This window comes from Euphorbia lathyris, chromosome 8 (assembly GCF_963576675.1).
Source record: "Euphorbia lathyris chromosome 8, ddEupLath1.1, whole genome shotgun sequence".
In the NCBI taxonomy this organism is placed as follows: Eukaryota; Viridiplantae; Streptophyta; class Magnoliopsida; order Malpighiales; family Euphorbiaceae; genus Euphorbia; species Euphorbia lathyris.
The window spans coordinates 54102323-54174411 of record NC_088917.1 but is presented as its reverse complement, the minus strand read 5'-3'; the positions used below and the strand labels follow the sequence as shown (position 1 = coordinate 54174411).

The 72089-nt window shown below is 35.9% G+C and overlaps 3 protein-coding genes, 1 non-coding gene and 1 pseudogene across 4 annotated transcripts; 3 read left to right on the top strand and 2 right to left on the bottom strand.

Annotated features, from left to right (window-relative positions):
* Positions 1 to 11324: 11324 nt before the first annotated feature.
* Positions 11325 to 13001, bottom strand: LOC136203950 (aldehyde dehydrogenase family 3 member F1-like; annotated as a pseudogene).
* An 11184-nt stretch (positions 13002 to 24185) lies between these two features.
* On the top strand, positions 24186 to 32399 carry LOC136203949 (protein LATERAL BRANCHING OXIDOREDUCTASE 1-like). Its single transcript, XM_065995161.1, has 3 exons — positions 24186 to 24634; positions 24705 to 25032; positions 32163 to 32399. Exons 1-3 carry the CDS (start codon positions 24186 to 24188, stop codon positions 32397 to 32399), a joined length of 1014 nt encoding a protein of 337 aa, XP_065851233.1.
* A 1067-nt stretch (positions 32400 to 33466) lies between these two features.
* On the top strand, positions 33467 to 36950 carry LOC136202078 (jasmonate-induced oxygenase 4-like). Its single transcript, XM_065992533.1, has 4 exons — positions 33467 to 33858; positions 33935 to 34182; positions 36144 to 36477; positions 36568 to 36950. The coding sequence occupies exons 1-4, from the start codon at positions 33631 to 33633 to the stop codon at positions 36802 to 36804; spliced, it is 1047 nt and encodes a 348-aa protein (XP_065848605.1). The 5' UTR covers positions 33467 to 33630; the 3' UTR covers positions 36805 to 36950.
* Positions 36951 to 40706: 3756 nt separating this feature from the next.
* On the bottom strand, positions 40707 to 43149 carry LOC136202251 (arogenate dehydrogenase 1, chloroplastic). Its single transcript, XM_065992754.1, has 2 exons — positions 41954 to 43149; positions 40707 to 41714 (listed from the first exon to the last, which is right to left on the bottom strand). Exons 1-2 carry the CDS (start codon positions 43051 to 43053, stop codon positions 40781 to 40783), a joined length of 2034 nt encoding a protein of 677 aa, XP_065848826.1. The 5' UTR covers positions 43054 to 43149; the 3' UTR covers positions 40707 to 40780.
* A 17151-nt stretch (positions 43150 to 60300) lies between these two features.
* Positions 60301 to 60407, top strand: LOC136204939 (small nucleolar RNA R71). The gene has a single exon (XR_010675750.1). It is a non-coding gene; the product is annotated as a small nucleolar RNA R71 (small nucleolar RNA).
* The last annotated feature ends 11682 nt before the right edge of the window (positions 60408 to 72089 follow it).

Sequence of the window (72089 nt, the reverse complement as noted above, 5' to 3'; positions counted from 1 at the left end):
CATGAACCCAAAATTACCTTTGCTGACCAATCTAATCCTGCAGATATTGTAGAAACACCTATTCCAGACAACTCAACATTACCTAAAGAAGTCAAAATTCCAAGAGGACACTCGGAGAAGTCCATTCTTGATGCTGCTGAAAACAAGCTGATGACGAGAGATCATCTTAGAAAATATCTCAGTAATGTTGCGTTCGTCTCAGTCTATGAACCAAAGAACTTCACCGATGTTGAGCACGATGAATTCTGGATCAATGCTATGCAAGAAGAGCTTGATCAATTCAAAAGAAATGAGGTATGGGATTTAGTACCAAAACCTAGGAATCAAAAGACCATAGGAACTAAGTGGGTCTTTAGAAACAAATAAGATGAGCAAGGCAATGTAGTCAGAAACAAGGCCCGACTTGTAGCCCAAGGCTATAGTCAGCAAGAGGGCATTGACTATGGTGAGACCTTTGCTCCCGTAGCTAGGTTAGAGGCTATACATATATTGTGTGCATATGCTAGTTTCATGAACTTCAAACTATATCAAATGGATGTCAAAAGTGCTTTTCTTAATGGATTTATAAACGAAGAGGTATATGTTAGTCAGCCTCCAGGGTTTGAAGATCCAAAATTTCCAAACCACGTTTATAAACTCAAGAAGGCCCTATACGGCCTGAAACAAGCACCACGTGCTTGGTACGGGAGGTTGACCAGTTTCCTGCTAACCAGGGACTATGTCAGAGGCAAAACTGACACAACCTTATTCATTAAGAAAAAGGGTAAAAATACCCTACTGGAACAAATTTACGTAGATGATATAATCTTTGGTGCTACTGACGAATCTATGTGCAAAGAATTTAGTAAACAGATGCAAACTAAGTTCGAGATGTCGATGATGGGAGAACTCAACTTCTTCCTTGGACTTCAAATCAAGCAAGGAAAGAACGGCATCTTCATTAGTCAGTCTAAGTATGCCAAAGAAATGCTAAAGAAATTTGATATGGAAGAATGTAAGCCCATATCTACCCCGATGGGTACTGACACTGTCCTTTGTGCTGACGAGAAAGGTAAGTCAGTAGATAGCAAATTATATCGAGGTATGATTGGCTCTCTACTTTATCTTACTGCTAGTAGACCTGACATTCAGTACTCAGTATGTTATTGCGCAAGATATCAAGCTGACCCCAGGGAATCTCACCTTATAGCTGTAAAAAGAATTTTCAGATATTTGCAGAGCTCAGTTAATTCAGGTTTATGGTATCCAAATACAAATGACTTCACACTCATTGGATACACTGATGTTGACTATGGACGAGATAAGCTAGAGCGTAAGAGTACTTCAGGAGGATGTCACTTCCTTGGAAGCTGTCTAGTATCTTGGTTCAGCAAGGAGCAATCATCAGTGGCCCTGTCAACAACTGAAGCTGAGTACATTGCTGCTGGAAGCTGTGTGGCTCAAGTCCTGTGGATAAAGCAACAGCTTGAGGATTATGGTGTAAAAACAGAAACAATAGAAGTCAAATGTGACAACAAGAGTGCCATTGACTTATCCAAAAATCCAATCCAACACAGCAGGATGAAGCATGTCAGCATAAGGCATCACTTCATAAGGGATCATGTACTCTAGGGTGAGATCAAGCTGACCTACGTTCCTACAAATGAACAGTTTGCGAATATCTTCACAAAGCCTCTGGCTCGTGAGCAATTTAACATACTAAGGGAAGCTATCGGTATGTCTAATCCTCTTCACTAAAATTCTATGTTTAAATTGAATGTTGAGTGATTACCATGCTGATTGATTTGTGCTAAATTAGTAACCATTGCATGTTGAGCTAAATATGAAATATATCACCCTATGCTGAGTAGACATACATACTGAGTGATTAACATACGCTGAGTTACTAAGCATGACGAAATTCTTCTACGTAAAACTGACTACTCAGAATATCAAACGTTTAGAATTCTAGATACTGAGTAAATCCGTTGCAAAATTAATGCTAGCATGCGTATTAAATAGCCACCTAGGATGCCGTAAGCGCCATAATTAGAAAACACATGCCCCGATTGTGTCATAAATGCCAGAATAATTGTCGATTGATCATCTCGAGGTCCAACCGCCACTTCAACTCTCTCTCTATTAAATCCCAAAACCTTTCAAAATTTCTCAAGAAAATCATGTCTGATTCCCAGAATATCTTCGGTGCCGATTACAACCAAAATCGCTCCGATGAAAACCCTCCATCTCCTGTTCAGTAGGACTATGATGAGACTTCCATTGAGTCTCAAGAACATGGTCAGCATGACCAATCCAAAGTCAACACTCCGAGCAAGAACCCTCAAGCTGACCAAGCAACCTCCTTGAAAAAGAAGAAAGAGAAGAAAGACAAGCAACCTAAGGAAAAGGAATTTCTTCAGGTTTACAACTGTGTAAAGAATTGTGAGGTACTTCGTTGCCGGTGGTTCTCCCCAAGTTTTGTAACAGCTGAGCAACCATTCTGTGAGTGGATCTCCAAAAACGGGTGGTCAGAATTCTTTTCTATCTTCGGTAAAACTTACCCCCGGCTAGTAAGGGAGTTCTATTCGAATCTCAAAGTGGATAAGGACAACGCTGACCATCTAGTCACCAAGGTCACAGGCAAGGACATCACAATAACCCCATCCTATCTAGAAACTTTGCTAAAGCTGCCAAACAAAGGTAAAGAATTCAGAACCACAAACGCCAAACTTGACTATCCCGTTGAATTCTGTAAACCGAAGGACCACAAGGGAGAAATAGCCAGCACGTGTATGGGTCAGAATCAAAAAATGGAGCATTACATCCTGACCAACTTCATATTTCCTAAGATCAACTCCGCCTCATCAGCCTCCAATTTCGAGCAAAACTTTATCTGGCACATGCTGACCTACCAACCACTCAATATGTCCGTCTTTCTCGTCGGTGCATTCCAACGGAGTACTCGAAAACTAAGAATGGGCTCCCTCATAACAAGAATTCTTGAAGACCATCAGGTAAGCACGGTTGGTGAAGCTAAGTTATGGGGTACTGAAATCACAGCGGCACTGCTGTTTGGGTTAGCATACAACCAACCCCTCAAGTCTAAGAAAGGAAATGGGGTCATTGAGGAGAATGTGGAAGAAGTTAATGCTGAGGAAGGAGCACAAGCTATGCCTACCAAGAAAGGAAAGACAGTGGTGGTAAGCAAGGAACCTGCTGACCGCACTAGAAAGGATAAAAAGAGGAAAGCTGCCCAAACCTCTTCCAAAGATATTAACACAGCTCAGAAGAAGATTCGGGTTATATCAAGTGCGAAGAAAGTTGATACTAAGCAAGGTCAAAGTAAACCTAAATCTGCAGAGAAAGGAAAAAGGCAAGTTGAGCCTGAGGAAGAAAGTGAGGAAACCCCTGAGCAACCTTTGCAAAAGAAGAAGAAACCTTCTGGGTTAAAGCCAATTGATGCACCTCCTCTTGATTTCTTGGTCTCTGAAGACTCACACTTCATGAGAAGTCAAGAAATTGATCTTGAGAAAACTCATGCTGATCAAGAAGAAGAATTGGGTAATGATGAAGGCAAGTTTGAAAAGACAGATGATGTTGAGTCAAGTAAGGATGTTGATGCTGAGCAAAATCAAACAGTTAATGCTGAGCGAACTGAGGATCCAACTGAGCAAAGTAAGACAGTTTATGCTGAGTCCACAATGAAAGACAAAGCCGTGACAAATCTCAATGCTGACCTTGGGCTAAACTCCTCCTTTGAGTCTCTTGACTCCATTGCTGCTGATCCTTCTCCTCCAAAAGTTAGCACAGGCAAACGCCTCAAACGAAAGGCTCAAAAATCTCCCGTTATTGATCTTCTGGACGATTCTCCGCTAAGGGAACCAATCTCTGATCTTACCACACTCTAGTTCCAGTTCTTCAACACCGTCATTGAACCAACCTTGGACCAAATCAAGAAAAAGCAAGCCTCTGTTTCTCAGGCTGAGGAACAAGCTGACCCCAAAGCTCCAAAAGGTCCTGTTTCTACCGAGCAAGTGCTCGAAGTTCCTGCTACTCAAAACAATGAGTTAGGAAAGGAAAATCCTGCTCAGGTCAACACTGCATTACCTCAATCTTCTGAAACTACTCAGCTTCAGGCTGACTCTGAATAGGTCAATATCTCTGTCGATCCACCTCTTCCAAATTCTTCAACGCAGAATGAAAACTAGTCAGTTCCTGCTGCTGATCTAAACAAAAGCCAAGCCGCTGACCAAGCTGGCACATCCAAGTCTGGACAGCATAATACTCCTCCTCCATCCGGTCCTATTCCATTTCCGGCCTCTGAACCACAACATGATGAATCTTATGCTTACCTGCATGCGACTGAGTCTGGATGAAGAATCATTGACTGAAATCAGGATATTCATCAATCTAATGCCGATGTTGCTGGGTCTGTCAATGTTGAGCCAACTCAACTCTCTTAAGTCACTCAGCTTTTGACTGAAATCAAGGGTCTCAAGGACTTACTGAGTGTTATGACATCTTTTCAATCTCAACAACCCAAGCAAGAATCTATCGTGAAGCTGGCTGAACTCCAGCTGACAATGGTCAATCATATGAACTCTCTCTAGGGTCAACTCAATAATTTGTCAGCTGCAAACTCAATCTATGCAACCTCTGTTGAGGTTCATCAACTCTTTACCCAGCTAAGTTCTGAGCTGACCGGAGCTCGTGAATTAATATCCTCCTCCTCCCAGTGTTCCATTGAGCAAATTAGTGAAGCTGTCCGCCTACTCAACTTGAGTAAAGAAGAAATGGACACAGACCAAGTCAAGACAAATGAGCTTTTGCAGTACTCTCAAGCCACACTTAAACATGTCCGACATACCAATGCTCAACGTCAGTTCTACGATGCTGTGTTGCTCAAAATGTACCATCAATCTTATGCCAAGCTGTCAGAATCTATAACTTGGATCGAGAAATCATAGGAGTATCTCTTGAGCATGTTGAGTGCTAAGATTAGGATCCCTGCTGCCACTCTGGATGATGGCATGGATGTCTTCGACGGTCTTCGGGAGAGTACGAGTCAACTCCAAGCATACTCAGCCAAACTGACTCGTGCTGTTCTTCGAGACATTTATTCCCCTTTCCTCTGATGCTGGCAAAACGGGGGAGAAAGAAATGCAAGCTGCTGGAACTCAGCAGAAAATGGGAGAAGCATCTGGTTCAGAAATCAGGGTCAGCAACAAGGAACCGCCAAAAGGAAATGCAAAGTTAATCCTGCTCACCAAGCTCAAGTCAACAGGAAGAAATAGATTGGCTAGTTTTAGTTCTTGACTTGTAATTTTATCTGGCGTGTTCTATCCTGTTTTAAGCTGACCATCTATATATTTATGCATCTTTCATTCAAACTGATAAATCTTATGTGATGCTTACTTATTGTGCTTTGTGCTGATCTGTCTTAAATGAACAAACAAACAAAATTAAAAAGAAACATACTCAGTACACATTAGCTCTGATACATCCTTTCATAACTCTGGTACCTAAACTGACTATGTATCAAACTGAGTAAACATATGTGTCAAGCATTGAACTCTTTTGAAAGCTGACCTAGGCTCATCTGAATTAGATCTTGGAAGGTCTAGAATTGAACTAAGTCAGTATAGACATGTCTTAATTTTACTCGATTAAATCTTAGAAGGTTTAGAGTTAAGTTAAGTCAATAGATGCAATCCTTACGGGGGAGTAATTTCAGAAGTATAAAAGAAATTTCAATCATGGGGAATCTCAATGCTGAGTTCCATTAATTCAATATTTTGCCAACATCAAAATGGGGGAGTTTGTTGAAACACCTTTCCACATGATTTTGATTGGACAAAATTATTTAAGTTAATCCATGATTAAGGGGAAATTAAATTTAAGTGCTTTGATGTAATTGTACTAATATGTTTGTTCAATGTTGAGTATAAGTATAAATGAAAACAGAAATAAAAAGTAAGACAGGATGAAGTCAGCATGAGAACACAGCACAAGCTGAGTGAAGTGTAACTCAGTATAAAAGAAGAAAAGTCATCTTCAGAACAAACGCTTGAAGATGGAGCTAACCAAAGAAGCTGAGTGGAACGCAACTTAGTATCATAGAAGAGAAGTCTTCCTCTAAACTAATGCTTGCAGACGAAGCTGACCATGGAAGCTGAGTAAGAATATGACTCAGAAACAAAGAACAAAAGCAACGTCAATACAGTCAAGCTGAGTGTTCGTTAGGACAGCGCGAATGATCCATTTGCTAGAAGACAAGATCCGACAACTGTCTGCATCAATAATATAAACCTTGGAATTACGCACAGATTCAATTTCGAGATGCATGGGTCAATTATCCGTTAGCTAAAAGACGAACTGGCACTAGAAGACGCACCTGCGGGAAGAAGACAAGCCTGACGCCTGCTAATCTCAGACGATAGGATTGGCCTGCAAATCTGAAGCTGACCAGAACAATGACGCAATAGATCCATTTGAATCCAATGGATAATTCCAGATTCAAATCATTAGAGCTTCAGACCTCAACTATAAAAGGACAAGTTCATTCTTGGATCCTAAGCCGATTGCCGAAATACAAAAGAGAAAAAGAGCATATACATACAATGCACACTCAAATAAGAAAAAGATCTTACACCAAACTTCCATTTCTGTGTAAAAGCTAGATTGATTTTGTAATCATCTAAAATGTTCTTAATCTAGAAAGAACAAGTTTGTATCAATTGTAAAATTGAGAGAGTTGTGCTGAGTACTCGGTTTTAAGTACTCAGCGGTAGAGAAATCTAGGTGTTCGGTTATAGCACTTAGTAGGAGTTGAGTAGACGAATAGAGGAAGGTACTCTTGCATATTCAACTTCCTTGTAAATGGTTTGTGCTCTACCTTTAAAGAGCTCAGTATTGGATTGAAAAAGCCCGGAGGGACTCTGGGGACTGGACGTAGGCGGAGAGGCCGAACCAGGATAAGTTGTGCTGAGTAATTTCTAACTCTCTCTCAATATATATATATATATATATATATATATATATATATGTGTGTGTGTGTTGCTTGATTAAATTTCTCAAAATATAAATTGTAAAAGCTGACACCGAGTAATCTTGGTGCAAAGTTGGAAGCTGACCTCAAGTGTTAATTCCCAACTCACAAGTAAAACAGTTCTAGTCAGCATCTGACTAAAGCTGTCTTACATCTCTCGGCCGTGCTGACCTAAACTAAGTTAAGTAACTTAAAGAATCAATTAAGTCAGCATAATTAAGCGAAAAAATTACATTAGTTCCTAACCCCCCTTGGAACTAATCACACGGGACCAATAAGAAGAACGTTATGGCAAAGGCAATGGACCACTTCTTTTCAAGCTCTAGAGGGAATTGAATGCTTTTGTGTAAGGAAACATATCCATTGTGTCATACTATACAAGAATGAAAAAATTATGGGAGGATCTTGCTTATCTTGTCACTGTGTTGCACACAAATCTTGCATTTGTAATGCTTTTAGGCGTATGACTGATATGATTGACACAAATCAGTTAATGCAATTTTTAATGGGCCTTAATGATAGTTATGATGGAGTTAAGAATCAAATTCTTCTCATGGAACCTTTTCCATCGGTTAATAAAGCTTTTGCTGTAATAGTGTCAAATTTCTTCTGATCTGATAATTGATATTGCAAATCAAGTTTCTAGCCATGGATCTTATAACAACAGTTCACAGTCACAGTTTGATAATAAGCATTTTAACCGATCGGATCCAAGGAAGAAGGATGATCACTTTTGTGATTATTGTAGGTCTCCTGGTAATCTAAGGGAGTCATGTTTTAAGCTTCATGGTGTTCCTGAGTGGGCCAAAAAGAAGAAGAAAGGGAAAGGTGTTCAACAGGAACATCTGGTGCAAAATAATGCTGATACTCCATTTGATATTTCGGTAGATGCAGATACTTTTTCTGATGCAGGTTCTAAGCCAAATATGACACAATTTGTACAAAATGTGAATACAATCATACATTACATACAAACTTGCAACACCAATAATGTTGAGGGAAATACCAGCAACAACAATGGCAATGGTAATTGTGATTTTGTTGCATTCTCTGGATTTGCAAGTAAAACTCATAATCCTTCTATATGTTCTCCTATCGATTCTAAATGGATCATTGATTCGGGTGCTACTTCACATATGTGTGCATCCTTGAATTTTTTTACAAAGTCTAGAGTTCTTAATCCTCCTAGACCTATTTTTCTCTCTAATGGTTCCAAGAAGTTGATCACTCATATTGGAGATGTTTTATTAGCTGGCAAGTTACAACTCTTGAATGTTCTCTACAATCCTATATTCCAGTATAACTTGTTATCTGTTGGCCAGTTAATAAAGGATTCCTATATTACTGTGACCTTCTATTCTAATTCCTATATGTTACAGGACCAATATTCTGGTGTAGTATTGGCTATAGGATACTATAAGTGGGTACTCTACAAGCTTACCTATCAATCCTTTCAACCTTCCATCCTAGCTAATACATATGATAAATGTAAAAACATTTCTATTGCACATACAAGTGACGGATTGGATAATAGTAATACAAGTTTGTCTTTGTGGCATTGTAGACTTCGTCATACTTCTTTGATCAAACTTAAACACATACCTGTAATCCCTAGTATATTGATAATTGTCCTCCCTGTGATGTTTGTCCTCCCTGTGATGTTTGTCCTATGGCCAAACAACACAGGCTTCCTTTTCCCTGTGATGTTTGTCCAAAGGCTCATGGGTATTCCTCCTGATTATAATAATCTCATAGTATTTGGTTGTCTTTGTTACTGCTCTAATTTACAGCCACATAAAAATAAGTTTGATGCTAGGGCCTACAAATGTATTTTTTGGGGTATACTCAAGGGCAAAAAGGGTATAAGGTTTTAAACCTTTCTACCAACACACTTACAACAACGAGAGACTTAGTCTTTCATGAAAAAGTCTTTCTCTTTAAAAATAATACTCTTCTACCTAACCAAACCCTTACACATATATTACCTATTACTTCACCTACATGTGATATATCACCTGCTACACATTCACCTATTGACAATCCCATTTTATCAATCTTTAATTAACAATCCCATTTTATCATTTGACAACACACCTTTATCACTTGACAACCATACCTCACCTATTGACAATACAACCTTGTCTACTGAGACCACACATTCACCTATACCTTTCCTATCTCCTACTTCTACTACTTTATCTTCTTCTTCTCAACATACACAATCAATTCCTTTAAGAAAAACATCCAGGACTATTAAACCTCCTTCCTGGCTTGGTGATTATGTTCACTCAGTTACCCAATCTTCATATTCTTTCTCATACCCAAAAAGCCTTCCTTGCCAATATCCATGCTATACCAAAACCTCATAGTTATACTGAGGCTTGCAAAGATCCTAATTGGGTCGCGGAAATCACTAGTAGAAAAAGGCCATTTGCATCGGCCATTTAGGGCTATTTGCATCGGTCATTAGTCGATGCAAAAGCCATCGATACAAATGTATTTGCCTCAACCGTCGACCGATGCAAATGATTGAAGCATTTACATCCGCCTTTTAAAACGGCCGATGCAAATGCAGTCCTATTTGCATCGGCCCTTTAAAAGGACCGATACAAATGCAATCTCATTTGCATCGGCCATTTATAAGGGCCGATGCAATTGATGTAGCATTTGCATCGCACTTTTTAAAGGGCCGATGCAAATGGCTCTTTTCTAATAGCATTTGCAACAGATTTTTCTAAATTGTAAAAATGTTTAAAAAAACAAATTGGATTGAATGCAGCTCCATACAAACAATAATCATCAACCTACATAATTTTATTAAAGATTTTAATTATTTTCATACAAAAATAATAAAAAGTTAAGAATCCAAATTTAATACTACATTTCTTAACACGTCAAAATACCAAAGTAGTTCCACCTTTTTCATTTTTGCAATTATTAAACAAAAACAGTTCAGCTGCTCCATATATTGCCCTTATTTGATATGCCTTGGATGCTAAACATGTTCTTCCTATTATTGAATGATCCACCTACAATGGAAATTCACCTACAATGTTTTGAGAGTGTCGTTCTTCCCTTGGCAACATAGAAGTTGATAGGAGTTTGCTCGGCGAGGCTTTCATCGGCGAGAACTAGAAGACCAAAGGATCCTAATGCTCTACGGTGACCAGCGTCTCCGCTTCTACCACAGCTGAACTCTTCATTGGATTCATTTATTCTCTCAAGGACCTTCCTTTCTATCTCAAACTCAGCTTCAATATCTAGCTGCAAACCAATTATTGTTCAATCTGTTAACATTATTCATTCAAAGGAAATGATTACATTGAAATTGGTGGTTCTGAAGATAAAATGACACTCCTAAAAGGAGTATGAATCATGTTTGAAAATGGAGAAAGAGAAAGACTCTACCACATTAATAAGGTGCAAATCTAATTTATGTAGACACGGATTTAAGTCGCACTTTTAACTTTTTTATGCAAAAGCAATAAAAAAATATCAATTGAGGAGCTATAGATCATTTAAGAACACCCCAAGCACCCACCATGAGTGAGTTGTAAATTATAAATCCGTCGTTGATGTCCCAGTGAAATACCTAAACAAAAAGCTTTGAAGTATGGCGATGAAGCTAGAAATGAACTAAATCTCATATTCGAGAGGGAAAGATAAAGCTATCTAAATACCGTGTTTCTAATAACTTGTTTTGAATCCGTAAAGCTGAAGAAATCAGACATGAGCCAAAAGTGTAGATATGTATATATATATATATATATATATAGTGTGACTGTTAGTACTATTTGTAATTGAGAAAATTGTTATAGATAGGAGCAAACCTACGTGGCTGAGTCAAGATGAAGAGGCACAACTAACCCTGGCTTCACAATCAGATATACAATTTTTCAAATTTTCAGATATACAAATTTTCAAACCTGCTGCGTGTCTGTGGATCACCAATTAATATATATGCACAACATTTTCTACCCTATAACAGAAATAGCTTTTAAAAAATTCAGGAAACAAAACAAAGTAAAACTTGACCTTGAGTTGTCTCGAAAAAGACAGAGATAGGAACGAAGTCTGTAAACAAAGTATTCTCCCCATCTCACCATCTGTTGACTATAACTATGAATATGAAAGCTTGAAAAGCCAAACAGTAAGAAAATTGTAATACCAACAAAGTCATTAATTAATTATTATAGCCTAGCTCTGAGAAAAGCAGTATTTCATTATTATAATTTGTTTATCGTATAAATATTGTTGTTGGTAAAGTAAAAAAGGTATAAGAGAAGCAAAAATCAAATCAATGCTTCTTTAGACTAAGAAGAAGCAAAACCAATTGAAAGTAGTTGAAACTGTATGCTAATTTTATAAAAGCAAGCTTGAAACTGTTCCATGGAGGGTAACGAGGCTCCATCTCCGGGTAAAAACCTCTCTGCATCACTGCTTTTGAATGGCTGAATGTATCAAATGAATACTTCCCATGGTACTTTCCATATCCACTATTCCCAACCCCTCCAAATGGCAATTCATCACATATAAACTCCATTTTCATTTAAACATCAATTAGAAAAACCATACAAAATTAACAAGTATTTAAGGTCATATAATATAATATAATATATGATCACTTGAACCATTGTATCATTGAAAACCACACTTCCTGAAGATGTTTGTGTTACTATTTGTTTCTTAAATGTTTCATCCTTTGTGAACACATATAGCACCGGTGGTTTTGGCCTCTTGTTTATGAATTCTATGATTTCTTGGATGTTATTCACTGTAATAATTGGAAGCAAAGTACCAAATATTTCTTCTATCATAAGTTCAGAATCAAGTGGAGGATTTAACAAGATTGTTGGCTCAATGAACCTGCAACATTATATGATTAAGCATCAAAATACTTTGAAGTCAAAAAGTTTTATAAACATGAAGAAACATACATTTGTTCTTCATCTATTGAACCTCCATGAACAATGGAAGCTGCAACTGAAGGATCTTTAACCAGATTACATAACCTATCAAAGTTATTCCTGTTCACAATTTTACTAATGCAATTTGATTCTTTCGGATTTTCACTGTAAAATTTTCTGATAATCCTCTTCAATGAATCAATCTGAAACAAAACAAGGTTACGTTAATATAGGGTAAATAATTTATTAATCTCCATGTTAGAGCGTTACCAGTAAAGTCGTCTTCGACAAGAACATAATCTATACTAACACAAGCTTGGCCATTGCAAGGACCCCATTTGCCTCCAATAATTCTTTTGGCTACTACTTTCATATTAGAGGAAATGGAGTTGATGTCAATGATAGCAGGGCTTTTTTGGCCCAATTCGAGAGTAACCGGAGTTAAATGTTTGGCAGCAGCCGACATTGCTATCCATCCAACGTTCTAGCTTCCTAACTTATGAGATCTAATTGTAAGAAACATGAATTGAAAGTATAATTGAAATGAGGATATATAAGATAGATAGATAGATAGATAGATAGATACCAGTAAAGAAAATCTTGTCCCATTTGAGGAGGAGAAGCTGTTGAGAAACATCAATTCCACCTTGAATGACATGAATGGCTTTGGAATCTAAGTATTTGGGGATGGTATTAGCAAGAAAAGAAGAGCATTTTGGTGACATTTTTTATGGTTTTAAGATTGCTGTGTTTCCTGCTAATATTGCTCCTATTAATGGCTCTATTAACAGTATATGGCCTTGCTTTCTGAATTCCTCCTTCACCTGTTTTCAATTTATTTCATATCAGCATTTTAAGTAAAATTCTAAAGGTAATTTCATCGAACAGGTTATGTGCATGCTAAAAAATAAGCGAGAAACAGGGATGAAAGATGAGGATAAATCATAAGCAATTTGTAACTTCTTTATCTTCGAGCAACTATGGTGAATCAATGAATCTAATAAAGGCTTCTACAGAGTTATTAGAAGACTTACCAGAATGGAAATCGAAAATGAGAAACCGAACATGACTCCATTGGTTCTGCCAACATTTCAATAAAATGCCTTCTTTTGTCGAGGATACGCTGTAGAAGCCCGCCATTTGTTAGTTTGAAATCCCAATTAAATGAGGGATCATTTATGTAATTTGTATATATTTAAAAAAAATGAAAAAAGTAATTAATGAAAATTGGACCAATTTGTGGTCCAATTGTTGAAGATTGACCACCGAAATTTCGGTGGTCAAAATATGGCACATTAATTGCCATAGCAACAATTGTTCTTAGAATTAGGATTTTGAGGGAGTTTGAGAGTGAAGTATTGTGAGGTAATTGAGAGTGAATTGTTTACGGGAGTTTATGTAATTGGTGAGAGGGTAGTCTAATTATTTCGGGGGAGAGACAAAATAGTAAGATAATTATTTTAGGGTTTTTCGGGAAACACCTGAATGCTACTATTTTGGTTTTATCTCATTATAACTCTAGAAAGTTTCTAGAGAACACCTTCTTTGTACGCCTACTATTTTATAGTGAAAGAATTTACTCTCAATCTTGTTCGTGGACGTAGTCTGTTAAATTATCGGTCTCATTTTTATTGAAAATTTTGCTAGTCAATATTTTTACGGAATAATTTTTCCGCGTTATTCCCAACAACTGGTATCAGAGCCTAGTCAACATGGAGGCAAAATTGACAAGAAAAATGGTCAGTCTAAATGGCTCAAACTACCACATATGGAGAAGCAAAATGAAGGATCTCCTATATGTGACGAAGATGCATCTTCCGGTGTTCGGGACAGACAAACCCGACGGCAAGTCGGATGGAGACTGGGGTTTTGAGCATGAGCAAGTCTGTGGATTTATCCGATAGTTTGTTGACGATAATGTTTATAATCACATTGCTGGCGAAACTCATGCACAAACATTATGGAATAAGCTCGAGGATTTATACGCCTCAAAGACCGGTAACAACAAATTATTTTATTTGACTAAGTTGATTCAACTGAAATATCGAGACGGTACTTCTCTCGCAGACCACTTGAACGAGTTCCAAGGGATCGTGGATCAACTTTCTAGTATGGGGCTTAAAATTGAAAATGAGCTCACTGCTTTACTTACACTGGCTTCCTTACCGGAGTCATGGGAGACTCTAAGAATTTCACTTTCAAATTCAGCACCAGATGGCAAAATTTCCATGGAGTTTGTCAAAAGTGGAATTTTAAATGAAGAGATGCGGCGCAAGATGCAAGGAGCCTCTACATCACAATCAGATGTTCTGGTTGTAAATTCTAGAGGAAGGAGCGAAGCTAGAGGATCCAAAGACAGAGGCAAGAGAAGGGGAAAATCCAACAAGTATGCCAATATTGAGTGTCATCACTGCAAGAAAAAAGGCCACATCAGAAGATTCTGCAGGAAGCTCAAGCAAGAGAAAAGCAAAGGCAAGGAAGAGAAGAGAAGAGAGATGACAGTACCGATGACGAACGAACAAATGTTGCTGCCGAGTTCAATATTGTCTACGATGCTGATATTGTCAATCTTGTGACCTAGGAGACTAGTTGGGTGATTGATAGTGGTGCTACTGTTCATGCCACGCCTCGAAGGGAATTTTTCTCATCTTACACACCAGGAGATTTTGGTGTTCTAAGGATGGGAAATGACAACTTCTCCAAAGTTGTGGGAAAAGGTGACGTTCACCTAGAAGCTGAGAATGGCATGAAGTTAGTATTGAAAGATGTCAGGCATGTTCCAGATATGCGCCTGAATCTGATCTCCATAGACAAGCTTGATGAAGAAGGCTTCTGTAATACCTTCCGCAATGGCCATTGGAAGCTCACCAAAGGTTCGATGGTGGTTGCAAGAGGCAGAAAATATTCAAGGTTGTATCTTATACAGACAAAGCTCTCCCAAGAAGCGATCAACGCAGTGGAGGATGAAAACGGAATTGAATTATGGTATAGACGCCTCGCACACATGCACGAGAAAGGCATGACAAGATTGGCCAAGAAAAATATTCTGACTAGATTGGATCATGTTAATTTAAATAAATGTGCTAACTGTCTGGCTGGAAAACAAAACAGAGTTGCTTTCAAGAGTTCCTCTCCTTCTAGAGTGGAAAATATATTAGATCTGGTACACTCAGATCTATGTGTTCCATTTCCAAAGTCACTTGGTGGTGCTCATTATTTTGTGACTTTCATAGATGACCACTCTAGAAAAACATGGGTATACACTCTAAAATCAAAAGATCAAGTCTTGTATGTTTTCAAGCATTTTGTAGCCCAGGTTGAGAGACAAACTGGCAAGAAGCCGAAGTGCATTCGGACAGACAATGGTGGAGAGTACACTGGTCCATTTAATGTGTACTGCAAGGAGCATGGTATTCGACATCAACAAACCCCTCTAAAAACACCGCAGTTGAACGGGTTGGCTGAAAGGATGAACAGAACTTTAATAGAGAGAGTCAGATGCTTACTTTCACATTCAAAGTTGCCAAAGGAGTTCTGGGGTGAAGCTTTAGTCACATCAGCTTATATTCTGAATCTTTCACCATGTGTCCCGCTAGATTATGATGTTCTAAAAAAGGTGTGGTCTGGAAAAGACTGTTCCTACAAACATCTGCGAGTGTTCGGTTGTAAAGCTTTTGTCCACATTCCTAGGGATGAAAGATCCAAGCTTGATGTCAAAACCAAAGAGTGCATATTTATTGGTTATGGCCAAGATGAATTTGGCTATAAGTTCTTTGATCCAGTCCAAAAGAAGTTAATCAGAAGTCGTGATGCGGTCTTTATGGAAGACCAGACAATTGAAGACATTGAGAAGTCTGGAAAAGATGCTTCCGGACCTGAAACTAGCTCACCAAGCCTTCAGTTAGTGCCTCCAACAATGGTGCCAAGACAGGTTGGAGAAGAAATTCAAATTGATCAACCAGAGATAGTTGCTCAAGATGCTCCCATTCAGAATGAACCAGTTGATGCTGATGAAGAAGTTCACCATCAACCACCAGTTGCAGAACGTTCCCCAGTTCGAACAAGATCTGGTAGAGCCGTTCAATGTTCTACCAGATATTCTCCGAATGATTATGTCCTAGTGACTGACGTGGGAGAACCAGCAAGCTTTGAAGAAGCCATGGATGATGAACACAAGCAAAAATGGTTCGAGGCCATACAAGATGAGATGAAATCCTTGCATGAGAATAAAAATTTTGAGCTGGTGAATTTTCCTGAAGGCAAGAAGGCTTTTAAGAACAGATGGGTGTTCAGAATCAAGAACGAAGAAGCTAGCTCACAACCAAGATTCAAAGCCAGATTGGTTGTGAAGGGATACAGTCAAAGAAACGGCATCGACTTTGACGAGATTTTCTCACCGGTGGTGAAGATGACATCTATTCGTACTGTGCTGGGGTTAGCAGCAAGTCAGAACCTGGAGGTTGAGCAAATGGATGTGAAGACTGCCTTCCTACATGGCGATTTGGAAGAAGAAATATACATGGAGCAGCCAGAGGGTTTTAAGAAGAAAGGAAAAGAGGATTATGTTTGCAAGCTAAAAAAGAGTCTCTACGGCTTAAAGCAGGCACCAAGGCAGTGGTACAAGAAGTTTGAGTCAGTTATGGGGGAGCAAGGCTACAAGAAGACTACTTCAGATCACTGCGTCTTCGTTCAAAAATTCTCAGATGATGATTTCATTATTTTATTGCTCTATGTGGATGATATGTTGATTGTTGGCAGGAACATCTCCAGAATTAACAATCTGAAGAAACAGTCGAGCAAGTCTTTTGCCATGAAAGACTTGGGGCCAGCAAAACAAATTCTTGGCATGAGAATCATTCGAGATAGAAGCGCCAACAAGATATGGTTGTCGCAGGAGAAGTACATTGAGAAAGTACTTCAAAGGTTTAAGATGGATAAAGCTAAAATGGTTAGTTGTCCTCTTGCTAATCATTTTAAACTCAGTTCCAAGCAGAGCCCTTCTACTGAGAAAGAGAAGGAAGAAATGAGCAAAGTTCCATATGCTTCAGCAGTCGGAAGTCTAATGTATGCCATGGTATGCACACAACCGGATATTGCACATGCAGTTGGTGTCGTGAGTAGATTCCTTTCAAATCCAGGAAAGGAACATTGGGAAGCTGTTAAATGGATATTCAGGTATCTTCGTGGTACTTCAAAAATGTGTTTATGTTTTGGAGATACCGAACCAGTGCTAGTTGGCTACACAGATGCGGATATGGCTGGTGATACTGACACAAGGAAGTCTACATCAGGGTACCTGATTAAATTTGCAGGGGGAGCTTTGTCATGGCAGTCAAGATTACAAAAGTGTGTCGCACTTTCCACGACTGAAGCAGAATTCATTGCAGCAACGGAAGCGTGTAAAGAGTTGTTATGGATGAAGAAGTTCTTTAATGAACTTGGCTTCCGTCAGGAAAAATATCAGTTATTTTCTGACAGTCAGAGTGCTATTCACCTTGGAAAGAATTTCTCTTTCCATTCCAGATCAAAGCATATTGATGTGAGATATCATTGGATCAGGGATGTGTTGGAGATAAAATTATTACAGCTTGAGAAGATCCATACAGATGAAAATGGATCAGATATGTTAACGAAGATGTTACCAAGGGAGAAGTTCGAATACTGTCGAATGGTTGCAGGAATTACAATACCCTCATATAATCGGGAGGGGGTGAATTGTTAGTTTGAAATCCCAATTAAATGAGGGATCATTTATGTAATTTGTATATATTTAAAAAAAATGAAAAAAGTAATTAATGAAAATTGGACCAATTTGTGGTCCAATTGTTGAAGATTGACCAGAAATTTCGGTGGTCAAAATATGACACATTAATTGCCATAGCAACAATTGTTGCTGGCACATTAATTGCCAGCAACAATTGTTGCTGACTCTTCAACTCTCCTTGGCTTATAAAAGCCAAGGAGACCCTTAGAATTAGGATTTTGAGGGAGTTTGAGAGTGAAGTATTGTGAGGCAATTGAGAGTGAATTATTTACGGGAGTTTATGTAATTGGTGAGAGGGTAGTCTAATTATTTCGGGGGAGAGACAAAATAGTAAGATAATTATTTTAGGGTTTTTCGGGAAATACCTGAATGCTACTATTTTGGTTTTATCTCATTGTAACTCTAGAAAGTTTCTAGAGAACACCCTCTTTGTACGCCTACTATTTTATAGTGGAAGAATTTACTCTCAATCTTGTTCGTGGACGTAGTCTGTTAAATTATCGGTCTCATTTTTATTGAAAATTTTGCTAGTCAATATTTTTACGGAATAATTTTTCCGTGTTATTCCCAACACCATTTCCATAGAATTTGAGACATTTGTTTCTTCTTCTCTCAGCTCTGCCGCTCTCATTTGAAGAAGCCCTTGCTAAGGAAGATGATGAAAGAGGACAACAGAGAAGAGAAAAAGGAAGACGAGATCTAGCAGATGTAGTCTCTCAAGGACGATAAATGGAGAAAAAAAGAGAGAGATAAATTGATAAGGAATTAGCCTCGGAGTGGAGTTGAAGAGAAAAGAGAAAAACCGATAAAGGTAAATTAGCTGTTTTCTACCATAGTTGACATGAGGAGACTCCAGGCTGACGAGAAGAGAAACCGAGAAGAGAATGAGGTGGAAAACGCAACCTTCCATGGAGATGGGGTTCGATCTTGTGAGAAGAGAAGAGGGAGATGGGTGGCGGTGCAAATAAGAAACAATAACCCTAAAATCCAAATTTCTAGTTAACTTTTTATATTTACAAATTGATCCTAATTAATTACAAATACCCTCCTCAATGTTGTATTAATTTCTTAAAATTTATATTAAGACTATTTGCATCGGTCTCTTATAAAGGACCGATGCAAATAATACACGTATTTGCATCGATCCTTATAAAGGGGCCGATGCAAATAATTTAATTGATATTTGCATCGGCCTTTTTGAAAGGATCGATGTAAATAATACAGTTATTTGCATTGGTCCCTATTAAGGGGTCGATGCAAATATTAAATGTCATGGCATTTGCATCAGCCCCAAATAAAGGGCCGATGCAAATGGACCTTTTACATCGCACTTTATAAGGGCCGATGCAAATAGCCATTTTTCTACTAGTGAATGGAATAAGAGCTTCATGCCTTAGATGTTAACAAAACTAAGGCCCTCTAGAAGAATATCGCCCTCAGTGTTAGGCCAGCTCTAGCTATTCAGATCTGTATTTCCTTACCCAAGTGGAGCTGGACCATATCGAGTGGGTTTTGACGAGTTTACCTCTTGGAAAGAAACATATTGATTCTAGATGGGTTTTTCATGTGAAATATAAACAAGATGGGATGGTTGACAAATATAAGGCCCAGTTAGTCGCCAAGGGATTCAAACAACTTGAAGGCATAGATTATACCGCTTCTTTTTCTCCTGTAGCTAAAGTTTCTACAGTTCGATTATGTTTAGCTCTTGGAGCGGCATATAATTGGTCTATACATCAAGTGGATGTCAATAACGCTTACCTTCACGGATATCTTGAAGAAGAGATTTATATGAAGGTTCCAGCAGGTCTCTCTGCTTCATCTACTAAAGTATGTAAGCTGGTAAAATCCCTTTATGGTTTGAAGCAAGCTGGTGGTCAATGGTATAAAGAGTCATCTTCAAAACTCCTTAATTTTGGTTTCGTGAAATATGTTCATGACCATTGCATGTTCATTAAAAAGCATGGAGATATATTTCTATTATTGGTGGTCTATGTTGATGATTTGATAATCCCAGGGAATAACCTTCAGCAAATTTCAGAAGTAAGCATTACTTGGATGATTTCTTCACATTGAAGGACATGGGTGAAGCTAAATATTTTCTTGGCATTGAATTAAATAAAGTTTCTAGGGGTTTGTTTCTCTCTCAAACTAAATATATTTATGATCTTCTTCATGATGCTAGGTTACAAAATGCTATTTTGTTACTAGTCCTTTACCCTCTGGTTATACAAGTGATTTTCAGAGTCCTTCTCATAAACACCAGATTTATATCGTCGTTTGATCAGACGATTGCTTTACCTTGGCTTCACGTGTCTGGATATTGCTTACGTTGTGCAACAGCTTAGTCAACAAACGACTTCTCCCTGTATTCACCATATGAAGGCTGCATTCCATGTTTTACGATATCTCAAGGGGACACCTAACTTCAGTTTATTGTATCCTATTCAACACCAATTACAACTTGCTGGTGATTGCGACTCCGACTGGGCAACCTGTAAGATTACTCAAAAATCTATAACTGGGTATTGTGTTTTCCTTGGAAAGCTCTTATTTCCTGGAAAGAGAAAAAAATTCCATAGTTAGTCGTTCTTCCGCTGAAGCGGAATACCGAATTATGGCAACAACACCTTGCGAGTTAAAATAGCTTTCTTTTTTCCTTCGTGATCTTTCAATTTCTGTTTCTTTACCCATACCTCTACACTGTGACAATAAGGTTGCTATTGTAATTGCAGCTAACCCCGTTTATCATGAGAAAACAAAACATATTGGTATTGATTGTCATGTTATTCGGGAACACATCGATTCAGGATTCATCATCACTCCGTATATCTCCACAACTCAACAGTTGGCGGATTTGTTCACCAAATCTCTTTCTGGAAATCATCTGCAATATTTTTTCTGCAAGTTGGGACTTCTCCAACTTGAGGAGGAGCTGCACAGAATATAGTCTATTAACCACAGTTAGTTTGTATAGCCTATTAACCGTAGTTAGTTTGAGGAGGGGTATTGTGTTTTCTTTGGAAAGCTCTTATTTCCTGGAAAGAGAAAAAAAATCCATAGTTAGTCGTTCTTCCGCTGAAGCGGAATACCGAAGTATGGCAACAACACCTTGCGAGTTAAAATAGCTTTCTTTTTTGCTTCGTGATCTTTCAATTTCTGTTTCTTTACCCATACCTCTACACTGCGACAATAAGGTTGCTATTGTAATTGCAGCTAACCCCGTTTATCATGAGAAAACAAAACATATTGGTATTGATTGTCATGTTATTCGGGAACACATCGATTCAGGATTCATCATCACTCCGTATATCTCCACAACTCAACAGTTGGCGGATTTGTTCACCAAATCTCTTTCTAGAAATCATCTGCAATATTTTTTCTACAAGTTGGGACTTCTCCAACTTGAGGAGGGGCTGCACAGAATATAGTCTATTAACCACAGTTAGTTTGTATAGCCTATTAACCGTAGTTAGTTTGTAAAGTCTATTAACCATGGTCAAATTAACTCTAACAGAATTAGTTAGAGTTGATATATATATATATATATATATATATATATATATATATATATATATATATATATATATATAGATCAGGTGTGACACCATTTTTTTATGGTGTGACAAGCTTTAATGTGTGACAAAGACTAATTTTGTAATTAACCAGTGGGTGGCAAATTTGTAAATAAAAGGAAATAGAAAATTGTTTTATTTCTTTTCTTTAAAATGTATTTTTCCGACTTTTCCAACCACGTTTTTCAAAAACTTTTATACCGCTGGCAGTGGCGAATCCAGGATTTGAGGGAGCGGGGGGCAAAATTCTACGTAAAAAAATTTTAGACAAAAAATGTAAAATTGTTCAATTTTTTATGACAAAAAAATGCAAAATTGTTCAATTTTTGGTGATGAAAAATACAAAATCGTTCAATTGTCATGCATTATTTTCATGATTTTTTTTTATAAAAAACATAAATTATAATGTTTCCGACTCGTAATTATCCATTTTCGGGATTCTCGGGTTGTTACGCACCAAATATCCCTAACGTTTTGGGTCAGGTGCAATTTTACCCCTAACATCTAAAATGGTGCAATTTTACCCCTAATGTTTGTAGCCAAAAGCAATTTTATCCATAATGTTGATAAATTGGATCAATTTCAGACACTATTATAAAATACAGTCATTTTTTTCTTTATTTTTCACCAATTGCATATCAATTTTGTAATTTTGCACCAATTTTACCTGTAACGTTGATAAATTGGATCAATTTCAGACACTATTATTCATGACCGAGAAGACAGTTTGATGAATTATTTCTTAAATTGACCCAATTTATCAACGTTAGGGGTAAAATTGCTCTTGGCTTCCAACATTAGGGATAAAATTGTACCATTTTAGACGTTAGGGATAAAATTGCTCCTGACCCAAAACATTAGGGGTATTTTTGCACTTTAACCTTTATTTTTTTATTTAAATTTTTTTTTTTAGTGGGATGAAGGGGGGGCAAATGCCCCCTTTGAACCCCCCCCCCCCCCCCCCCCCCCACATCCACCCATGACCGCTGACGGTCATTTTAAGATCCCATAAGCTCAGGTAAAAAAAATTCTAGTGAACAGAATCCAGCGATTTGTTTTTTCTGTGAGAAAAAAATACCTAGAAAATTTTCAAAAAATTTCAGAAAATGTTTTAATCATTCTGAGAAACTTTAATTCTTGACTCAAAGTGAGATTCCTTACGGTTTAGTCTCAGATCAACGGAATCCGGCGATTAGGCGGGCGTTTTCCGGTGAGAAAACAGAAAGTGCCCAGAAAATTTTCAAAACATTCTAGAAAATGTAAAATATTATTTTGAGAAACTTTAATTCTTTGATCAAAGTAGGATTTCTTACGGTTTAGTCCCAATAAAAAACTTTCCTTAATTTTATCAATTTTACATGTTTCAATAATTTATTGGGTCAAAACCGTAAAAAATCTCATTTTGAGCCAAGAATTAAAGTTTCTTAAAATGATGTTTTACATATTTTGGAATTTTTTGATAATTTTTTGAGCATTTTTTGGTCTTACCTTTCAGTATTATGTGTCGCAATATTTTGTTAGAACAATATAACAATTCTGCTGGAACAATATAAGTATTCTGTTGCAACAATATAACTATTGTGTTGAAACAATATAATTATTCTGTTGGAAAAATTGGTACACTGATTTGAAACAATTGGTACACAGATTTATTCTGTTGGAAGAATATAAGAATTAGAATTATTTTCTAAATAATATAACTAATATAAATTTGAAGATACTATATTAAATACTAAAAAAACAAAAATAAAATTGAAGACATAGATAATAAAATTGATTTGGAACAATTGGTAAACTGATTTATTATGTTGGAACAATATAAATATTATGTTGGAATAATATAACTATTTTGTTGGAAAAATTAGTACGCTGATTTATTCTGTTGGAACAATATAAGTATTATGTTGGAACAAATGGTACACTGATTTGAAACAATTTCGTACACTGTCGGAACAATATAAGTAGAATAAAAAACGTGCCCAGAAAATTATCAAAAAATTCCAAAACATGTAAAACATTATTTTAAGAAACTTTAATTCTTGGCTAAAATCAAGATTTCTTACGATTTTGAGCCAACAAATTGTTGAAGCATGTAAAATGGATAAAATTAAGGAACAAGTTTTATTGGGACTAAACCGTAAGAAATCCTGGTTCGATCCAAGAATTAAAGTTTCTCAGAATAATGTTTTACATTTGCTGGAATTTTTTAAGAATTTTCTGAGCACTTTTTTTCTTGCTAGAAAATGCCACTCGGATTCCGTTCACCGGAATTTTTTTTAATTGAACTTCAGGGATCTTAAAATGATCGTCTAATAGTATAAAAAATTTTCAAAAAACGAGGTTAGAAATGTCGGAAAAATGTATTTTAAAAAAAAGAAATAAAACAATTTTCTCTATCATCTCTTTCCTTTTATTTACAAATTTGTCACCTTGCCCTTTTTAATTAGCATCAAAACTATGTAGTTTTGTTATGTCACACAATACTCGAATGAGAAATAATATTTTTCAATTGATCTCTCTTAGTTGTACATCTCTTAAGAGATCTTTCTCATTCTATGAATCCTCTTCTATTGAGGAACTTTACAGATTTCCTACCATAACTCTAAAAGACTGCCTTTTTGACAGAATAAGAATAAAGGAATCCTACAATTTACAACGTTTGTTATCAATTTACATCATTATGCTGCTCGAGCGGAAAACATTATCCGGCTCGAGTGTCGAGAATGACGGAAAATCCCTATATTTATTAATTCTTCTCTTCCATTAACTAAATGTGCCAAAATTGAGTAGATGAGCCAAAATGGCAGGCCCAAAGATTCCCTATATTTTCTTTCATCATTCTAACCATAAATAGTATCACACATATATATAGCTTGTACCTTACAATTGAATTCAACTCATCAGCAAAAAGAATGTCCAAGTATGTACAAGACATGTCTATTGATGGAGATGAACCTCCACCTATGTATTTCACCAAAGAAATCATACCTTCTTCCCTTCCATTAATCTCACTTCCTCTCATCAATCTCACCCTACTCTCCTCATCTTCTAAGGAAGGTGTTCAAGAGCTTCAAAAACTTAAACAAGCTCTCAGTTCTTGGGGTTGCTTTCAGGCTGTAAGTCATGGAGTACCCACTTCATTCCTGGATAAAGTACGCCAAGTGACCAAACAATTCTTTGATCTTCCAACAAAGGAGAAACAAAAGTATGCTCGAGCAGTGAATGATTTTCAAGGATATGGAAATGACCCAATTCTTTCTGATCACCAAGTTCATGACTGGTCTGATCGGCTGTTCCTTAATCTAATCCCACATAATTCAAAAAACCTTCAACTTTGGCCTAACAATCCTATTGATTTCAGGTACTTAATTATGTTCATCAGGAGATATCAGAATTCTAGATAGATGTTATTGAAAATCTTTATTTTGCAGAGAAGTAGTAGATGAATATACAGAAAAAATGAAGGTTATAGCAGAAGTTCTACTTAAGGCAATGGCAAGATCATTGAATGTAGAAGAAGATTGTTTTTTGAAACAATATGGAGATGAACAAGTAATGGCAGCAAGGTTTAATTACTATCCATTATGTCCAAAACCAGATTCAATTTTAGGAGTAAAAGCTCATTCAGATGGATCAGCAATTACCATTCTTTTACAAGATATACAAGTTGAAGCTCTTCAAATTCTTAAAGATGATCAATGGTATAGAGTTCCCGTTATTCCTCATGCTTTCCTTGTCAATGCCGGCGATCAAATCCAGGTAAATTAATTATTTTTTATGCTCTTTTTTGGAACCAAAAGATTCTTATAATATTAAGACAAAAACTCTTAACAAGGCATGCAAGACAACTAAGAATTTTTTTTTTTTTTTAATTATTCTTTCTTTGGCCTTAATTTATTATGAATTACATAGCCCTCCTTGTGGATCCTATCCTCTTTTATATCCCTAACAAAATAAATGGGAAAGTAAATAAAAAAATAAATGTAATATTTTTTGTTAAAAAAATTATGTATTTTTGTGCATACAACAACAAAGGCTTAGTCCCGAAATGATTCGGGGTCGGCTAACATGAACCATCATATGAAACCGTGAAATCAAAAGCAATTCTTCAAAAGTTAATAAGGGGTCGGTCCATGTGGTAAAGACTTGAATCTCTACTTACCACTTATGAGATTGGATTCGTCACCCAATGAAATCACTCTGTCGTACAAACAAATACTATAAGTTATAAATAAATAAAAACTTCTACTACATGCATTCAATTCATCATTTTTATTAGTTAGTTATAGGTATGCACTTTAAGTGTACATCTCAAGGAGAAATCAAATGTATTCAAGAAAATACCCATAACCGTAATCCTTATGAGACTAAGACTCTACACTGAGACAATTATATCATGCCCCAACAAGTTTAGCACGTGAAGGAACTATTGTCATGGATGTCAAATCTTGAAATCATCCCCGTGACAAGGCGTGGATCAAATCATCCTCAATTTGGCTCGCAGAGGACACATAACGCACATGAAGCGCTTTTCTAGCAACATAGTCTCGAACAAAATGAAACTCAATTTCCAAATGTTTGCTAGAGGAGTGGAAAATGGGTTTCATCATAAGATATATAACACTAAGATTATTCCACTGTGAGGTTGGAGAATGTAAACCAAAACAAATTTCAAAAAGTAATTGTTGTAGCCAGGACACCTTCTAAGAAATAGTAGCGGATGCCATGTAATCGGCCTCGGTTAAGGACCGGGTGATGGCACATTGTTTACGTGAACACCAAAAAATCAAATTAGGTCTAAGTTGACAGTGAAACCGGCCATTGATTTTCAATTTTCTAGTGAATTGGCCCAATTTGTATCAAAGTATGCATGCAACCTAAAAGTACTCGAACTAGGAACAAATCGATGGTTATATGTCCACATGCCTTTAAGGTAGTGGAGTATGCGTTTTATAGTGTCCTAATAAACATGTGTGAGGGCACTAACAATTTGAGAGACCTTGTTCAAAGCTAAGGCAATATTTAGACGAGTAACGATAAGATAAGAAAAAGGTCCTTAAAAGGTTCACCCATTCAATTTTGCAACTACTCGGTAGGATTTATTGAAGTCAAAATAGCACTGTACCTTACCATTTTAACTAGGTCAATTAAATCATCCACATGCTTGCCTCGATGTAAAACCATCCCTCAAGAGTCGCACGCATCCTATAAACCAAAAAAATATAGATCCCCAATGTCATATACAACAAACCATTTTTGTAATTTAGTATCGAGTTATTTTGTTGCAATTTAATTATTACCAGTGGGAATGAGGTCATCAACATAAATAAGAATGTAGAGTTAGATCCAAATATGACAAAAAGTAATACAGTGACACATCAGACTTAGAGCCTCGAAAACTAAGATTATGTAGCACGGATGTCACACACTCATGCCATAGCATGGGTGCTTGCTTGAGACCATAAATAGAGCAATGTAATTGGAAAATATGATCTGAATAATGAGGATTTACATACCCTGATGGTTGTTCCATGTATACCTTTTCCATAAGGTGCCTATAAAAGAAATCATTAAAGACAACCAACTAGAAGGCGGTGTAACACTGATTTTTGAGCCAAGTGTTGTATTACATGGGCCGGTTGGAGACTCTATATGCATGGTATTTGAATTTTCATGCAATGTCTTTGTTGAAGGTATGTGCATGTAGAGTTTCTTTGCATGCAACCTTATGTTTGAATTACACAAAGTAGTGATAGCAGCGCCAAGCTTGTTATTATGATGTGTATGCAAAGGCATAGAATTATATATCCAAGAAAGTAACCATCAGTCAATAAAATATAATGAGACAGTGTTATGATATGAACCAAAATATGAATATCGTGGGGGCGTTCCCTACTCAGCGACGCGCTGCACTTCCCAGACCCGGGTGTAGTGAAAAAATGTGCAAGGGTTGCTAGGTCGGCGCGCCACCCCAGGGCCCGGGGCTGGTTTCAAATCTGCAAGGGTTGCGGGTAAATAAGCTAGTCCACGGTAACGGTAATGGTAGGGGTAGGGGTAGGGGTGGTAGGTTACGGTTTGAGACATGGAACATAGGCTCTTTGACATGAAGATTAGTTGAAATTGTAGATGTTATGAAGAGGAGGAGAATATATATAATGTGCCTACAAGAAACTAAGTGGGTTGGAGCTAAGGCTAGAGAGATAGATCCTTGGGTTATAAGCTATGGTACTCAGGAAAGGATAAGGGTAGAAATGGAGTAGGTATTCTTATTGATCGGGAGTATATTGATGATGTAGTAGAGGTGTCTAGAAAGAGCGATAGAATTATGAGTGTTAAGCTCGTGATAGGGAATGAGGTTGTGAATGTCATAAGTGCATATGCGCCACAAATAGGATTAGATGTCTCTATAAGACACGCTTTTTGGGAGGACTTGGAGGAAGTGGTGCAACAGGTTCCTAGGGATGAAAAGATGGTACTGGACGGTGATCTCAATGGACACGTGGGTTATAGGCAAGATGAGTTTGAGAGTGTTTATGGAGGGTATGGTTTTGGAGATAAAAAGGAAGCAGGAAATCATATTTTGGAATTCGCATCAGCCTATGACTTGAGTATCATGAACACATGGTTTATAAAAAGAACATCCCACTTATGGACTTATCGGAGTGGCGGTAATGCGAGCCAAATTGACTTCTTCCTAGTAAGGAGTGCTTGGAGAAAGAGTTATATTGATTGTAAGGTGATCTCTGGTGAGAGTACGACAACCCAACATAGAATAGTGGTGCTTGATTTTCGAAGTAGGAGATGTATAAGAAAACGAACACCACAAGTGGAGACTAAGATTAAGTGGTAGAAACTGCAAAAGGAGAATCAACAAAAATTTGTGGATGAGATGGCCAAAAAAGATATTTGGACTTATAATATGGATCTAGATATAGATTCGATATGGACTAAGATGGAGCATAGTATAAGGGAAGTAGCGAAGGAAGTTCTAGGGGAATCTAAAGGTAGCATGGCATCGGGTAAGGACACATCTTGGTGGACAGAAGAAGTACGACAAACAGTAAAGAGTAAGTGAGAATCCTATAAATATTGGGGAAATGCAAGAGTGATGAGAACTACGAAAAGTACAAAGAGGCTAAAAGGGAAGTAAAGAAGGTCATACGGGAGGCTAAAGCAAAGGTGAATCGAGATCTATATACAAGGTTGGATACGGAGGAAGGAAAAAGAGACATATATAGAATTGCTCGGATGAGAGATAAGAAGACGTGAGATCTCGGAAAAGTTAAATGTGTGAAGAATGTGGACAAAAAAGTCATAGTTGTAGATAAAGATATCAAAGAACGATGGAGGTCCTATTTTGATGACTTATTCAATGGAGATCGCGGACAAGATGTTGGAGATATAAGTATCCATCACGATATGATAAATTGTGACTGCATGCGGAGTTCAAAAGGGTGAAGTCAAAATGGCATTAAATAAGATGAGATTGAAGAAAGCAGTATGACCTGATGGCATCCCTATTGAGATTTGGAGATGTTTGGGAGAAAGAGGAATCGAATGGTTGACTACGTTCTTCAACAAAATTTGGAGAAACAATAAGATGCCATCAGAATGGAGGAAAAGTATCATAATCCCTTTGTATAAGAACAAAGGTGATGTCCAAGATTGTGCCAACTATCGAGGAATCAAATTAATGAGTCACACTATGAAATTTTGGAAGCGAGTGATCGAACAAAGGCTAAGGAGGACGGTGAAGATCTCTGAAAACCAGTATACCGGGAAGATCAACTATGGAAGCCATCCATCTAATGAGACAATTAATGGAGCACTATCGAAATTAGAAGAAAGATTTGCATATGGTTTTTATTGACTTGGAGAAGGCATATGATAAGGTACCAAGGGAAGTACTTTGGTGCGCCTTAACAAGGAAAGGCATTTCGCGGAAATATATTGACATCATAAAGGACATGTATGAGGGAGCATGCACGAGTATATGTACCAGCGTTAGAAAGACTAAAAAGTTCCCTATTACGATTGGAGTGCATCAAGGTTCCGCACTAAGCCCATTTCTTTTTGCCATCGTTATGGATGAACTAACGTGTTCACTTTAAGATGTTATACCATGATTCAGATGATACTATGTTGGTTGATGAGACGAAAGAAGGTGTGGAGAGGAAGTTGGAACTATGGAGACAAACTTTAGAATCTATAGGCTTTATATTGAGCCGAAGTAAGACAAAATATTTGGAGTGTAAATTTAGCAACGATATGAGTAGGGAGGCAGGGACAATCACCCTAGATGGGAGAGTTGTTCAGGCCTCAGATTGCTTCTGGTATTTAGGATCTATTATCCAAATAGATGGAGAAGTAGATGGAGATGTTGCTCATAGGATTAAATCTGGTTGGGCGAGGTGGAAGAGTGCTACGGTTTTCCTTTGTGACCCCGACATGCCTAATAGATTCAAGGGAAAATTCTACCGCACGGGAATCAGACCAGCATTGTTATATGGTACGGAGTGTTGGACAGTGAAATACGGTCACATTCATAAGATGTCGGTGGCGGAGATGCGTATGTTGAGATGGATGTGTGGTCATACGAGAAAAGATCGGATGAGTAATGAAATAACTATGGCAAAAGTAGGGGTTACATCTATTGAGAATAAAATGATGGAAACTCGCCTAAGGTTGTTTGGCTATGTAAGATGAAGAGCACTTGACGCATCGGTTAGGAGGATTGAAGAGTGGTAAAGGGATGTAGTGGTGAGGATAGGGGAAGGCCTAAGCAAACTTGGAGGAGGGTGATCGAGAGTGATATGAGTTTATTAGGGATTGAGGAGAATATGATAGTGGATAGGACAGAGTGGAGGAAGAGAATTTGTGTCACTGACACGACTTGATTGCACAGTTTTATATGATGGTTCATGTTAGCCGACCTTGAATCATTTCAGGACTAAGGCTTTGGTTTTATTGTTGTTGTGTGATGAGAAAATGGAAAAATTTGTTCATCAAATAAAATATGGTGTGAGACATGAACTATCAGAGAATGAGGATTAAAAAACTTATACCCTTTGTATTGTTTGTAGATACCTAAGAAAATACAAGGTAACAATCGAGGGTCAAGTTTGTTTTTGTTACATAGATGAAGCCAGTGATAAAAAAAAAGACAGCCAAAAACACGCATGAAATGATAATCATGAACTGAATCAAATAAACAATGAAACGGAAAATCAAAATGTAATTGGGCCATAGGCAAGCCATTAATAGCATATACCGCCATTTCAAATTGTCACGGGGTCAGAGTTTTCACGCAGAGGCAACTCCCGTGTGGCACCTCAAGTTGGGCCAAAGTCCTTGAGGTCAGCCTTGTCGTCTCCGTGCTCACTGGTTTTTGCCCTCCCATGGGCTCATCAGGGGAGCGGGATCAGCTCTTGAACCAGTTTAGTGCCTAGATGAACACCCCTCCGAGGATGGGATGCCATCTAAATAGCACGTACTCATCTTTAATGCTAATCCCGCACCCGACATTTTAAGTTCAACCAGCAAGCATCTGCATCGTCTGCGTGTCACGAATTCAGGTCGTGACATACTCCCCCACTCAATTCGTGCAACGTCCTCGTGCATGACTTTTTGTACGCCATGATCAGTGTGGAGATTCCCTGCCTGCTCGTGTCTCGCGCTTCTCTTGGCAAAAACACCCACTTCCGACACCCCCTCGAGTTGGGCAAGGACTTAGAGGCTTAAGGTGCGAGCAGCTTCCACGTTCGCTCAGTCCTGTTCTCCTTAGGACCCGGCACCGTGGCTTCCCTGGAGTGCTTGGCGAATTTTTCGCTGCGGTTTCCTGCCTACTCGTGCTCATTCCATTTCGAGCACACCACTTGCGGTCCGCAACCTAGACTCGCCACCGCGGCCAACGGAGCGCTTGGCAAACTTCACAGCTAGCACACTATCGTCTCTGATACCATTTGTCACGGGGTCAGAGTTTTCACGCAGAGGCAACTCCCGTGCGGCACCTCAAGTTGGGCCAAAGTCCTTGAGGTCAGCCTTGTCGTCTCCATGCTCACTGGTTTTCGCCCTCCCATGGGCTCATCAGGGGAGCGGGATCAGCTCCCGAACCAGTTTAGTGCCTAGATGAACACCCCTCCGAGGATGGGATGCCATCTAAATAGCACGTACTCATCCTTAATGCTAATCCCGCACCCGACATTTTAAGTTCAACCAGCAAGCATCCGCATCGTCTGCGTGTCACGAATTCAGGTCGTGACAAAATGCATTGATCCAATAATGTGGTTGTACTTGTGCATGTTGCCATAAAGAGAACCCATTTTCAACTATGTACCTATAATTTCTTTACGCACAACCGATTTCTCAAGTGTATAAGGACACGATACATAGTAGTTGAAACCATTTTCAAAAAAGAATGGATCTAAGACTTGAAACTCACCACCCTAATTCACAAGATTGGATAGGGGTGTTGAAAAAAATTCCACCAAACATTTAAATTTTTTAAAGACTTGACATATCTCAGATTTTTGTTTAAGAGAGTATATCCATGTATATTAACTGTAATGATCATAAAACAATACATAATACCTAGAGTTATCGAGTACTAGAATTGGATTCGTACCCCCAACATCAAAACAAAAATCATTCAGGAGGTTTTTGGACATTATATTGAGAACACGAAAATGAATTTTATGAATTTTGTTATAGAAAAAGCATGACATAAAGTGGACTTAGTGTGTAATAAAGAAGACATTTTGTTAATCCTTAATAATTTCTTAATTACATTATTATTAGAAGTATGTCCCAATCAAGCATGCCAACTATGCAAACTGGTAAAATTAGAGTTGGATCTTGTTTTCTTTTGATAGTGATATGATGTGATGCAGATAATGAGTAATGGAATATTCAAGAGCCCAATGCACAGAGTAACAACAAGTTCCAACAAGGAAAGAATATCAGTGGTAATATTTCATTTGCCCAATGCGGAAGTAGAGATTGAACCAGTAAAAGCTTTGATTGATGAAGAAACACCTCAACAATATAGGAAGCTCAAAAATTATCCTGCTATCAACTTTGAATGTTTCCAAAGTGGGAAGATACCTCTCGATACTGTCAAATTTTAATTTACTTTTTATTTTCTACAAATAATATATGTGATCCAAACCAAACCGATTATGAAGATTCAGCTTTTACATTTTAAGTAAAAGTTTGTAAACTATATCGAGATCATAATGATATTTTGAATTTACCAATTAAGGTAATATGAATTGATATATTTAAAAGTTTGTACACTATATTCTGATTCAGCTTATTAACTTTTATATATATATATATATATATATATATATATATTACATTTAAGTATTAGTATTTTAACAAATTATTTATAATTATATACAAAATTATATTTCTTCAAAAAAAATAATAATTATATTAGTAATATAATAAATATTTTAAATAATATTTTATATTTTGAGAGTTTAATATAATAGATTAAATAATAGTAAAACACATTGTTGAATTTTTCTAAAATTAATTTTACTTGAAATCTATTTTATCATTTCCTTAAGTTAATAGTTAAATTTACATTTTTTTTTCAAACAGTTTTTTTAATAATAATAAAAAACCGAATAAATTTAGGGTTTTGCTATTTATCGTCACAAATTATTTATCACCGTCCCCATTTAGACAATTTTATCCTTTGCATAAAAAAAAATTTAAAACTGGCAAAAAAATTGAGAGAAAATTTCAAAATTCCCCACCATGGACCGAGCGGATGCCGCATCCGTTTAGGCCAAATTTTGAAATATGTAAAATCGTAAAAAAATTAGTGACGAAAACTACTAAATCGTTCTATTTTTTGTGACGAAAAATGCAAAATCGTCATGAAAAATATGTATTATTTTCATGAGTTCTTTGATAAAAAAATCTAAATTTTAATGTTTCCGAATCGTAATCATCTATTTTCAAGGCTCGGGTTGTCACACATCAATTATTGTTGTTCGGGTTTATGATTTTGGAGAATTATGAGAAGAGCAAAAAAAAGTCCAAGTGAGTAGGGTGATAAGTAATTTGGGGCGGTATTTAGCCGCTCACTAAATTTACAACTTATTTATTTCAATAAAATATAATTTGGTTTTATGAAACTATAAAATATTAATTTTGTTAAAAAAAAAAAATGAATGTAATATACATTTTTTTATGCTTGGTGCGTAGAAACTGGTAGAAAACTCAGATCTCGACAAAGTGGGGGGTAGATAATGGTTCAACAAAAGAAATCTTTGAATTCGCGATTGCCTTACTTCTGTCTACAAACTTGTAAAACCTTTTCAGATTTCTATCTTCTTACTTTCAATGGCTGCCAATATAGAGTCAACGCCAAAATCCGTTCAAGAAATGGCCGTAAACGGGCAAGATCCACCGGAAAAGTATTTCTATAAGGGAAGTGATCTAGATATAGATGCTCCAGTTCCATTGATCAACGTATCAGTAATTGATATTTGTCTTCTCACTTATCCTTCAACTCGGCCGCAGGAGCTTCATAAACTTCGATCAGCTCTCACTTATTGGGGGTGTTTTCAGGTATTATGCAATTGCTACAATTGAATTAAACTGTTTGAAATTGGTTAAAATTGAGGCTTGTTTTGAATGGATTTAGGTAGTAAATCATGGAATGACAAATTCATTTTTGGATCAAGTGCGAGAAGCAGCCAAGAATTTTTTTGCGTTACCAATAGAAGAGAAGAAGAAATACTCAAGAGAAAGTGATAGCATTGAAGGGTATGGGAATGACATGGTTGTTTCAGAGAATCAAACGCTTGATTGGACTGATCGATTGTATCTTACATTTACTCCACAACATCAACGCCAGCTCAAATTCTGGCCTCAAAACCCCCCAGCTTTTAGGTAATTCAATCTTGGCTTACTTTTTATTATTTAAAGTAATATGATGTGCTAGAATAGAATAAGACTGAGTTTGGATAAACTGAAATGATTGCTAAAATAAATAAGCTTAGGTTACTAATACATTACATAACTTTAAATAAATTAAATCGGCCAATAGCTCACTCAAAACTAAGTAAGTTTAGGGCCAATCAGTTTTTTATAGCGAAGTTTAGGGCTCTTTAATATAAACCTTCAATCTTTCATTCAATTCATGGATATATGGTTGGTTTCGCTTTCAAGTGTTGGTATTTCGCTCTTGATATATCTAAAATTTTGTAATTTGGTTCTTGATCTATTCTACCGTTGAAATTTCATCCAATTTGGATAGGAGACTGAAGAGAAATATTATCCTATTGACACGTGATGATATTTTGACATTTAAATTTTAGTTTAAGGATTTTTTTAATCTATTTAATTATTTTCGTATAAGAAAATCTATGAAGTAAATAAACTTTAAGACGGGCGACGTGTTAAGTACATGTGTCAAAATATCACCGCATATAAGGGGAATAATATTTTTGTCAAGTCTCCATCCAAATTGAATGAAATTTTACCATTTAGGATAGTTAATGGCCAAATGTGACCGAATAATAGGTGTTACAGCTATGGAAATAGAGAGGAATCCATGGGATACCATGTGCACTAAGATACTACATTGATATATTTTAACTTGTTACAAATACACACATATATATATACATAGAGGGAGAGGAGACTCATACCTACAAGATCCATACGTACCATGCTTACATTATTACACTCTCTCTCAAGCCGGAGTATGGATTTTTAATCATGTCGAGCTTGCTACAAATACAAATGACAGTCTTAAAGACAATACAACTCAAAAAGGAAACAAATAATACAACTCAAAAACAGGTTAAACAGATAACAAAAGAAGAGGCCAGGAGTGCAATAATCACTGTTAACCTATACAAAGAATCCAAACACTAATCTAAGTAGCATAAACCATACAGGAAGGTTGGAAATGATAAGGGAATGCCGGAACACCAAAAGTCGCCGGAAACGGTGCTGCCACGTGTTGGGAGATTGGTCACCGGAATTTGCAAATGAGAGGGTCGACGGAAGAGGATGCTCTTGGGAGGGTTGATGTGAGATTAAGGGCCATGTTTGATAACGACTTTGAGCACTTAAAATTAATACTTTAAGTGCTTATTGGTTTTAAGCTTGTTTGATAACATAACTTAAGTATTTCGATTAAGTCACATGATCACTTATTCTGGTAAGTCAAAATGTTTAACTTAAAATTTGAAGTTAAATATTATCAACTAATATTTTAAAATTCAGTATTTATTTTTTCAGCAGTAATGCTGAAAGAAACAGCCCAAACATACAAATCCAGAAATTCTGCCCATAAAGCATAAATAAATTCCAGAAACTCAAAACAAAAGGCAAAACAAGGCTATGGTACCATATCACAGGCTATGGAAATAGAGAGAAATTCATAGAATACCATATAGACTAAGATATTACATTGATATATTTTAACTTATTACAAATACATATATATACATACAAGGAGAAGAGACTCATACTATATTTACATTATTACAATAGGATCAAGTGACAAAATTTTAAATAGAATAGAACTAAATAACACTTTATGCTTCTTTTATTTCAAATAATACAAGAAACGATTTTGTTTAGAATTGAAAAACAAAAGATGTTGATAGTATTATACAAGACACTTTTTTTTTTTTTTGATTGATATTATACAAGACACTTAAATGAACTATTCATACCATCTACTATAACAAGTAAACCGGAAACAACTAACAGCAATAATAAATAATAAACGGTGATAGTATTACTTGACTTGTAGAATACATTTGAGTCAAATTGAATCAATTTGACATTTTATGATCATAGAAATGGGTCATTAATAATAAAAATGTTTGATGCAGGGAAATATTGCAAGAATATTTTGTGAAGTCGCAGGAAATAAACGAAATAGTTCTAAAAGCCATGGCAAGTTCGTTAAATTTAGAGGAAAATTGCTTTTTGGAGCAGTATGGAGAAGCAGAAGGAGCATTGATGACTGCCAGATTTAACTATTATCCTCCATGTCCGAGGCCCAATCGAATTCTGGGGGTGAAACCACATGCAGATGCATCAGCAATTACGATTCTCCTGCAAGACAAACAAGTTGAAGGTCTTCAGTTTTTGAATGGCAATCACTGGTTCAAGGTTCCTATCATTCCACAAGCACTTCTTATCAATGCTGGTGATCAAATTGAGGTAATTCCACAATACTTGAAAATTCAAATTCAATTTAAAATGGGTTTTTACTTTTAATTATGTTTTGAAGATGAATCCATATATATGTAGATAATGAGCAATGGAATATTCAAGAGCCCAGTTCACAGAGTGGTGACAAATTCAGAAAAGGATAGGATTACTTTGGCTGTTTTCTGCATTCCTAATTCAGATAAAGAGATCAAACCAGTTGATGCATTGATTGATGAATCCAGGCCAAGATTATACAACAATGTCAAAGATTATGTTAGTCTTTACTTTCAGTATTACCAATTAGGGAAGAGACCAATTGAAGGAGCTAAGATATAACTTTTTTGGGTTTATTACATCTATAATCATCCAACTATAAGAAATCCCTCTGTTCTTTTGTAATATCCATTCTCAAACCTATGTGGTGTCAAATGAGGTGTTTGGTTAGAGATAATAAGAGTAAAGAATGAGAATATATTTGTTAAGGTTTGTGTAGCTAATATTTAGAGGCTGATCCAGTATTTCTAAATGTGGAGCAATTTTAGTATAACATTAAAAAAAAAAAAAATCTACGTATATATACAACAACAAACAACAACAAAGCCTTAGTCCCGAAATGATTCGGGGTCGGCTAACATGAACCATCATATAAAACCGTGAAAATCAAGTCGTGTCAGCGACACAGGTTCGCTCCCTCCACTCCGTCCTATCCACTACCATATTTTCCTCAATTCCCAATAAACTCATATCACTCTCGATCACCCTCCTCCAAGTTTGCTTAGGTCTTCCCCTACCCCTCACCACTACATCCCTTTGCCACTCTTCGGTTCTCCTAACCGGCGCATCAAGCGCTCTACGTTTCACATGGCCAAATCTACGTATATATGAAAAATTAAAATAAAACTATATAAAATGTTAATTCTATTAATAAATGCTAAAAAGTATTTGTTATATATACTACGTTACTGATAAATTTCCAGACCAAAACCCAAAATTAAATCCCCAATTGTTTTCCAAACAGTTCTGCAGTTGTCAAAAAATTATTCTTAGTATAACGTTTTTTTTTTCTTTCAAATGTTGATAGACAAATGCAGAATGCAAATTTTTCAATTAGGTAATGATCCTCAACTTTATAGACACTATGAGGAGTTGGTGAATCAGTTGCTTGAAAATGTAGAAAAAAAGTGACATTAAGGAGAAACTCATGTGTATAATGTAGCATAGGTTGGTGGTGGCACACATGGTCCCACTCTTCCCCTATGGTTTCAAACATGATTGGATGTTACTTTAATTTATACAACAAAAACAATTAAATGAAGATAACACCAGGTACAAATTGTTGGGAAAATAATAAAAGCATGCTGCAAAATTAAAGATTAGCGAAAACAATTAATAAAAATGATACTGATACTTTCACATGGTTCACTTTTAACTTTTGGGGAGTTTTTTTTCGTGAAAATGGGTTGTAGCTCTCTGGGGAGCATCGCTCCTCGTTCCAACTAGATCGGCACAGAAGAGGACACTCAGCAGAAACAGAGAACCAAATCATGGAACCCAATCATGGAATTGGAGTAAAAAACCGAAAGCCACTAAAACCTCAAGTATAGAAAGTTTCAATCAAACGATGTCAAAAGCCTTCTTTGTATCAACCTTAATAGAAATATTACTGCCAAAACACCACTTCTGGAGCAGATTAACCCCTTCAGAAACCCCACGATGCAGTTTGATATGAGCCGACCTTTGACAAAGCCAAATTGATCATGGGAGAGTATCCAATCTTGTGTCTAATTCGTTTCTTGATCACTGGGATAGGGTCATCTGCTCAGCTCTTCCCCGACATAGCTTTAATCACTGCCCTTTGCTGGTTCACTACAGTATCGGCCCTCCTCGGTTGTCGCAGTTTATATTTTTATCTATGTGGGTTACTCATTCGTCTCTCATTGATGTGATTGTTTCTCATTGGGCTTCGTCTCACCTATCGCTCGCACAGCTCAATTGCTTTGTCATAAACTTAAAACGCTCCGTCTAGTTTTGAGAACTTGGAATCGCATTGTCTTTGGCAGAATTGAGGTTAATATTGCAGATGCAAAGCGGCGACTAGAAAACATTCAATTGGAGATTTCCGCTAATGGCTTTCACCTGATCTTAGGTCTGGTTAGGCTTCGGCCCAGCTCTACAGATATGAGCTCCTTCTTCATGAGAAAAGCAGGGCGACATGGCTTACGGCAGTAGATCATAACACGAGCTTCTTCCATAGAGCTTTTAAGATACGGAAGGCTCAAGCCGGTATAAATAGGATTGTGATTGAGGGTGACATGACATGACTTTCGATTCAGCGAGAATTTCCCAACATGTCATCGATTTTTACACTATTCTATTCTCCTATAACACGCCACCAGTTGACCAGAGGCCAATTGCAGCAGTCATACCAAGCCTACTCAGCGCGACTAATAATGCCATGTTAACCATGCGGCCAACTCTTGAGGAGATTAAAACGGCAGTTTTCGCCTTGAATAAGGACAGCGCCCCCGGTACTGACGGTTTTGGTGGGCTTTTTTATCAACAATTTTAGGGAATAGTCGACACTGATGTCTGCAACATGGTACTGAACTTTTTTGACACAGGCTACATTTTGCCTGGCTGAACTCAAATCTCATGCCTTTGCTTCCTAAGACTGAAGGGGAAAATCAACTTCGTCACTTTCGGCCTATTTGTTAGTATTATTTTTATCTTTATTATTTTAAAACGTGTGTGTTCATATTATGTATATGTATATATATTCAAAACTATTAAATCTATTATAAGAGCCGAAACTGTTTATCTTGTTTGTGGATTAATAAATATACGTGATTGTAATAAAAGAAAGTTTTTTTTGTCATTGTTTTCATCCATTTATGGATTTTGTATTGGTTTTAATCTATATATATGGTTTTATTTTTTTACCATTTTCTTGTTATACTTCTTATTCTTTCATCTAATGAAGATATAAGTTTTTATAAAATAAAATAAAAATTAATCCATAAATAAAAATCCACTAACACAACTTTTACAAAAGAAAAAAAATAATTTACTTCTAAAAACAACTAAAGGAAATTAGACAAAATCTTAGTTCAAATTTTAGTAGCCTTTATACTCACACTTTTTTATTATTATTATAATATTTATTATGCACTTAAATTAATATTCATTTTCCTTTAATCACTCCATTCATGAATTTCCATATTAGTCGACATAACTTTAAAGACTATTGCTATTATTTAACTTTAACACTATTATTATTATTATTATTATTGTTATTATTATTATTATAGGGCCACCCATGAATGAATTTTATTGTAATGTTGATGCATGAATCTTCACCGAAAATGGTATTCTGCGAGATCATCAGGGAGTATTGCGAGTATGCATTTCATACCGCTATAGAGGGAAATTTTGAATCTATTATAGCAGAGGTCATGACTAGTAAGGAAGCTCTTTCTTGATTAAAAACCAATAATTGCTGCAATGTAATGATTCGTAGAATATCATGCAAGTACCTGAAAAGCTCCTTCTTCAAACACTCAAAAGCCAATTTTAACCTCTCTAGTTGCTTCATCGCATTTACATTATACATGAACAAAGTATTGTACAGATTAAAACTATCACTTGCTCTATTTTATAGAAAATTTACAAAAAATAAAAATAAAAAAAAACTAAGTAAACTGAAACTGTTCCATGCCATAGTAGTCATAAAAAAAATGAAAGAATTATAGAAAGTAAAAGCATAACTCCATTTACAATGTTACTAGCCGAGACGTCATAGCGGGCCAAAGCATTCCTTGTTCTATTGCCTTCACAATAGATTTGCAAAACAACAATATCCATAGCCGAACAATGACTGAGACAAGCTAAATGATCCTGCCTTAAAGACCAAGTAACCTCAATGGACTGATTTTCCAACAAGTTTACCACATAGATCGTCGCATTCAACCAAAGCTTTAACCAACTTTTCTCCCACACCAATTGAATGGAAAAAATAGTAGCCTTAAGCTCCGCAAAGTGAGCATAAGGAGATGGCACAAGAAAAGAAAAAAAAAACACCACGAAATGCAAAAAAAATACCTCCAGCACCCATGTTGAGCCAAAGCCAAGCCACCAGTGTTAACTTTAAGCCAATCCAAGAGGAGGATTTCAACTAATACTAATAATAACTTGCGAATTTAAAATATGATTCTAACTTAACCAACTGAGAAATCACGATGGACATATTAATTTAACAACCTTTACATTCCAATAATTTCACAACAAACAAAATCATTATTATACAAAAATAAGCTTAGTTATTTCGAACACTAAAAGCCTCCATCTCCACCGGAGATTTTGACAATGAAAATTCCTCTTGAGCATTCTCAATCTCAAAGAGCTGCTTTCGCAGAATATCATGCAAGTGCCCGAAAAGCTGCTTTTTCAAACACTCGAAAGCAAATTCTAACCTTTCTAGTTGCTTCATCGCATTTACATTGTACATGAATAGACCATAATATAGATCAAAACTATCACTTGTTGTATTTTCCACCAAATTTAACAAAGTTTCACACCCTTTAGTGTTAATTGGAGTTGACTCCAGCCCCAACTTCTCCAAAACTCTTCCCATGGTGTGCGTAAGAAACTGAGAACCAGCAGCATACCGATCATGTTCTGCGCAGGACATCTCCACCATCTTGCACCCTTCACGAGCAAATATATCCAGAAACCGTTCACACCGTGATTGTCTCATTTCATCACTTCCTACTCTGACCTTATCAAATACAAAACGCAGATTATTCCACCCATTTTTTCCACTCTCTGGTCCAAACATAGGATGTGTACAGAGAATATCGAAGTCAGGTGGTAAATGTTGAAGAAAGAAGTTCCTAGGGAACTCTTTCACTGAGAGAACATCAACAAAGAGAGTACTTCTCTTCAACCTCTGAATAGGCAATGATTTGACAACATTTTCTGTTGACAAAATTGAAGTGCAAAGAAGAATTACTTCTGGATGCTCTTCACACAGGTCATTTGCATCAGAAAAGTAAGAAACTCCCAATTTTTGAGCCACATCAGAGTAGTCTGATCTTGAATATGCTAATACATTGTGGCCTTGCTGAACAAAGGTTTTGGCCAGAAACTGACCAAAATTCCCAAAACCAACTATACCAATCTTCATCTTCCACTTGTCATCGGAGGTCCGGGCCTTATTGTACTGGTATGGTTGAGCAGCACCTTCAGATCTGAAGTTCAAAGATTGTTATGTCAATAATCAGAATCCAAACACAACAAAACAAGACATTGTTTTTTCCTAGAGAAGCATCTGAATATAAAGAAGCAAATGAGATTAGAAATCAGTGGAAGTCATAGACTTAAATTATAACTAAACTTAGTTGTTACAAGTTTTTGAGATGTTTGGCAAAATTATGAAACCCTGTGAAGGAGAAGAAAGCATGTAAATAAAAATTGCTTAAACCCTTACCTTTCAGGTTTTGAAGCATATCCATTTTGATGGCCATTGACATAATTGGTCGGCCTCTCTCCATTCCCATTCCCGTACAATTGCTTCCTGACAGCCTCATGTACATTTCCAAACAGTTGCTGCTTCAAAGCCTCGAAACCCAATTCCAGCTTCTCCAACATCTCAAGTGCATTTTTATTAAACACAAACAATCCGTAATAAAATTGAAAACTATCTCCCTCAGTATTTTTTACCAAATCCAACAGACTCTCATACCCTTTAGTATTAATCGGCGTAGACTCCAATTTCATCATTTGCAGCATTCTCCCCACAGTATGCGTAATAAACTGTGTTCCTCCAGCATACTTATCATGCTCTTCACAACTCAATTCCACCATTCTACACCCTTCTCTGTCAAAAATATCTAAAAACGTTTTACATCTATGAATTCTCGATTCCTCTGCCCCTATTCTAACTCTTTCATACACAAAATTCATACCCTTCCACCCCTCTTTGGCGCTCTCTGGACCAAACATGGGGTGGCAGCAAATGATATCGAAATCACTAGGCAAAGTATCCAGCAATAAATTTTTGGCGAATTGTTTGACCGACAACACATCAACAAACAATGTATTTCGTCTAAACCTGTGCAACGGCAAGGATTTAAGGACTTCCTCTGCAGACATAATGGAAGTGCATAATAAGATAACTTGAGGATGTTGCTCACAGAGATCGTGCGGATCGAGGAAGAAGGAGACGCCGAGAGAATGAGCTTCCAAAGAGTGGTCGGTTCGAGAATGGGCGATGACAGTGTGGCCTTGGGAGACTAGGGTTTTAGAGAGGAATTGGCCATAGGTACCGAATCCGATAATGGCTATTCTGAGAAGGTCGTGGGATTTGGAAGTAGAGAGTTGGGTGAAATTATTATTTAGTTGATCCATTTCCATTTCCGGGAAGGAGGTTTCAAGAACAGCGGTGGAGAGGGAGAGGGATTGAATGCGTAGGCGGTGGAAAGAAGAGCGGAGGCGAGGGAAAAGCAAGGATTGAGGTAGTGATAATGGCGGAGATAGAGTTGAGGGAGAGCGGAGGGAAGTGGGATTTGGAAAGGAAAGAGAAAGCATGATTTGAATCAAAAATGGAAGAGGAGGATATGATATGATTGATAGGTGGTAGCATTAATGGCGGGAGAGAGTTGCGTTTTAAACAAAGAAAAGAGAGCAGAGAGCACGTGATAGGTGTGGCAATGCAATCAGAGAAATTAAGTAATACTGTAGAAACGGAGAAATCGACCAGTGAACCACCACGTTCTCAGAATCAACGTTTTTGGGGTGTTTTTGTTTACTCCGTGGAGACACATTATATTTCTTTTGCTTTATTTGGATTATTTCCGCATATCAAAGAATTATAGCCAATACTTTTTCTTTATCATACATTTGCACCAGCAATCTTTCCTAATACTAATAATAACTCTTTATTTCAAAAAAAAAAAAAAAAAAAAATACTAATAATGACTCATGTGTCCTACGTCACTTATAATTGGACATCAATTGTTGCTTGTCATTTGGGCAAATTACACATAGGCCACTGAACTTACACATTTTAACTTTATAGCTACTACTGAACTTCAATTTTTAACGGTATATCCACTGAACTTTACACTTTTTAATATCGGTGGCACTCAATGTCTCAAAACGACTGTTGACGGTTTCAAAATAAAAAATTCGAAGAGTTAGTGATATCCTAAGGAACTTTAATTCTTGAAAATTTTCATTTTGAGGTCATTTAAGTGTTGTTTGATTAGGAGAGAGAGATAATACATTTTTAGAGAGAGAAAGCTCTAAAAAAATGTGATTTTGGAAAATAAAAAATATCGGTTCGTGGTAATATCGTTATGAACAACTTAAATTTGTTATTATTTTCATTTTAAGGTTGTTAACGGTCACTTTTATGAGTTGGTTAAAATTGGGTGGCCATCGGTTTTTAAAAAGTGTAAAGTTCAATTGTCATACCGGAATTGAAGTTCAATGATCATAATGTTAAAATAGGTAAAGTTCAATGGCAATGGATGTAATTTACCCCTTGTCATTTAGTATCTTAGTTATTATTTGTTCATAGCACGCCATACATCGCACACCAATACTCGTCCAGAGATGGCTTCGCCAGCTTTAAACAAAAAGTATTCAGAAAAATATACAGTCACCCGATCATGGATGTTAAATGCTTTTGAGTGGAAAGGGACATATCCTTTCTTTCGCTGAAAAGTTAGATGTATCCTTTCTTTCGCTGAAAAGTTACATGGACCTCAACCTTCCGCTAGGTGTCGAGTGTAATGTGTAAAAAAATCGAGGTCTGAAAGGAATCTTCAAGTTATTTGTTGATACCGGAATATCCAAATTGTATTGAGAGATGGCTTCAGGTAACCCGAGAACACAAAACACTGTCAGACACGGCCGAAATCCGGTGAACCCTCTATGATGTTTAAGTTAGTGAAGGTATTCTAAGGAGAAAACTAACTTGAAAGAATATAGTAGAAATGAAGTGATATTAGATTACATACCTTTTGTTCCCATTTTTGTGTTATTTATAGATAATTCTTTACATTTGAGTTTGTGTGCTTGTACTCGTGTCAACTCCTTATAAATTTCGGACCCTATAATTTCGTAATGAGCAAAGTTGAGCTCATCTTTTAAAGTCTGAAGCTCCCTTTTAACTCATATTTCCGGAAAGAGCCTTTTTAGTAGGCTGGCCGATATTTAGTTAATTAAATGGGTATGAGTCTTTATTTGTTAGGCTCATAATCCATTAATTACCATATCACTTTCCAGATATGAGTCACAAAGGATGTCCAACCATCTATTAGGATGAAGTTGGCCCACTGGAATTTTTGAAAGATTGAATAATATCTCCTTTCACCTCGGGGGCCGGATGCTGAAATACCCTATCAATATAGCTAATATAGATTTTGAAATATCTGCCAGGTGGCTGTGACGGACGATGTTGAGACCCATGAACTACACATTCAAGGTCCTTTAACCCAGGGTGCAGACCTTTCAAGACAGCCCCTTGGGTCATTGTAAACCTTGTAGACTCCATCCTAGCTAAAGGTTTTCACCACTTTCTTCCTAGAGGCATAGGAATTAGTCTCCTCTCCTTCCCCATAATTTAGATTAGTTGTTTGGGTAGTGGCTATATGCACAAAGCGAAGTTGTTGCTCTAACTAGGTTTCCTCAAAGTCTTTTCCAAACAACTTCTGAATATTGTCTTGCCTCATACTAAAAACCTAGGACTATGAACGCGAGAAATGTAAAATTAAGAGCCTGAAAATTGAAAGGAAGACACTTACATGAGGAGGCTTGAGGAGAAATCATGGAAGAAAATTACGCCTGACAAAAGGCTACTAAATGCCCAAAATACGTCTTGTAGATGAACAGCCCTAAAGCGCTTTTTGGTCCTTTCAGAGGGGGGGGGGCTTCTGATAACATGTGAATTTATCTTTAGGGTAAATATGTAATAATCTAGAGGCTTTAAGTTGAGCCGAAGTAAGACAGAATATTTGGAGTGTAAGTTTAGCGGCGATAGGAGTAGGGAGGCAGGGACAATCACCCTAGATGGGAGAGTTGTTCAGGCATCGGATTGCTTTCGGTATTTAGGATCTATTATCCAAACAAATGGAGAAGTAGATGGAGATGTTGCTCATAGGATTAAATCTGGTTGGGCGAAGTGGAAGAGTGCTAAGGGATTCCTTTGTGACCCCGTCATGCCTAATAGATTGAAGGGAAAATTCTACCGCACGGCAATCAGACCCGCACTGTTATATGGTACGGAGTGTTAGGCAGTGAAACATTGTCACATCCATAAGATGTCGGTGGCGGAGATGCGTATGTTGAGATGGATGAGTGGTCATACGAGAAAGGATCGGGTGAGTAATGAAATAATTAGGACAAAAGTAGGGGTTACATCTATTGAGAATAAAATGAGGGAACCCCGACTAAGGTGGTTTGGCCATGTAAAACAAAGAGCGCTTGATGCGCCGGTTAGGAGGACTGAAGAGTGGCAAAGGGATGTAGTGGTGATGGGTAGGGGAAGACCTCAGCAAACTTGGAGGAGGGTGATCAAGAGTGATATAAGTTTATTGGGGATTGAGGAAAATATGGTAGTGGATAGGACAGAGTGGAGGGGGAGAATTTATGTCGCTGATCTGACTTGATTTCACGATTTTATATGATGGTTCATGTTAGCCGACCCCGAATCATTTCGGGACTAAGGATTTATTGTTGTTGTTGTTGTTGTTGTTGTTGTTGTTGTTGTTGGTAAATATGTAATAATACAGAAAGAGAAAGAGTCCCCAGCAATAGGTTATGCCATGTGGAGCATAACAGGATACGCCATATTACGAGATACAATGTAAAGAGCCAAAGGAGAAGGATCTGCCATCACAACCCGTCTCCATGAACATCTGTCGTAGTATCTCATCTGGACGGTTTCAGAAGACTAAATAGCACCTTTACAAATCCCTTAAACAAGATGAACGTACTTTAATGGTAATTAATAGCCATTAAGAGGAGTAATGACGTGATTGTTCCAACAAAGTCTCATTAATGCTAAAAGGTTACGAAATCCTATATAAATACCCTAGCTCAGGTGTATTCAACGTATGTTGGCTAAATTCCATCTAGTTCTTGTCACTGCCCCTTTTATTCTCAAATAATATACTGACTTTGACAATAGAGTGTCTTCGGCCGAACCCAATGACACCTCACATAGAAGCGATTTCGATCAAGAACATTTGCACATTTATCAATTATGTAGTATTAAAGCGCTTTAGAGAGAAAAAAATGAGAATGAATAAAATCTATTGTTGAATGAAGAAGATGTTTAGGCCATCTTCAACCATCTACTCCAGTTTTACTACTGTAACTTCATTTTTCTCTACTTTATCTTTAAATATACAGTTACTACGATAAAACATCTTCAACCATCTACTCTATTTATAAAAACAAAAATACTATTCTTTTTAACAAACAATATTTTATTATTATTATGTTAATTTTTTCACATAATAATAAATTTTTACAATTTATAATTTAAATTTACAACAACAATAATAATATAAGTATCATTATAATTTTTAACAACAAATAAAAGAATTAAATAAAGGGAAAATTATAAAATTGGGTCAAATGGGAGACTCTTGAGCGATTTCCGCAAGTGCACGGTTTCGTTTGTAGTAATAAAAAGATGTCGATCCCACAGGGAACGTTTTTTAACGAAAACTTATTTAAGTGCAATTTAAATACGACTTAAGGTTTATAGAAATAGATAATCGTTATTTGAAATTGGTTTTGAAATTGATAGAATAAGAATTAGGCTAGAATATGTAGAATGTTTAGAAATCAATTCTGTTTTGAGTATGAATTATAAAACAGAAACGTTTGGTGTTTAAAATAAGAGAATAATTGTGTTCGTTTGCATTAAGCAAAGAAAACAACTTTAAACTTTGTATAAACTATAAAAATGTAATAACGTAAACTCCTTCAATTAAAAGGCTTTGAACCGCAGACAATCTTCCTACGGTCGGGATAGATTGCTACATTAACCAAATTAATTCTCGAAGAATGAATTTGCCTAAGTGTTCAACAAAGTTTCCTTGTAATGATTTTGAATTTAACTACGTTTTAATAAAAACACCAGAACTCACTTCCGATCATTCTCAGAAGTGCTACATAAAAATATATTGAATTGTATGAACTTTATTAGATGTAGTATGAATTTGATACAAGTTTACAGAGAATAAAAAGCATGGAAGCATTCAACGACATGGGAGTTCCGGGTCGTCAATCCTTTCCTCAAACCTCGTTAGAGTTTGTCAGGCTCGTGGGTCGAATCCTCTACTTAGTCTTCTCACTGAATCTTCGGAATAGAGACGGCTACTTCTACTACCAAAATGTAAACTAATATTTAACAGATCTTAATCTAAATCTAATTGCTACTGTGTTTGTAATTAATTGGTAAACAATGTGTGTACATCAGATTGTTTTCACAAAATTAAACTTCTAACTTTGAATTGTTTTTGACTCAGAATTCCTGCATAAATTCTGTACTAAATCTTTTCTTCAATATATCTTCAACTCTGAAATCAACTCTTATTTATAGTTGTTGAAGAGTCGAGTCTAGGGGACGTGTCTGCTGCGAAGAGACGTTCTTATCCAATCGAACGGACGCGTATCTTTGAAAACGAACATGTGTAAGTTGTGCTGACAGGATTTCTGATCTTACCGAGAATGGAAATTCTCAGTCGTGAATAGGGAAACAGTTTTAAGTGTTCAGAACGCAAAGGAGGAAGAGCTGGGCGACGCGTGTCGCAATCGTGAATGGAGAATCTCGGTCGCGACACGGGATGTTTTTCCTGTCTCTGACTTCGTTCCTCGTCTTCGTTTCGGTGCGTTTGATTTTCATCGTCTTTGACTCCTTTTGTAGGGCTTTTCCTTCGTTTCTGACCTCTTTTCGTTCCTATTTGGATTTTACCAAATATTTAGGTACCTTGCATGAAAGAAACATATTCGGACGTAAAAGTACTCTAAATAGATATAATCAGCACGAATTCATAGCAAAACTGATGTAAATATTGATGATATTTTAGGTATATTTTGAGCTTAACAAATCTCCACATTTAATCTTTTGCTAGTCCCGAGCAAAATTTCACTGATTTTATCCTTTAACTAATCTCTTTATAAAAGTAAAACTTATATCTTTATATTTCGTTTTAAATTAGTTAAGCCGAAAAGATTAACTTCGCATGGCAAATTTATACGCATAATATCAAACTAACTTAGTATAAAGGCGATATATCATTCATCTTGTATTTTTAATGTTAAAATTGAAGCATTCGGGACGATATAAGCACACATGTTATTGAGTCTTTCGTCTCAAGGCATTTCAAAGTACAAAATTTCCTTTCCCAAAACCTAAACTATTATATGAAATATGATTTGAATAAGTATTTTGGTTAATTTATTTGCTTAGTTACGTCCAAGATAAGGGTGGTCTCAATCGTAACTTTATATGCTTTTATTGTTTTTTGTGTTTGCTTAAGAGGTACCGAACATGCCATGGGTGGATGCAATTGTTACTTTAAACTTAAACACGCTTAATTTTTGCTTTAAAACGTTCCTTTCATACCTCGGTTGTGATAAGGGTGGTCGTAATCGTGGCCAAAAGTAAACGGTACTTAATTTTCTTCCCTTTCATACCTCGATTGTGATAAGATTGGTCTCAATCGTGCCCAAAAGTTAAGAATATGACTAATTGATTTTATTTAACACTAGTAATAAAATTAAAAATTATATATTGGGAAAAAGAAAGATAGCACATTCATCCCATATTGACTTAAAATTCAACATGTATTATGGCTAAAGTTTCCTTAAAAACTTTAATTGGTGTTAATGTAAGACGAAATCAAACCGAGCTAAAAATGTTAGTTCAATTTAATGCCTATAAACCTAATTGAAAATTTAAAATAAGATTTATTGTATCATGAATTGCATGATATAAAATAGAGATAAGAATAAAGAATTTTACTTAAATACATTCACTCGAGACAACTTTATTTAAAATCGTTCCGGAGATTTATGAAAAATTTGATAAATATTACCCGTATAGAAATATATTATTTCTAACGATAATGATAACCTAAAAATAATCATAAGTTAAATAATCATAAGTTAATGATAACCTAAAATGATGTTACTTAAAAATAATATCATTGAAAAATACTATGTTTTGAATAAAACGTTGCAAAATGTGTCAAAAATTTTAAATGTTGTTTAAAAATGGATGTTATTTTATTTTATCGTCATTCGTTTCATTAATTCGTACTAAAAGAAAATGATATATGTAATATCTCCTCCCATACTTAATTTGGACCATGTCCTCATTGGTGCAAAAATGGATAAAACACGAAAAATTATACGAAATAACGCATACGAAATAAGAGATGAAATAGATTCATGCAATATTTGAGAGAAAAAGAAAATCATTCAACATAAAACCAAATTAATATTGTACCAAACATAATGGAAAAGAAATTGTACCAAAACATAACAAAGAAAATGTGAAAGAAAAGATAAAACCTAAACATTAGAAGGTGAATCCGGTGGAGATGGTGAAGTTTCAATGTTTTGACGACGGAAGAATGAGAGCATCCGACGACGGGTGGACTTGTTCTCCCTCCTCAAGGTGTTGATATTGTCATTCATCACCATGTTTTTCTCAACCAAATCATCAATTCTCAAGTTCAATTGTCTATTATGGGCATTGATTTGGTTCAAAATCCTTTGCAAATCAATAGGATCCTCCTCTTGTGGTGCTTGGGCTTGTGGTTGTGCATGTGGTTGATAGCTCCCATTTATATAGGGTTTTTAGGATTGTTTTAGTTCGTTTTTGCTTTATTTCCATTTAATTTCAGTATCATTTTGCTATCTTTCAGTTAAAATCAGTAATTTCCATTATTTATGGCATTTTCTGTATTTTCAGGTGTTTTGGGACTGTTTGAGCATTTTCGAACCAGACCCGTGCCTTGTGGAGCACCTCCGGACAATTCAGGGACCGTCGGAGCAACTTTCGGAAGTCCAGGGCCCAAAACAAAGAAAAACCGGATTCAGCCCCAATTTAGTGCATGTCTCGCCGAGACAGTGCCTGTCTCGTCGAGACACTGCCCGTCTCGACGAGACGAGGCAGGCCGATGGTTCCCAAAGGGAACCATCGCGTGGTGTCTCGACGAGACACCTAGTGTCTCGTCGAGACATCCTCTTGTCTCGTCGAGACACCTCTTGTCTCGACGAGACAAAACGCTGGGAAGCAATTTCCCAGCGTTTCCTCACTCCCTAGGTGCGAATTTCAACCTGCAAAATGCCCAAACTACCCCTAACTAAGCCTGCACTATAAATAGAACATGATGTCATCTTTGTGGGGGGACTCCTTTTTCCTTTTTGTTCTTCTCTCTCTCTTTCCTTGTATTAGTTTTGATTATTTTGATTTACTTCGATTGAAATGGTTCTTAGCTTCTTGAAGATTGATATAGGAGAGAGTCCTCTCCCGATTTGTAATCAGAATCAGACGAAATCGGGTTTTATATTCCTAATTCCTTATTCTGTGTCTTACTTTTTGCTTATTTGAATTAATGATGATTCAGGCTTATAATAATTGCTTGTTTAGTTTAACTATGAACTAATCCCTATCCAATCTGGGATGGGGATGATTTGATTGCATAACCATGTATGATTAGGGATTTAGTTTACTGGATTGTTTCCAATTGATTAGATTATACGAGCTTAATCTCTTAGATTTGTCAGGGATAGGATGATTGCTAGAATGAGATTCGATGATGATCAACTAGCCTGACATAGCAGAACCTAATGCCTTGAGTCTGACAAATTTAGGATTGCAGATAGGTAGTTACCTGACCAAGGAACTACCTAATCCGAATTAGCATAATCTGACCTCGCTAGAGACCACTAGGAGTGCGGGTTAGCGGCTGGGCTACGGCTTTAGCCTTAATCACCACAGACCCTAATGCTTTGCATGCCCTAGGTTATATGCCGAATCAAGCCGTCAACCAAATGCATGTGAATAGACTACAGGAGATTGACAATCTCCACGTGGTTAATTAGGTGGTTACCGTCAATTATCATTATGATATGAAACTAAATCCCAGTAAATCATACATGGGATCCAATTAAGGGAATCCCCATCTTAGATTGTTTAATCAATTAATTCGAATTCTTCCCTGTCAAACGCTTTTATCTTTTATTTTAGAAAATTTTCCTCTTTAATCACTCCACCACATATTCAACCTTCCGAACAATTGCGTGCCTACCTTGGGCCGACTAGTTGTGATAAATAGTCCTTGTGGTTCGATCCTGTGCTTAGCACTGTATTACTTGCTGCGATAGGATACACTTGTCCTATTAACCGCTATATAATTTACGAGCATCAGTGGTGCATCCACCGCTTCCTTCTCCGCTTCGACTCCTTCGGTACCTACAAATTGAGAACTCGAGGCTCCTCCTCCCGTATTACCACTAAGATGGGCAATACGTGACTCATATGAAACAAAAACGGGAGGACTTAAATTGAGCAACAAGTGGGCTCAATCAAGGGCCGAAATATCCAAAAGAGGGATATAACCATGGTAGGAAGGCATATCATAATCGGCCAATTCTCCACGTGCACCCAATACTAAACCGGTTATAAAATTGCCTAGAGGTACTTGCCTAGTATTGGATTTAGAAGCACAATATAAATTATCAAATAGCATTCTGATGCTATCAACCCTCAAACCTTTCAATAAACAATCAAGCACAAACAAATCACGAACTTGAACTTTTGAACTCTCAACCCGGCCAAACAACGAAAAACTCAAGAATTTGTGAAAGTAAAACAAGCAATTATCTCTAATCATCTTGCTAGAAGTCTTTTTGGTATTGAAATAAGCTTACCCCGAAAGAGTATTCCAAATGGCGTCATTATCTAATTCCTTAGGCTTATCAACAAAACCACTTGTTGGAAAACCGAACATATTCCCCATAGCCTCATAATCAATAATATAAGTTACACTATTGTTCCCAAAGGTGATAAAATTCTTCCTCTTATCAAACTTCAACGTAACCAAAAATTCCACAATATATTCAGTAATGTTTGGGAATTTCATTGAAGCAAAATTATGCCAACCTAGAGTATCAATGTATGCATTAATCCGAGTAGAGAAAGATAACTCTCTTACTGAATTAAAATGTAGGAAAGGCATGTCCACAAACTCTATTTTGGGGTTGGAAAAATGAGTGAAACGGCTTGCTTCTTCCTCGGAAGCGATATCGAAGTAAGCTCCGCAACGAACATGAAGACGATTAGCTTCCGTAACCTTTGGCTTTTGGCCCGCAACCTTAGTTCTAGGCATGATGTTGGTGTTTGAAGATTGGAAAATATAGAAGAAGAGAAGTTTGGAAAGAAAAGCAAAAGCTTGAAGAAGAGTCGGGAATGGTAGGGGTGAATGAATGAAAGAGAAGGTAGATGAAAGGGTAATTGATTTGGAATAGGGAATGAATAAATTGGGAAGAGTAAAAGTTGTGTATTGGGAAGAGTTGAGAGTGAAGGATTGGGTAAAAATTGAGGTGATGTGATATTTGTCTAAGTAGTAGGTATATATAGGGTTGAAAGGGGTTAAGTATAGGTAGATTAGGAATAGGAATAGGCTTAATTTAGTGCAAAAATCGGACCTCCCATTGCCTACAGCACGCGTGTCGCGACCGAGAATCCAGATTCACGGTCGCAGGACGGCATTTTCTAGGATAAAATCCCTTCGAATTTTGGCTGTTGCTCGCTGAACTTACCGAGAATTCACATTCTCGGCCGAGAATCTGCCCCTGGTGGCTGAATTTTGCGCACATTAACTCCTGTTTGCGGAATTTCTGAGTAATTATGTCCTGAAACTAATTAAATCTGTACCTGTACTTAAAATCACAAATTTAAAAACATTAAATACAAGGAAAACCAAATGTTTGTCCTTATTAATTAGAGAATAATGAAACATTAATGCCTTAATTAGAGTTTAATGAACAATTAATGTGCATTAAAGCATATAAGTTAAATGAATCATCTTAAATGTAATTAATGTAAGTTCATGTAAGGATTAATTCATGTTTAAAACTTAAACATTAGAACTTTAAAATTGATGAATTAAGATACAGATTCATAAATGAAATGAAATTATGGTTAATAAGTTCAAATTGATATATGTGATAATCATCATAAAAGATCATATAAGTTCATTATAAAAAGTAACCTTAATGATTTGATGAAAATGCATTATCATGTTATAATTTAGAATTCATTAATATGAAATGGATTGATAATCATATAAAATTGGAACAGAAATAAACCAGAACGAAATTAAGAAAGAACTGAAACTTTATTTCATAACACATATGTACATAATTAACAAAACATAAACACAAACTATTTACAAACAATAAAAATAAACTAAACTAAACTGAATATTCATCCTGTTGAATAGGGATTCGCATTGCCCTATAACGATCAATCTTCATCTGCACGAAGATTTGCCTTTCTTCCACAGAAAGAAATCGCGGGCCTACCCTAAAGATACGTTTCACGAGGCCCTCGCTTTCCAAGAACTCATAGTCTGATGTTGGAAAGGATTCAGCATCGCTCCAATGAACAGATATAGTGCCCCTGGCCCCGAGAATTATTCCACAGATGATATTGCCGAAACCAATCTTCTTATCCTTAGACCGAGAAGCGGCAATAAGACCTTCCATCAATATTTTGGAGGAATTGACGGTATTGCCTTGGAAAATATCACCAAGTACGTATAAGTTCATGTCTTAGACAACACCGCTAAAAGTGTGTCCAAACAAGCTGTGACACAGAAACTTATGTAAATACAACATCGAATTGGAGTTGATGGATTTGTTGTAGGCGAGACGTGGATTGAAACGCCAGAATCCGGTTAACATCCTCCAAATGTCTCTGGATGTCATATCTCTGCCAGGATGATGTATGGTTGTATCCCTTGGGGGAAAACCAAACCAGGCATGTAATTCAGGGTATCCGAATGTAAAGGTTTCGCCATCTCTTCGAAAACTCAGACGAACTCATCGCTTGTTCACGAAGCTCACTGTACAGAAAAATTCAAGAATCCAATCTCCGATGATAGGAAACCTCATGTGGGCGAACTTCGTCCAACCCAAATTCTCTAAATAGCGATTCATATCGCCGCTAATTCCGAGTTCATCATTTAAGAACTCGTCCATATACAGCATGCCTACAAAGAACTTATAGTGAAGTTGATAATAACGACGGCCTTCGTCATGATTATATATAGGAAATGGCGCACGTAGCGTTCTGACAAGTCAGGACACTTATTGCGAGAAGCAACGATATTCTTGGAAGATTTATGCTTGGAAGTCATGGTGTTTGAAGTATGAAAAAGTCTCTGGAACTTGTAAAAATGTTTGAATAACTTGAGAAGAATATCCGATTTTGTCTGGAAAAGATGAAAACTAAAGAATCTGATCTTCTCGAATCATTTATAATGATTGTAGGATGAATTAATGTGTTTGTTGGGATTGAAAATGTGCAAATTCACATCATTTGAACATGAAGAAACTCAATTTTTCGATTTTTTCAGCAATGGTGCATGAACTGAAGAAGAAAAGAAAAGTTACAGGTCTGAAATTCGCACGTGTCGCGACCGAGAATGGCTATTCACGGTCGCGACACGTTTGGAAATCAGGCGTCGAAACTCCATTCCGTTGATCACGGCCAAGAATGGCGATTCTCGGTAAAATCAGAGAAAATCTTTCTTCATTTCCCTTGAAATTTTGAAATCCTGAATTCATGGCCGAGATTCTATATTCTCGGTAAGTTCAGAAAATTACTTACCTTCCTGAGACAAACTGAAACTGCTGAATCTCAACGGAGAATCCGAAATCTCAACTGAGATTCCTAAATTTCTCTAATACACATTAATTTCTGAAAATTGGTTAAAAACATGACTGAAATAATTTTTTATTGATTTAAAACTTAATATAAACTTATCTAAAATTAAAAATAATAAAATGAAATGAGTAAAAAGAAATAAAACAAAACAAAACAAAAACTAAACCTAAAATTTAAACAAAAGCTAAAGGAAATTTATGAAAATTAATGAATTAATCTTCATTGAATTTTGTTACAGATTTAATTTCCCTATTTGGAGCGTTTTCATAGTAAATTTTACATCTATTACCATTAACTTTAAAACGAACTCCATTAAGTCCTTCAAGTTCTAAGGATCCATAGTCAAAAGTTTTAATGACTAAAAATGGTCCTGTCCACCTAGACTTAAGTTTTCCTGGAAACAATCTGAGTCGAGAATTAAATAGCAACACCCTATCTCCAACATTAATGCTCTTGACTTTAATTTTGGCATCGTGCCATTTTTTCACTTTCTCTTTATATATTTTCGCATTTTCATAGGATAAATGGCGTAATTCATCCAACTCGTTTAAGTCGAACAAACGCTTCTGTCCTGCTGTTTGTAAATCATAATTAAGTGATTTAATAGCCCAATAAGCTTTATGCTCTAATTCTACTGGTAAATGACAAGATTTTCCATACACAAGTCGGTATGGTGGCATTCCTATAGGTGTTTTAAATGTAGTACGGTATGCCCATAACGCATTGTTAAGTTTGCAAGACCAGTCTCTTCTTGAAGAAGAAACTATTTTCTCTAGAATCCACTTGAGTTCTCTATTTGATATCTCCGTTTGACCATTCGATTGAGGATGGTATGGTGTAGATACGCGGTGGTGTACTCCATATTTCCTCATAAGCGATTCAAAACTTCGGTTTATGAAATGGGTACCTCCATCACTTATCATGACTCTAGGGCATCCAAATCTACAAAATATATCATCAAGAAACTTAACGACAACTTTAGCATCATTTGTCGGGGTTGCAATTGCTTCAACCCACTTTGAAACATAATCTACAGCTACTAAAATATAAGTTTTACCAAAAGAATGAGGAAAAGTTCCCATGAAATCTATCCCCCACACGTCGAAGACTAAAACTTCTAACATGTTTGTGAGAGGCATCTCATCTTTCCTTCCTAAATTCCCGGTTCTTTGACATTTTTCACAACGAATAATAACCGAACGAACGTCTTTAAACAATGTAGGCCAAAAGAATCCACATTCTAATATCCTAGCTACTGTTTTACTAACGATGTTATGCCCTCCATAAGAGCTTGAATGGCATTCTGACATTATAGACCCGTATTCATTTTCGCTAACGCATCTCCTAATCATACCATCACCACAAGTTTTGAACAAGAAAGGATCTTCCCAAAAATATTGTTTAATATCGGAAAAGAATTTTTTCCTTTGATGGAAACTTAACCCTTCTGGAACAACGTTAGCTGTGAGATAATTGGCTATATCCGCATACCATGGTGACATGACACTTTTTATCTGATAGAGATATTCATCAGGGAAAAGCATCTCGTATACCGATAGTTTCACCGATAGGACCGTTTTCATCTTCAAGTCTTGATAGATGATCGGCGACAAGGTTTTCTACTCCCTTTTTATCTTTAATTTCTATATCAAATTCTTGTAATAACAAAACCCATCTAATCAAACGCGGGTTTGCATCTTTTTTAGCAAATAGATACCTTAAAGCTGCGTGATCGGTATATATAATAACTTTAGATCCTAGCAGATACGACCTAAACTTATCACATGCAAAAACTACCACTAGCATTTCTTTTTCGGTTGTGGTATAATTTAACTGTGCACCGGACAGTGTGTGATTGGCATAATAAATAACATGAAGTTTCTTTTCCTTCCTTTGTCCTAAAACACATCCTACGGCTAAGTCACTTGCATCACACATGATTTCAAAAGGTAAATCCCAATCGGGTTTAGCAATTATGGGTGCACTGACTAAAGCTGCTTTCAATGTTTCAAAAGCTTTAACACAATCTTCATTAAAATCAAAGGTTGAATCTTTCATGAGCAAATTAGTAAGTGGTTTGGAGATCACAGAGAAGTTTTTTATAAATCGTCTGTAAAAACCTGCATGTCCTAAAAATGATCTTACTCCCTTAACAGTAGTTGGAGGGGGTAATTTCTCTATCACTGAAGTTTTTGCTCTATCCACTTCTAATCATTTTTCAGATATTTTATGACCTAAAACAATTCCCTCATCAACCATGAAATGACATTTCTCCCAGTTTAAGACTAAATTCGTCTCTTCACATCTAGACAATACTTTATCTAAGTTTCCTAAACATGCATCGAAAGAATCTCCATAAACTGAAAACTCATCCATAAAAACTTCCATGATATCTTCAATGAAATCGTCAAAAATTGCAGTCATACAACGTTGAAATGTTGCTGGTGCATTACATAGACCAAAGGGCATTCTCCTATATGCAAAGGTTCCATAAGGACATGTGAAGGTTGTTTTATCTTGGTCATCCGGGTAAATGTAAATTTGAAAGAATCCAGAATAACCATCGAGAAAATAATAAAAAGCATGACCGGCTATCCTTTCGATCATTTGATCGATGAAGGGTAGAGGAAAATGATCTTTCCTGGTTGCTTTGTTTAGGTTCCTATAATCTATACAAACCCTCCAACCGGTGGTGGTTCACGTAGGTATTAATTCACCTTCGTCATTCCTTACAACAGTTATGCCTCCCTTTTTAGGTACACAATGGATTGGACTAACCCATTCACTATCCGAGATAGGATAAATGATTCCATTGTCTAAAAGTTTAGTAATCTCATTTTTTACTACTTCTTTCATGTTCGGATTTAAGCATCTTTGCCTATCCGCTTTAGGTGGCTTATCTTCTTCTAAGTGAATTATGTGCATTACAATACTAGGATTAATTCCTTTCAAGTCTGAAATTTGCCATCCCATACTTCCTATCCTATTTCTAACAACTTCTTTCAATTTTTCTTCTTGATCATTAGTTAACTTGTTAGAGATAATTATAGGTAGAGAATCGCCTTCACCTAAGAAAGCGTACCTCAAATGGTTTGGTAACTCTTTAAGTTCTAATTTAGGGGGTATTACAATTGAAGGTGGAACTGGTCCATCTTCTCGAATCAAAGGCTCTGGGTCCTTATCTTCTAATTCTTCTCCCATTATAGGTTCTATTATTTCTTCTTTTTGAACAATGTCATTAACACATTCTTCAACCAAGTTGAGTTTCATACAAGCGAATTCCTCCACAGGATATTTCATCGCTTTGTTCATGTTAAACTTGATCTTATCTTCTCTTATCCTTAAAACTACTTTTCCTTCCGACACATCGATTAATGCACGTCCTGTGTTCATAAATGTCTACCAAAAATTAGCAGACAATTAATGTCATATGCAAAGTCTAATATAACGAAATCGGTGGGAAAATTAAATTTGTCAACCTTAACTAAAACGTCCTCAATTATACCATATGGTCTCTTAGTGGTTTGATCCGCTAATTGCAAAACCATATTGGTACGTTTTATATCTTCTTCTAAACCTAACTTATTAAAAATAGACAACGACATTAAGTTTATACTTGCTCCTAAATCACAAAGACAACTTGAGAATTCAAGATCTCCCAATTTACACGGAATGGTAAAACATCAGGGATCTTTGAGTTTGGTGGGCAAATTGCTTGACACTATTGAACTACAGTCCTCAGTTAGTGAAATGGATGAAATTCCTTCCCAACTAATCTTCTTTGAAATTAAATCTTTTAAGAACTTACCATAGTTACGAATTTGCGTAATCGCATCCATAAACGTCAAATTAATATGCAAATTTTTAAGTTTGTCCAAAAATGTTAAAAGTTGTTTGTCATAGTCCTTATTTCGGACTTTGTGTGGAAAAGGTGGTTTGGGTACAAATGTTTTTGTATTAGAGTCAATTGGTGAACTTTTTGTATTTAATATCTTCTTTGGATTTTGGTAAATCAGTTCTTTGTAAAGTTGAGTCTCCGGACATTTCCGGACCTAAGTAATTTTTTTCTGAACGAAGAGTGATAGCCTTTACATGCTCTTTCGGATTTTCTTCCGTATGGCTGGGAAGACTTCCCTCTTTTCGGGATGGAATTGATTTAGAAATTTGTCCAATTTGAACCTCCAATTTATGGATGCTAGATGAGTGGTTTTTAATAAGCTGATCGAATTTATTCTCGATCCGTTTAAAACCATCGTCGTGATTACTTATTTTTCCACTGATAGCATCTATGAATTTGTCGATTTTAGAAGATAAAGTGCTAATCGTATCTCTTGATTGATTTTGATAATTATTGGTCCGATTTTGATTAGCATTTGCATTATTGTTATTATCTTTCCAAATAAAGTTAGGATGATTCCTCCATCCAAGATTATAAGTACTAGAATAAGGATTATTAGTTTAGTTTTGCCCTTGGACAAAATTTTCCTGTTCGATCTCGCTCATACCTTCATAATCCACATCCGTTTGGATTGGATTACCGTTGGCATCGCATGGTGCCATAAACTTATCAATTTTGTGCGATAAGCAGAAAATTGGGCTTGTAACATCGCGACTGGATCAAGATTCACTATACCTTTAATGGATGATGTGGTTGAGGATGTTGGTTTCGCCACCGGTATGTGTCCACGTTCCGCGGGCCACATACTGCTGTTGATTGCCATTTCCTCCAAAAGTTCTCTTACTTGGGCTGATGTTTTCTTCATAAATAATCCTCCGACATAGCATCTAATGAGCCTCTAGTTGTAGGATTTAATCCATTATAAAATGTTTGCATTAGAAGTGCATCGGGCAATTGGTGGTGTGGGCATAAATGTTGAAGTTCTTTAAAACGTTCCCAAGCCTCATAAAGAGTTTCATTATCATTTTGAGAAAAAGATGTTAACTCTTTTATGACTCTTGCTGTTTTTACTAATGGAAAATATTTTGATAAAAACGCTTGGGCTAATTGTTCCCAAGTCACAAATGTTGCGCCTGGCATAGAAGTTAACCACTCTTTGGCTCTATCCTTCAAAGTGAAAGGAAAGAGGTGAAGTTTGATCGCTTCGGCAGTCACATCTGGTATCTTAAAAGTGTCACAAATTTCAAGGAAATTTGTCAAATGGGTGTTAGGATTTTCGTTAGGTAACCCGTAAAATGTTACATTATTTTGCAACATATTAAGCAATGCTGGCTTAATTTCAAATTGGTTTGCGGTGATTCTGGGTCTAACGATACTATTGGTTACACCGGCCACTCTTGGCCTAGCATATTCCATAAGTGTTGGTGGATTTGCCATATTTTCTAGCTGTGGTTCTGAATTTTGTTTTTCTTTGTTTTTCTTGTCTTTCTTTTTCTTTTTAATGGTCTTTTCAATTTCTGGATCAATTGGGTTTGGTGCAATGCCTGAACTTCGAGAACTGCGCATGAACTTGAAATCTTACACGAACCGAAACTACCTTCAAAACAGAATTTGAAAAATAAATACGTTAGTAAAGTAAAAATTAATAAATTACAAAAGTTAAAATAAATATGTATAAACCTAGATTCGAAATAAAAAACGAAAAATCTAAATTTTTGTTAAAAAATTTGGCGTTACCCGGCAACGGCGCCAAAAACGTGTTAAGCGATTTCCTCAAGTGCACGGTTTCGCTTGTAGTAATAAAAAGATATCGATCCCACAGGGAACGTTTTTTAACGAAAACTTATTTAAGTGAAATTTAAATACGGCTTAAGGTTTATAGAAATAGATAATCGTTATTTGAAATTGATAGAATAAGAATTAGGCTAGAATATGTAGAATGTTTAGAAATCAATTCTGTTTTGAGTATGAATTATAAAACAGAAACGTTTAGTGTTTAAAATAAGAGAATAATTGTGTTCGTTTGAATTAAGCAAATAAAACAATTTTAAACTTTGTATAAACTATAAAAATGTAATAACGTAAACTCCTTCAATTAAAAGGCTTTGAACCGCAGACAATCTTCCTACGGTCAGGATAGATTGCTACCTTAACCAAATTAATTCTCGAAGAATGAATTTGTCTAAGTGTTCAACAAAGTTTCCTTGTAATGATTTTGAATTTAACTACGTTTTAATAAAAACACCAGAACTCACTTCCGATCATTCTCAGAAGTGCTACATAAAAATATATTGAATTGCATGAACTTTATTAGATGAAGTATGAATTTGATACAAGTTTACAGAGAATAAAAAGCATGGAAGCATTCAAACGACATGAGAGTTCCGGGTCTTCAATCCTTTCCTTAAACCTCGTTAGAGTTTGTCAGGCTCGTGGGTCGAATCCTCTACTTAGTCTTCTCGCTGAATCTTCGAAATAGAGACGGGTACTTCTACTACCAAAATGTAAACTAATATTTAACTGATCTTAATCTAAATCTAATTGCTACAGTGTTTGTAATTAATTGGTAAACAATGTGTGTACATCAGATTGTTTTTACAAAATTAAACTTCTAACTCTGAATCATTTTTGACTCAGAATTCCTGCATAAATTCTGTACTAAATCTTTTCTTCAATATATCTTCAACTCTGAAATCAACTCTTATTTATAGTTGTTGAAGAGTCGAGTCTAGGGGACGTGTCTGCTGCGAAGAGACGTTCTTATCCAATCGAACGGACGCATATCTTTGAAAACGAACATGTGTAAGTTGTGCTGACAGGATTTCTGATCTTACCGAGAATGGAAATTCTCAGTCGTGAATAGGGAAACGGTTTTAAGTGTTCAGAGCGCAAAGGAGGAAGAGCTGGGCGACGCGTGTCGCGACCGTGAATGGAGAATCTCGGTCGCGACACGGGATGTTTTTCTTGTCTCTGACTTCGTTCCTCGTCTTCGTTTCGGTGCGTTTGATTTTCATCGTCTTTGACTCCTTTTGTAGGGTTTTTCCTTCGTTTCTGATCTCTTTTCGTTCCTATTTGGATTTTACCAAATATTTAGGTACCTTGCATGAAAGAAACATATTCGGACGTAAAAGTACTCTAAATAGATATAATCAGCACGAATTCATAGCAAAACTGATGTAAATATTGATGATATTTTAGGTATATTTTGGGCTTAACAGAGACCCATTTACATTTTTAACCTATTTACTCAACATACTACATATCTAGACTATGTTTGCGTGACTTTTCCAAAATACCCTCACCCTTTCATCTTCCCCCTTCCCCTATCTCTTCCTTACGCGAAAACGGTTGCTCTCCCAGACCTTTGATCTTTCTCTCTTCCTTTAAATTTCGTGAAATCTGCACCATTTCTCTACATCACCATGTATTTCTCTTCTTCCTCTCTTCATCTCTTGATTCTTCATCTTCCTAATCCTAGAAAACAAAGCCATGGTTCTTCATCCTCCTGTTCCTGCTCGTTTCTTGATTTCTTTCTTCTTGTGACCATCAAAAAAATGATTATTCTACGTTATTTTCGTCGTTTTTCCTATTGTTATTGACAATTTTAATCGTGAAAGGCGCAAAAAATATAAGTATCTACTGTTTTCTCTGCGTTTTTCACTTTGCGTAATGTAGTTTCGCGAAGATCTGCGATGAGAAAGAGCCTGCAACGTGACGATCTACTTCGCGAATCGATGATTTCGCGAATTCTACAAGTAGAAAATTTCATGATTTTTCACTCACAAACTTCGCGTAATATGTTTTCGCGAAGTAGATCGTCACGTTTCAGACCTCGCAGACTTCGCGAAATCATCGATTCGCGAAGTAAAATCATCATCTTCCCTGCACATCTATATTCACATGCTTCGTGAATCCTCATTTCGCGAAGCCAAATTGTCCTTTTTTCTGCCTAACACGATTAAATTTTTCTAAAAGTGGTTTAATACATATAACATTCCTTTCCGAAAGGCGGCGTACTGAGGTGTAGGGGAGATGACTTTCCTTCTTGTATAGGGAGAAATTCCCATCAAGATTGGCCACATTTACTTTAAAATGATTAGTTAGGAGATATTGTGCCAATCTTGTTGTGTACCATGTGATACGTCTATCCCAAAAGGTATGAACTTCCATTTATCATCCTAAAAAGTTTGGACTTCCAGTATATGGAGAAATTTTCGTGCAGATCCGTCACATTAAACAATGAAGTGATTTGTTAGGAGTTTATTGTGGCAATCTTGTTGTAAATTCTGATAATGTTATGATTTTAATATTAGAATCCTTTGTTGTTTGACCTTTTTTTGTTATATACCACTTTGTGAATTTTGTTAAAAACACGTCCAGATTTCGCATATGCGAATTAAAATCATCAACTAAACCAAACATTAGCTTCGCAGACTTCGTGAAATCATTGGTTCGCGAAGTCAGACGGGAGGGAGACAGCCGCGCCAAAAAATTACAAACATATTGAGGGTATTTTGGAAAAGTCACACAAATATATTCTAGGTATGTAGTAGGTTGGGTAAATGGGTTAAAAATATAAATGGGTCCCCCATTTGACCCAATTTTGTAATTTTTCCTTACATAAAATTAGAATTTATCCAAATATTAAAAATATACACAAAAATTTAAATAAAATTACTATTAAAAATATATATATAATATTTAAACGAAAATATAAAATAGTTAAGTTTTAATCTTAAGTTTAAAAAGAAATGATTAAACCTAACTATAAGGTTAAAAAAAAATATAATTTTTTTATGCTGCAAGACAAAAGGCACTCTAAATATAGAGTAACACAGAACTTGTGGTAAAAATGCCATTGGAGCTGAAAAAATCAAGGGCATTATAAATTTATAGACTATCCTTCCATTTGGACAAAGCTCACTTCTTCTAAATACTTAAAAAACTTTGTCAATAAATATGTCAATTGATCTTAGATTGAAATAAATGGTGTAGTGATGAATTCTCGCACTATGTATTAATATTATCTAATCACATTCACATGACAATTAATGCTAATACAATACTACAAGAAAATTAAAGTTCATTCACGGAAATTTCCATCGGTAAACCAATTTACTAGTGGAATGTTGATGGATTGAAAAACATGCATAAAAATAATTACGAAATATCCTTTGACTTTCATAGTCATATTTTGATGGAAACGGGAATTTTCATGGTAAAAAACTGTTGCCTTTTTTTTTTTTTTTTTTTTTTTTCAAAATAACTACATTAATCTTTATATAATAGCGGTTTTGTTTGTTGTGAAATTATTGTATTGGAAAAAATATAAAGCAAAAAAATACCTCTCCTTTCTAATTTGTATCACCATCGTATATAGAGCTGTCAATTAGTTAGGAATTTATCCTCATTGCTAACCGGTCCGTTGGGGACGGGAAATCCCCGTTTGTGATCCTCATAAGGTGGGAATGATTTTTATTTTGTTTCCGATAGTCAGGAACGGAGCGGGTATGGTTATAAATGTTCTGTCCCCATCACCGAATGTCCCCAATAGGGATTTTCAACGAATCCCCGATTAAATACCCAAATATAAAAGAAATAAACTAAAAAATATACATGTGATTTACATAAACTAAAAAAATTTAAAAAGATTGAGCTGTAACTAGTTGGTTTAAAACAGAATATATCATAAAAAAAATTAAAATAGATTAAGTAAGAGTTGTAATTAGGTTGGTTTAACATATCCAATTAGGAGTAGAACTTATAAATTCAAAAAATTGAAAGCTAATAAGTAATGCATGCACGGGGATGGGGATTCCTCGCGCGGATGGGGATCTTGGATAATAAAAACCTTGAAAATCTTGAAAAAAAATAAAGAAATTAAATACTCAAACGGGGATAGAGATTCCCACAAGGTCCAAGGATGGTAGCCAAATTTTTCTTATATGTTATTTGTGGATGCGGATGGAAAATCCCCTAGGGCTCATAAGCAGGATCGGGAAAAGGGTTCGGAATAGGGCATGAACCCAGGATTTTTCAAAGCAATACCGTTAGCTAAGGGCTTTTAGATCAATGATTAAGAATGGTTAATGCAGTCCCTGCCTCGCTCCGTCCCGTTTACCGTCCTAATCGTATAACCTGGTATGGGTTGTATGATAGTAGTTTGTTGTGAATTTATCATCCTTCTTTCTGAATCTGGAAATAATAATAATGAGAAGGTTGAATAATAATGATAATAATAATAATAGGATAATAATTATGGTGGTAATAATAGTGTTTAAAATTATGTAGAAGTCAAATAATACTAACAAAGAATTCAATGGATGAAAGAGTGCTTTAAAGAAAAATGAATATTGATTTAATTAAATAATAATAAATATTATAGAAAAGATGTGTTGATATATAAACATATTTTGAATATTTTTTCAGTGCTAAATATAAAAAATTGAACTTTTAATATTTTAATATATATACTTATAACTTTGGTAAAGGCTATGGTTACTTTGTTTTTAAAGTGAAAAAACAAAGTAATATTTACTTTGTTAAAAACAAAGTAACCATCGTCTGCACTTATAACTTTAATCTAGAAGCAAAAGGCAACAAGAGGTAGTTGAATAATAAGAAATTGGATCTCTTAAAAAAAAGAAAATGGAAGAGGCAAAGAGAAAAGAGAAACCAAATGATAAATATACCCTTTGACTATTTAACCAAAAATTAGCACATCAAATATTTTAATATCGTAAGCAAATTTGTACTGTTTTTGGTAGCGAAATGAATTTTAATACTCATGTTTGTCAAGTTTTGAAATACGAGATTGTATTTAAAAAGGTTGAAACTACAAAGTTTATTTTGTACTTTCCTATAAAATATTTAAGAGTTAATTTCAAATAAAACCTCGTGGTTTCACGTTTTTATTAGATCGGCATCTGTGGTTGGCAAAAAATTAATTTTGCCAAATTTAGCCATTACGACCTCAAAATAAAAAAATTCAAAAATTAAAATTGTTTAGTATCATATTTATTATGAAACCACATTTTTTGTATTTCAAAATCATCAATTTTGAAGTTCTTTCTCTAAACATTAATTTTCCTTTAAATAAAAAATAACACATAAATAATCTTAAATATAAAAAGTTGAAGAATTAAAATTGTTAAAAATATAATTTAATTTTTGAAACTTTTTATTTTGAGATCGTTATTGGTCAAATTTGAAAAAATAAAAATTTTATAAATGAATAAAACATGTTATGAGTATAAAATTAATAATACATGTTAAGAGTATAAAATTAATAATATAAAATAATCAAAAATAATTTTAATACATGTTATGGGTATAATAAAATAAAAAAATAGATATAAAGTTGAAAGTGCCTTCTATGCTTACTTTGTTTTTTATAAAGTAAATTTTACTTTGTTTTTTCCACCATTGGATGAGTTTATTTTGTCAAAGTTCATCACCATCTAATGGTAGAGAAAACAAAGTAAGGCTTACTTTGTTAAAAATAAAGTAAGCATAGCCTAACCCAAAGTTGAATATTATGTTACGAATATAAAATTAATAATATAGATGAATTTAATTAAAAATAATTTTAAATTCATATTAGGGGTATAATAAAATATTGAATTAAAAGTTTGTATTATTGCTTCAAAAAAAAAAGTTTGTATTCATATTAGTATAAAATAGACCTCACCATGGGCCGATGAGCCCGCCTGGCCGGCCCGAGCCCAGGCCCATTTAGCCGGGCCTGGACACATAAAATTAGTGTCAAGTCCGGCCCAGCCCAAGCCCGATTAAGCCCGCCTAGTAAATGGGCGGGCCTGGGCTATGTAAATACCCGGCGGGTCCGGCCCGCCCCGGCCCGTTATATATATGTATTTATAAATTTAATTATATAAATTAAATGAGTCCATAAAAACCCTACATATATAAATTTATAGATAATTAAATAAGTCCGGCCCAGCCCAAGCCCAATTATGTTTATTATTTTTTATTAAAAAAAGTTAGTATTTTATTTTAATTGATGTTTTTTAATTTAGATATGGGCTTGGGCGGGCGGGCTTGGGATTCCTTTTTTAGGCCCGAGCCCGACTATATTAGTGTGGGCTTGGGCTGGGTTTGAGCTTATCAGATTTGATCACAAGCCCAACAGGCCCGGCCCATACCGAGGTCTAGTATAAAATTAATAACATAAACGATTTCTTTTTTTGAAAAGTAACATAAACGGGGTTAAAATTATCTCCTAATTGGAATGGCGACAATTTTGAAACTCTGAATAATAACTGCTCAAATTCTCACAAAAAAAAAAAAAATTCTGATCCTTTTCTTCTTCCTTCTCTTCCTTTATTTTATCAATATTTTTTATTTTATTGATTTACTTTAAGAAGGATGAAGGATCTTTCTTCTTCCTCCTCACACCGAATTAGATTTCTGTATTTTTTATATTATTTTTTAGTCTGTATTCATATATTTCATCGGAACTCTTTATTCGTCTGATTGTATCTGCTCTCTATTATTCTGTCATTTATGTTTTTTTTTCGGATTTAGCAAGAGTGGAAATGGTTTATCCTTTCCGTAGATCAATAGATCTACGTGGTTGCAACAAAAAAAAGACTTCGGAATGGTCTAAAGGATGAAGTTTGGATTGCAGATGTCTTTCTACAGATTTGGATTAACAAGAAATATATTGTTATTTTGTGTTTTTTGTGCCTTTTATGGGCTCTTTTTACTCTTTATAGTCATTTCCATCCATTCGTGGATATTATATTTGTTTTAGTCTGTAATCATGTGAGGTTTTATTACTTCCATTTTGCTTGTTGTACAGTAAAACCTCTATAAATGCATATCGTTGGACCGGAAAAAAATATTCATTAAGCGAGATTATTTATTTATCGATAAATGAATAAATTATTCATTTATCGATAAATTAATAAATTATTCATTTATCGATAAATTAATAAATTATTCATTTATCGATAAATTAATAAATTATTCTTTTATCGATAAATATTCATTAGATATGTAATTATCTTGTTTAGGAAATATATTATTTGATTGATTTGTAATTATCACATTAGCATAATTACAAATAAATCAAATAATTATAGGCATAATTATAGACACAATTATAGGTCTTGTTTTTTTGTAAACTCTTGCGTATTTATATTGATCAATATATATATATATATTTTGTTTGTAATTTAATAATTATTACTTTATATTTTCATTGGGCCCTTAAGGATTTAAATATTTTTTATTACTTAATGCATTTAGCGAGGTTATTACTTTAGTCCATTGGCCTAAATCGGGATCGGAAGAATTTATTATATAATCGAGGTTATTACTTTATCGAATATTCATTTATCGAGGTTTAACTGTACTTATTCATATTTTATTTAATGAAATTACAAATATTTCTTAAAAAAATAATAACATAAACGAAATTAATGAAACATAATTTTTTAAATCCATTTATAATCAAAATAAAGACACGTATTTATAACCGATTGTAGCCGTTAGATTATAAATGAGATGCGATGTGGAAATCAACCTAAGAAATAATAAAATAGTAGGAACTCTAAGGTCTAAATAGGAATTCAAATTGGGTAAAACTCATCGGTCACAAATTTTATGTCATTTTTTTGTAAATTTACGGATATTTATTTTTAAATTTTACTTAAGCATATTAAGTTAAATTTCAACATAATATTTTCAATTAAACTATATTTACTTTATTTTTTATAAAATAAATCTTACTATGTTTTTATTCATTATTAAATAAATTTTATATTTCATTATTTAATGACGAAAAAAATAAAGTAACAATTATTTTATCAAAACCAAATAAGCATAAAAGGCTTTAACTTTCCATTCCATTTTCATTCTCCTAAGTTAATTCTCAAACTCTCATACATTATAATATTTAATAACAGAAATTATTTGTTATTGCAATGGAAAGATTGTCTCACCTGATCCAAGATGCTGTCGATAATGGGAAATTCCACCCAGTGGCTATCAATAAATTCTGTCCCCAGATTACTCACTTGTTCTTTGCAGATGATGTTCTAATCTTTCTGGAAGGTAATGAGGAGCAGTTATGTATTATTATGGATATTCTTGATTGTTTCTGTGCTGCCTCTGGTCAGAAACTCAATGTCCAGAAGTCCAGAATGATGTGCTCTAAGAATATGAACCAGAGAACCTGTAAAAGGTTGAGTGACCTGTCGGGTATTCCGCTGACTTGCTCTCTTGGGAAGTATCTGGGTATTCCCCTCCACAGTGAAAGAGTGTCGAAAGTGTCTTTTAAAGATACTTTGGACAAAGCTAATATGAAGTGTGCCACGTGGAAAGCTAAGACTCTTTCTCTGGCTGGCCGACTTACGTTGATTCAATCTGTCAATTGTGCGACTCCCAATCACATTATGCAGGCTTGTCATCTTCCTGAGCCTGTCCTCAAGGATCTTGATAAAATTAATCGTAGGTTCCTGTGGGGAGAAGCTGATGAGGGAAGGAAGATCCACCTCGTTCCTTGGAATGAGGTTTGTCAGCCTAAGAATATGGGAGGTCTGGGCATCAGGAAAGCCAAAGATAATAATAAAGTCTTATTAATGAAGCTCATGTGGCGTATGTGGCAGCTTCCTTCTGCTCTGTGGGTTCAGCTTTTATGTGGGAAATATAGGAATGATAAGGTGTTTGGGGGTCCTAAAGAAAGAGTGGTTAACTGTTCTTTTCTTTGGAAAGGCATCAGTACTGTTTTTGCTGAATTTTGTTCAGGGATTGGGTGGAATGTGGGGAATGGTAGGTCCATTAGCTTCTAGAAAGATATTTGGATAGGGAAAAAGCCTTTATTGAAAGCTTGTACTTCTTTGCCGCCTTTGGATATTCAGGACTGGAAGATTGCAGATGTGGTGGATTCTGAGGGTGAGTGGATTTGGTCTAAATTTGACTCCTACCTCAGTCTGGAATCGCTCCTTACAATTAGAGGTGTTCAGATTAGTAGTAACATTGAAGACAAGGATAGTTACTGTTGGTCTTTGACGAACAACGGGGCCTATTCTTGTAAATCAGCTTTTCAGGGTTTCTATCAGGAGTTGGATACCTCGTCCCTAGGGGTGTGGAAGACTATTTGGGCCTTAAAAGTGTCGTACCGTATTAGAAGCTTCCTGTGGCTAGGGGTTAAAAATAGGTTGCTTACTAATTCTGATAGGAAAAGGAGGCATCTAGTGGAGTCTGGAGTTTGTGGCAGATGTAGAGATAATGAAGAGAATTTGTGCCATGCTCTCAGGGACTGTGAGAAAAGTAAAGAGGTTTGGAGGAGAATTCTCCCTAGAAATATGCTCTCTTCTTTTTTAGCCCACTCTGAGAGTGATTGGTTTGTGGATGAGATTAATGGGAAGCTCCTGGCTGAGTTGAATCAGGGTGTTCTGTTATTTGTGGTGGTTTGCCACCAAATTTGGAGATGGAGGAATGAGGAGATTTTTGGAGGTAAGACGGAGTCTCTGTCTAATGTCTTAGATTTCTTTTCCAAAAAGATTAGCACCTTGGCTGAGAGCTTTGTTGAGGATCCATTGGCTAGGTCTGTTCAGAGGAAGGAGGTCCATCTGTTAGGCTGGAGTAGGCCGAGTGAAGGTGTGGTTAAGCTTAACACTGATGGTTCTTGTCTAAGGGACGGGAGGATTGCCGCAGGAGGGGTTATTAGAGATGATGGTGGCAGATGAGTTTCTGGTTTCTCTCAAAATTTGGGTATTGGTTCTTCCTTCTCTGCAGAGCTTTGGGGAATTTTGTCTGGCCTGAAGTTAGCTAAGAACCTGGGGGTGAAGAAGCTTCTAGTAGAGTCTGATAACCTGGAAGCGGTTAAAATGATTTCTGAGAACAATGCTATTTGTCTAAATAGCCTAAACTTAATCAAAGGCATTAGAAGGATTGGCTCCTCCTTTGATTCTCTTAGCTTTGCTCATATTTATAGGGAGCAAAATCGCGTTGCGGACCGTCTTGTGGTGGAAGGGCATTCTAGAATGTTGGGCCTCTCTACCTTTTCTTCTCCTCTGGCCTTCATTTCTTCTTTGATCTTGGAGGATGTGGTGGGGGTCAGTTTTCCTAGACTGATCCCGGATTGAGCGGTTTTTGTTGTTTGTTTTTATTTTTCCTGTCCTACCCAAAAAAAAAATAACATAAATTATTAAATATAAATATCTCTATTAAATATTTACTCAGATAATAAATTTATAATATTTATTATTTGTACAAAAAAAGAAATTTATAATATTTATTATTTTATTTTATTTTCAAAATCAAATAATAAACATTATAAACTTATTATTTGACTAAATTATATCCATGGCCACTGAAAGTTATTTAATTTCACGGTATCGCCATTAAACTTTAAAACGGATCGAAAAATGCTACTGAACTTTATCTAATTTCACGTATGGCCATTAAACTTTAAAACGGATCGAAAAATACCGTTAGAAAGAGGAACTAACGATTCCGACATATTCATAGCTGATGGAGTCCCGACTTTGAGTTTATGGATTACATAAGTTTTCAAAGATCTCTTGATTTGGCGAATGACATGAACGAAATTGAACCAAATGCTGACAACAGGGTTAGAAAGGATTTCATTTCCGATAAGGAGATATCAGATTTTGACATCGCGGCTGTAAGTGATGATGTTTTGTCTAACCCATTCATCGGAGAGAGGTTGGGATTTGGAGAAATTGGAAATTAATACTTATAAAAAAAAAG

Excerpts from the sequence above, each read along its gene's own strand:
- LOC136202251 (XM_065992754.1), bottom strand. The coding sequence starts at position 43,053 with ATGCTTTCTCTTTCCTTTCCAAATCCCACTTCCCTCCGCTCTCCCTCA. Across the intron at positions 41,715-41,953 it reads TATGCTTCAAAACCTGAAAG|ATCTGAAGGTGCTGCTCAAC; the intron begins GTAAGGGTTTAA and ends TTTGAACTTCAG.
- LOC136202078 (XM_065992533.1), top strand. The coding sequence starts at position 33,631 with ATGGCTGCCAATATAGAGTCAACGCCAAAATCCGTTCAAGAAATGGCC. Across the intron at positions 33,859-33,934 it reads CTTATTGGGGGTGTTTTCAG|GTAGTAAATCATGGAATGAC; the intron begins GTATTATGCAAT and ends GAATGGATTTAG. Across the intron at positions 34,183-36,143 it reads CAAAACCCCCCAGCTTTTAG|GGAAATATTGCAAGAATATT; the intron begins GTAATTCAATCT and ends TGTTTGATGCAG.
- LOC136203949 (XM_065995161.1), top strand. The coding sequence starts at position 24,186 with ATGTCCAAGTATGTACAAGACATGTCTATTGATGGAGATGAACCTCCA. Across the intron at positions 24,635-24,704 it reads AACAATCCTATTGATTTCAG|AGAAGTAGTAGATGAATATA; the intron begins GTACTTAATTAT and ends TTTATTTTGCAG. Across the intron at positions 25,033-32,162 it reads ATGCCGGCGATCAAATCCAG|ATAATGAGTAATGGAATATT; the intron begins GTAAATTAATTA and ends GATGTGATGCAG.